The sequence below is a fragment of the Astyanax mexicanus genome, chromosome 6 (genome assembly GCF_023375975.1).
Source record: "Astyanax mexicanus isolate ESR-SI-001 chromosome 6, AstMex3_surface, whole genome shotgun sequence".
Lineage (NCBI taxonomy): Eukaryota > Metazoa > Chordata > Actinopteri > Characiformes > Acestrorhamphidae > Astyanax > Astyanax mexicanus.
The window spans coordinates 28,382,345-28,443,292 of record NC_064413.1 but is presented as its reverse complement, the minus strand read 5'-3'; the positions used below and the strand labels follow the sequence as shown (position 1 = coordinate 28,443,292).

The 60,948-nt window shown below is 40.0% G+C and overlaps 1 protein-coding gene across 1 annotated transcript; it reads left to right on the top strand.

The window, feature by feature from the left end:
* Positions 1–2,788: 2,788 nt before the first annotated feature.
* Positions 2,789–36,367, top strand: LOC103026450 (doublecortin domain-containing protein 2). The gene is made up of 9 exons (XM_007254534.3): positions 2,789–3,142; positions 3,854–3,905; positions 11,307–11,383; positions 11,630–11,764; positions 12,440–12,589; positions 13,353–13,407; positions 13,587–13,752; positions 33,069–33,148; positions 34,717–36,367. The coding sequence occupies exons 1-9, from the start codon at positions 2,880–2,882 to the stop codon at positions 35,137–35,139; spliced, it is 1,401 nt and encodes a 466-aa protein (XP_007254596.3). The 5' UTR covers positions 2,789–2,879; the 3' UTR covers positions 35,140–36,367.
* Positions 36,368–60,948: the final 24,581 nt, after the last annotated feature.

The window sequence follows — 60,948 nt, the reverse complement described above, 5'->3', positions numbered from 1 at the left end:
ATGGGCAAAAGAACACAGACATTGGACAGAGGAAGACTGGAAAAAAGTGTTGTGGACAGATGAATCCAAGTTTGAGGTGTTTGGATCACAAAGAAGAACGTTTGTGAGACGCAGAACAAATGAAAAGATGCTGGAAGAATGCCTGACGCCATCTGTTAAGCATGGTGGAGGTAATGTGATGGTCTGGGGTTGCTTTGGTGCTGGTAAGGTGGGATATTTGTACAGGGTAAAAGGGATTCTGAATAAGGATTTTGCAACGCCATGCCATACCCAGTGGACAGCGCCTGATCGGAGCCAATTTCGTCCTACAACAGGACAATGACCCTAAACACACCTCCAAATTGTGCAAGAACTATTTACAGCAGAAGCAGGCAGCTGGTATTCTATTGGTAATGGAGTGGCCAGCGCAGTCACCAGATCTGAACCCCATTGAGCTGTTGTGGGAGCAGCTTGACCGTATGGTACGCCAGAAGTGCCCATCCAACCAATCCAACTTGTGGGAGCTGCTTCTAGAAGCGTGGGGTGCAATTTCTCCAGCTTACCTCAACAAATTAACAGCTAGAATGCCAAAGGTGTGCAATGCTGTAATTGCTGCAAATGGAGGATTCTTTGATGAAAGCAAAGTTTGATGTAAAAACAATGTTATTTCAAATACAAATCATTATTTCTAACCAGAACGCAGCAGCACGTCTGGTCTTCAACCAGCCAAAACGGGCACATGTCACCCCGCTGCTCATTGAGCTCCATTGGCTACCAGTTGATGCTCGCATCAAATTCAAAGCTCTTACAATCACCTACAAGGTGATGACAGAACAGGCTCCTTCCTACCTGCACTCGCTCCTGAAGGCTTACGCTACCTCCCGGCTGCTGCGCTCCTCCAATGAACATCGCCTCGCTTTGCCAAACATTCACACAAAGCAATCCAGACTGTTCTCATACAGAGTTCCCCAATGGTGGAACAAACTACCTTCCACTACCAGATCAGGAGAATCTCTCACTATCTTTAAGAAACTCCTGAAGACACAACTCTTCAAAGAGCACTTACTCTCTTAACACCTCTAACACACTAACTACTTCTAACCTCATTTCCTTCTTCCCCTCCTTCACTCCTCTATCCTATTATTCCCCTTTGACCTCCTTTTATCCCTATCCAAAGTTGTTTTTTACCTTTAAACTTATTTTACATTGTTCTTGACTATTGTAAGTCGCTTTGGACAAAAGCATCTGCCAAATGTAATGTAATGTAATGTAAACCTTGTCAATGTCTTGACTCTATTTTCAATTCATTTCACAACGTATGGTGGTGAATAAGTGTGACTTTTCATGGAAAACACAAAATTGTTTGAGTGACCCCAAACTTTTGAACGGTAGTGTAAGTCCACACTTAACAATGATGTGGACCACATATCTTTAGCTATTACCACGTTTATCCATGAACCATCTAGAAAAATTGGCTAAAGAGGGATGTTTATTAACAAGAGCAGTTTTGTTAAAAGAATACAGCAACTGCAAAGAGGGGTACATCACTAATATCGAAGGAGTGTTAAGGTTTTAGCCAACATTAGCTAACCTCGCTAATGCTAGCTAGCATGTGGCATTGCTGTCAGTTGAGATGTGTTTAGCCATTAGGATATTTCAGTTGAATGCACTTAGGTTAGCTAACGTTAACCTAAGACGAACCTCAAAACATTTGCTAGGTAGCTAAAAACTCTGAATTAATAAAAGTCAGCCATGAGCCAAATCAAAAGGTAGTTTGAAAGCTGAAAGTGGTGTTGACTCTTTCTGAAGGTGTAAACTGTCTTGCCTTGTTGTCTCTTCGGGGACGTGGGTTGGAATCTCACTGCTGCCACAGTCTGTAACCCTCGGAGCTTCAGTGTAATTCCATCCAAACACAAGTCTCTTTTTTGAGGGGTTGAAAGATAGTCGGGTAACAAAACTGAGGTAGAACTTCTCTTTTATTCTCGACGGACTTATCAGCAGCACTGCAACATACTTCTCTCTCTGCCCATGTCTGAGAGATCTGTGAGGAGCGTGAGTGCGCCCCTCTTAATTAGTTCCCCCCGGTAAGTCACTATATAGGAACTAAATATCAGATTTAACGTATTATCCTACTTAGGAAAGATTTTACCAGATTTGCCAGAGTATGTGTCATCTCACATGTTTAAACTTTAAGACATAGTTTAAACTATAATAAACAAAAAAAATCAACACTGTATTATTAATTTAATAATAAAAAATAGTTTAAATAATTAAACAATAAACAACTTCTTTCTTGCCCTGTTAAATAAGCTAGCTAACTAGTGTTACGGTTGAGTTATCTACCTAGTTTCTGCATTGTTAAACAGGTTTTATTTTCATATTTTTTTTAATTAGATGATTTGGTAATGTAACGTTTTGTTTAAAACTTTGATACATTTCATTTATGTATGTATTTATTCATTTAATTAATTGAAACCTTATTAGAAGTTCCAGTTTAGCTCACTTTGGTTTTCAAAATACTGGGGATTGTTTTTAGTTCTAGAAAAAAAACTTTTTTTATTGTATAGGCATTATACTTATGATTCATCTATTATTTATGATGTACCCTTATTTATGTGTCATTTCATAAAAGCCCATTCAATAAACTTGGTCTATTGCCTACATCAATGTCTCACTGTTCACGAAAAGTAAACGAATCATATAATATCTGTTAAAATTGGTGATTTAACGAATCAGATGGGCAGTTCGGTTCAGTAAAAGAATCGATTCGTTAAAACTGACTCGAAGCTCTCATCACTTGAGATGTACCTGTAGCCGGTAGAGCGGTAGTGCAGTTTGACTCAGGTTCGAACAGCAGCACCGTGCCCCGCTGCCCCGCACCCCCCGCCCCCAGAGCTGAGATGCCCGGAGTCAGGTCGAGTCTGCAGGCTCAGCCCGCGGTTAAGAGCATATTGGTTTACCGGAACGGGGAGCACGGCCGCGGACCGCGCCGCGTTGTCCTGCACGAGAAGCGCGTGAGCAGCCTGGAGGGTCTGCTGCGCGAGCTGAGCGGCGGCACGCGGAGGCTTCACACACCGCAGGGCCACAGAGTGGGGGCGCTTCAGGACATCCAGCACCGCGGAGCGTATGTAGCAGCCGGAACCGAGACCTTCAAAAAAATAGAGTAAGTTTAAATAAAGTGCGATTGATTATTTTATATTTACAGACAAAACGTGACAAAAAACAGAGCTGGAAAACGTTTGAAAAAAAAAAAAGATTTTCAAAATTAAAATATAAATATATAATATAATATAATCTTACATTCATTAATTACTCTTTTCCTGTGTAAGAATTATTTAATTATTGAAAAGATATTTTGGAGAAATGTTTGGATAAACTCTATATAGACACATTAGTTAGTGTTTTTTTTATTTTCTGCATTGATGGAGTAAAACATAAAGCATAAAGAATTATTTAGTAGAAAAAAAGTGTTAAACAAACCAGAATATGTTTTATTATATTTTAGGCACCTTTGATTAGATGACAGCTTTGCACGTCTTGGCTGAATTTTCTCAGTCAACTTTATGAGCTAGAATCACCTCGAATGGCTTTGAGTTAACAGCTGTGCTGAAATCGTCAAGAGTTAATTATTTAAATTTCTTGTCTCTTTATGTGTTTGAGAGCATCAGTTGTGTTGTGAAGAGGTAGAGTTGGTACACAGCGAATAGCCATATTATTTGAAAAACGTTCTAATCCATAGTATTATAGTATTATACCAGCCTCAGAAACCACAAGTAATATTTATGTTATTTGTCTATCCATATAGTGTAAACATATTTATTTTATCTATATGCCTCTAATGTTCTTATTTTTGTTTTTTTAATTTATTTCCTAGTTATTTACAAATAGGAAACAGGAATAAACAAACTACCCAGAGCAATGGAGTGGTAAGAGCAAACTCTCTTCTTTAACAACAAAGATTTTTTTTTTTCTGTGCCATGGGCACCAGTGATGTCAGTAACACGTTACTCTATTCTGACCATTTTAGTAACGAGTAATGTTTATTCGGGTAATCAGATTAAGGGTCAATCAAGTAAATCAGATTATCCAACTCACTTTGCACTAATTTTGTGTCATTTTCCTTAGTAAAAAAAATATTGTAGCGTCCGACTGGATGCATTGAAAGGATGGGCGAAAAATATGTTTACAGTCGTAGCCGGTGTTCACATAGATCAAATAATCAGTTGCTTGATTTATCACTTGCTGCTATCATTTAATAGCGATTTGCACATTCATGTTTGAACAGTTTTAAAGCAGCAAAAACATATTATTTTGATGGTTACCTAGAGATATTTTGTGGATTATCAGTTTGTCTTTTTTTTGCAATTTGCTGTCATTACAAAGTACAAAAAATGTTTTGTCACAGCAGGGTCAGCCATGCTACAAAATCCCAGGAGCAGTGATGCTTAAATTCCTACAGGGGTGTATTGGCAGATTTGGGTATCAAACCTACAGCCTGTGATCAATAATCCAGTGCTCTAACCATTAAACAACCTGGATCTTGATTCTATTAAATCTGACTTTGAACCCCAAAAAACGTAATCTTATCTTAGTCTAATCCAGTCCATAACCATCCCCTTTTGTGACAACAGGTATTTTGTTAGGAGTTTAAGCATTTGCTGATAAAAAGAGCATAAAGAAAATGCTTGAAAGATACATTTTCCAGCATTAATTGCAATATACAGCTCTGGAAAAAATACGAATCACTTTCTCTGATTTTACTATTTATAGGTATATGTTTGAGTAAATTAAAATAGTTGTTTTATTCTCTAAGCTACAGACAACATGTCTCCCAAATTCCAAATAAAAATATTGTAATTTAGAGCATTTATTTGCAGAAAATGAGAAATGGCTAAAAATAACAAAAAAGGATGCAAAGCGTTCAGACGTCAAATAATGCAAAGAAAATAAGTTCAAATTTAAGTTTTAAGAGTTCAGAAATCAATATTTGGTGGAATAACCCTGGTTTTTAATCACAGTTGTCATTCATCTTGGCATGTTCTCCTCCACCAGTCTTACACACTGCTTTTGGGTAACTTTATGCCACTCCTGGTGCAAAAATTCAAGCAGTTCAGTTTGGTTTGATGGCTTGTAATTTTTAGTTGGTCTGTTTTTTTCCAGAGCTGTATTATATTTATTTTAAGACTATTTTGTACTACTGACATATTGATAATACAATAGCATAATAATGAAGTTTAATATAACATTTAAAAAATCGAAATAAAACATAAAAAAACATTTAAAAATGTTAATAGGCTCTCCTTCTTAGAGGAAAATTGAGGTCGGCAAGCATTATTGAGGCCATGTCCATATATGGTACAATAACGTAATTATCGCAATAGGCCTAACTGCATAACTCCTTTTTTTGTTGGTGTCATTTACCCCTACTGCTCATTAAAACATTGTAAGTCTTTTATAGTATATTCATTACTATATTTGTATGATTCATCTTTCTTCATAAATTATTTTAAATCATCTCTAATAATTCCAACATCTCGCTACTCCTCACACGCTTGGCCATGTCATTTATTTGTCTGTAGTTGTGACACACTGCACCTGCAGCACTGTTCAAAGAAACCCACCTGAGCGAGGTGTAATGTTTAGACAGCCGTATCCTTTATCGGCTGGAAAGAATCACTTTGTTGGCAGCTCAAATGCTGATTAATTATTAATCTGTGCATTATTATCCCCCCACTTAGATGCATATTTAAGTTAAGAGCTCAGCTTTAATAGGCCTTCACAGACAATAACATGCTAGGTCATCCATCCAAAAAGAGCAAGCACTTTAGTGGCTTTGTGACAGAGTTACATAAACATGGCCTACCTCGAATTTGGAGTCACATAGCTAAATGCTTTATACAAATAGGCATATATTGTTGGTGTACAATACCATAAAACATATTAACAACATATAAAAAAGACTAACCAAGTTTATTTTGAGGAAATCAATATCAGACATGGTAAGAATATACTGCCTTACCTAATCGATTTTATTCCCCTTCTGTGTCAGCTTTTATAAACACTGAGGCTTGAGACTGATCATTTTCCAACTCATACTGTTTAAATACTTAAATACTGATACTTATTTATAAATACATAAAAAATAGTTATATATTGTGAACATACACAAAAAGTCCATTAATCAAAACTTAATTATATATATTATTCTGTTAATATGTTTTCCACTGGGTCCATGTACTGTCCACTAATAAAAATACTGCCATGCATTTAGTCACATGATTCTCCCTTCTCCAGTTTACAATATAAAAGCAACACAGAGAAAAACACTTTTATCTTTTATTGAAACCAATGTGTGGGTGTGTTTTTTATTTTATTATTATTTTTTTTTAATACATATCTAAAATTTTTAACCAAAAACTTTTGGACAGCAACTGTCATACAGTACAAAGACAGCTTTGTAGAAGAGCCCAGAGGGTGTGTATTGGCAGCCTGTGATCAGCAAGCCAGTGTACTAACATCAACATCACTAAATAAAGTATAACTAATGTCACTAATACACTACATAATTTTGAAAAGACTCTAAAAAGACTTTTTAACAGACTACAGTCTGACTCTCTCATATCTACATTACATTACATTACATTTGGCAGACGCTTTTGTCCAAAGCGACTTACAATAGTCAAGTACAATGTAAAATAAGTTTAAAGGTAAAACATCTTTGGATAGGGATAAAAGGAGGTCAAGGGGAATAATAGGATAGAGGAGTGAAGGAGGGGAAGAAGGAAATGAGGTTAGAAGTAGTTAGTGTGTTAGAGGTGTTAAGAGAGTAAGTGCTCTTTGAAGAGTGTCTTCAGGAGTTTCTTAAAGATAGCGAGAGATTCTCCTGATCTGGTAGTGGAAGGTAGTTTGTTCCACCATTGGGGAACTCTGTATGAGAACAGTCTGGAATGCTTTGTGTGAATGTTTGGCAAAGCGAGGCGACATTCATTGGAGGAGCGCAGCGGCCGGGAGGTAGCGTAAGCCTTCAGGAGCGAGTGCAGGTAGGAAGGAGCCTGTTCTGTCATCACCTTGTAGGCGATTGTAAGAGCTTTGAATTTGATGCGAGCATCAACTGGTAGCCAATGGAGCTCAATGAGCAGCGGGGTGACATGTGCCCGTTTTGGCTGGTTGAAGACCAGACGTGCTGCTGCGTTCTGGATCATCTGGAGTGGTTTTACTACACAGGCCGGGAGGCCAGTTAGCAGGGCATTAAAGACAAAGACATCTAAAGACAAGTCACAGACTTCTTACTCACAGACTAAGATTTTACAAAAAATGGAGATCACTAACTATAAGAATGCAACCAGATTCTTTCTGAGATTATTTCCCATCATGCTTCTGGTGGAGTTTACATACAATACATATTGCATATTAAATTACAAATAATGTGTATATCAATACTGTGATTTATCAGCTTTTGCCCCATCAGCAGTTTATTATTCTGCCACACTGTTAGTTCTTAAAATTTTTGTTCAACTCTGCCCAAAAGCTTCTTTTCACCCCTTTTTTTTGCTACAACCTTGTATAGGAAAGAATCATAAAGAACATCATTCTTGCAAAATGTGATCTATTCAAATTTATTCAAAATGAACACTGCACAATAAGACAAAGTAGTGCACAAATAATAATGTTACCTGTGTTAAAAATACTGTACATCATAAAGGAAGAACCATATAAAGCATATATCTGCAAAATGTATTCTTTTTAAAATCGTTTGTAAACAATCACCTGAAATATTCTTGCCTGGCGGCTTCCCAAAGCTCTCCTATTGGCTGTTGACATTGTTCACGTCACTATTTGCGTGAGCCAAGTGTCAAGACTTATGATATATTAAACACAGTTGATTTTATGCGAAAAGGCCATAAACTTTAGTCCTAACCACCTTATGCTGAACGTTTGAGATAACGCGACCGCAACTGTAGAAAGGCTCTCTTGATTTTATCCCGGCTCTGGAAATTTGTCTGCGACTGTGAAATCACTTTTGTTAGGTGTAAGGTCGGCATAAGACAGTGGACAGTAGGGCTGTGTGATTAATATTATTATAATATTGTTAATATTAGTTCATTACAAACATTTCCACATTACACACAATGTATTTTTCTTTTTTTTTAACGTAAAACAGTTGAACTGTACTCAAAATCTAAAAGGATATTTATATTCAGGGATGTTTGTTGGCCAAATATAGCCAATTACTTCAAAACATAAGAGCCCCAGAAATGCTTTATTTAGCAGTTTTATATGCTAAGAGCTCTACACTGTTTGCTGTGGTAATTGGCAATCAGAACCTTGGACGAGGACCCTCCTGATGGCTTCAATTAGAGCGCTGCTGCTTGCTATTCTGAATTTGCACTGAGAACCTTACGCTTCTCCCCAGAGCTCGCTGTCCTCCCCCTCCGCTGTGACCTGTATGCAAACTCCATGTAGCGTTGTTAAGGGATACAGCTGGATCCGATCCCGTGAGACACTGAAACACTAGATGGGAGTGATTATTTGAGAGCGTCGGAGGCTAAACAGGGTTAGGCCCCAGCTTACTCACAAACACACACACACAAACATATTTAAGGGTGTGTGTGACTCAAGGGTGACTCTGACATTCGAGGTCAAGGTTTCAGACTTTCAGTACAGAATGTTCAGAGGAGGAGACACCTTGTTTAATCATCTATTCAGATAGAAAACTTACAAACGTTGTAGTCACAGTTATAGGTCACAACATGTATAGATTTATACAAATGAATGTAATATATAAATGGTTAGAATAGTTAAAAGACAACAGAAGTATCGTATTGATTATATATTTACATTTGTGCTGTCAAAATATTTGTGTTATTGCAGGCAGTTAAACTGGAAACTTTAATGTGTTCAATTTGTTTAACACATTTAATTAATCATTTTACCATTTTTGTCCCAACTTGCATTTATTTCCTCCATTAAAGTGTCTTTGTTCGAGCCTCCTTGTGTCTGATGCTAAAGCTCTGTTCAACTATTACTCGGCACATTTAAAGATTTTCATTTAAAAAGCACCAAAACTACCCTAAGATATTTTTAAAAAGGCTCTGGTATGTTTTTTTGTCTCCCTCCCAAAAATACAAGAAAGTACCAGCATGTAAACTTTTAAATCATGATGTTAATCCCAGAATTTTAATTATGATTTATCTCAGAATATTAAAACATATAAGATTAATTTTTTATACAGTTGACTCCACATTTTTATATACTATTGTATATCTGTTGATTAGGGGTGTTCCATGTCGTATCGTACACAATAATATCATCAACATTTAAAAAAATTGTGAATGATATTATACCCTGAAATTTCGCGCCATATCACCCACCCCTAATTATCACATCAGGGTATAACTTTTTTGCTGTTTTTAGCAAAATAATTCAGTTAGGGACGTGAAATATGTAGCAATAATAAAATGTAATATTCATTTTGTTATAGTAGTGTATTCTTGAAATATATTCTTAGTATCCTTATCACGAAAATACAATGAAATATTGTAATATAGTTTTAGGGCCATATCGCCTACCCGTACTGTTAATGAATCCTTTATCAGATTGTATGGCAGCATATGTACACTGCTCAAAAAAATAAAGGGAACACTCAAATAACACAATAAAACTCCAAGTAAATCAAACTTCTGTGAAATTAAATTGTCCACTTAGGAAGCAACACTGATTGACAATCAATTTCACCTGCTGTTGTGCAAATGGAATAGACAACAGGTGGAAATTATTGGCAATTAGCAAGACACACTCAATAAAGGAGTGGTTCTGCAGGTGGGGACCACAGACCACTTCTCAGAACCTATGCTGTCTGGCTGATGTTTTGGTCAGTTTTGAATGTTGGTGGTGCTTTCACACTCGTGGTAGCATGAGACGGACTCTACAACCCACACAAGTGGCTCAGGTAGTGAAGCTCATCCAGGATGGCACATCAATGCGAGCTGTGGCAAGAAGGTTTGCTGTGTCTGTCAGCGTGTCCAGAGGCTGGAGGCGCTACCAGGGGACAGGCCAGTACACCAGGAGACGTGGAGGAGGCCGTAGGAGGGCAACAACCCAGCAGCAGGACCGCTACCTCCGCCTTTGTGCAAGAAGGAACAGGAGGAGCACTGCCAGAGCCCTGCAAAATGACCTCCAGCAGGCCACAAATGTGCATGTGTCTGCACAAACGGTTAGAAACCGACTCCATGAGGATGGTATGAGGGCCCGACGTCCACAGATGGGGGTTGTGCTCACAGCCCAACACCGTACAGGACGCTTGGCATTTGTCAGAGAACACCAGGATTGGCAAATTCGCCACTGGCGCCTTGTGCTCTTCACAGATGAAAGCAGGTTCACACTGAGCACATGACAGACGTGACAGAGTCTGGAGACGCTGTGGAGAGCGGTCTGCTGCCTGCAACATCCTTCAGCATGACCGGTTTGGCAGTGGGTCAGTAATGGTGTGGGGTGGCATTTCTTTGGAGGGCCGCACAGTCCTCCATGTGCTCACCAGAGGTAGCCTGACTGCCATTAGGTACCGAGATGAGATCCTCAGACCCCCTGTGAGACCATATGCTGGTGCGGTTGGCCCTGGGTTCCTCCTAATGCAGGACAATGCGAGACCTCATGTGGCTGGAGTGTGTCAGCAGTTCCTGCAAGATGAAGGCATTGAAGCTATGGACTGGCCCGCCCGTTCCCCAGACCTGAATCCGATTGAGCACATCTGGGACATCATGTCTCGCTCCATCCACCAACGTCACGTTGCACCACAGACTGTCCAGAAGTTGGCGGATGCTTTAGTCCAGGTCTGGGAGGAGATCCCTCAGGAGACCATCCGCCACCTCATCAGGAGCATGCCCAGGCGTTGTAGGGAGGTCATACAGGCACGTGGAGGCCACACACAATACTGAGCCTCATTTTGACTTGTTTTAAGGACATTACATTAACGTTGGATCAGCCTGTAGTGTGTTTTTTCACAAACAATTAAACAATTAATTTTGTGTGTGGCTCTAAATCCAGGCCTCCATTGGTTAATAAATTTGATTTCCATTGATGATTTTTGTGTGATTTTGTTGTCAGCACATTCAACTTTGTACAGAACAAAGTATTCAATGAGAATATTTCATTCATTCAGATCTAGGATGTGTTATTTGAGTGTTCCCTTTATTTTTTTGAGCAGTGTATGTTGTGTTTTGATTTGTTTACCTTAGATATATTTTTATAATTATATACTTATTTCTCCATTGTTAACTAGACCTTTTTTGTTGTGATTCATATGTTGCATTGATCTTTTGTTTTGACAGTTGAAACCAGTCCCTCAGAAGCGTATAAATGTATCAGCCCGATTCCTCAAACCCATTAACGAGCCATGTACAATATTGTGAGTATTATTTTTGAAACCTTTTTTTTAACCTTTTTTATTTATTTAATACAATTAATGTTACACAGTGGATAGGGGAGTTATATACATATAAAAGAGTAATAAAACTCTGGGTTGATTGTTTGGTGCGTTTCTATGTATAGATGATGATAAAAATGAACAATTTTATTTGTGTTAAGGTGGTAATTTATAGTATATGGTTGTTTTGGACTAATGTAAGATAATTTTGTATAAATCCTTATACAGTATTGTAGCAAATGGAGACGTGTTGAATCCAGCAGTGAGGCTTCTGGTTCATAGCCGTTTGCTGGGTCAGTTTGAGCGGATCCTGGAGATGGTCACTGAGAAGATGGGGCTAAGGGTTCTGGGAGGTGTGCGCAGGTATCAATGTTTTTTTTTTTTGTTTTTTTTTGTATGTACAGTGGAGCTAAGCTGTATATGTTAAAATGTTCCAGTTTCAATAAAATAGACAAGATAGTCAAATAGTTAAAAGTTTCATATCATCCAAAAAAAAACCTGACATGATCAATATGGCGGTGGGCTAAAATTTTGATAATTTTAAATACTTTACCCATAGCTTTTTACACAAGTTTACACAACTTTAGGTGGCTAGAAGTATTTTGCTTATACCTCTTTACACAGTTTCTGTTTCCCTCAATAGTAGTTATTTGGCTTTTATGTGTTTTTAATATGTTTTAATATAAAAAAACAATGTTTTAATTCACCACTTTAGCCTACATTGCTGTCTTGAAGTTAAAATAAAGGAAATTACATTCTGGGCAGCACAGTGGTTCATTGATTTGCACATTTTAAAAATTAATTGTGATTTCCGTTGCAAAATATAGAGTGTTGTTAATGTTGGTTAATAGTATGTGTTTTCTTATCAGATCAATATCGCAAAGGGAAAATACCATATACTTAAAATCATTTACCACAGTATTTTTTATATTTTAGAGTAAATTAATTACAAGCATACTCAATGATTACATAATTTGCATTTCAGTAATAAATGTCTGTACAGCCTGAGCAATTTTAACTTGTGGCATTGTTTTACAGCCTGTATACCTTTGATGGCATTTCTGTAATGGATGGAAAGGAGTTGGAAAATGGTCAGTTTTACGTTGCAGTGGGCAGAGACAAGTTCAAGAGGCTTCCCTACGCTGACTTACTTTTTACTAAACCCATGGGATTGAGAAGAGTCTATAGGTAAGATGAAACTGATAAAAAGCTTCAAAAAAAAAAACTGTGCAGTGAATATATGACTAGCTGTCTGCAGTTTTTAGAGGACACATTATTGAAATATTTGATACATAAGTCTATTTATTTAGTTCTATTTGAATTTGTTTAACAGCATAAATCATACATACAGCTCTGGAAAAAATAAGAAATCACTTCAGTTTCTGAATCAGTTTCTCTGATTTTGCTATTTATAGGTATATGTTTGAGTAAAATGAACATTGTGGTTTTATTCTATAAACTACAGACATTTCTTCTAAATTCCATTTATTTGGAGACAAAATGGCTGAAAACCCAAAAAAGATACAGAGCTTTCAGAATTCAAATAAAGCAATGAAAACAAGTTCATATACATAACGTTGTAAGAGTTTAGAAATCATTTTTTAGTGGAATAACCCTGTTTTTTAATCACAGTTTTCATGCATCTTGGCTCTCTTGTTCTCCTCCACCAGTCTTACACACTGCTTTTGGATAACTTTATGCCACTCCTGGTGCAAAAATTCAAGCAGTTCAGCTTGGTTTGATGGCATGTGATCATCCATCTTCCTCTTGATTATATTCCAGAGGTTTTCAATTTGGTAAAATCAAAGAAACTCATCATGTTTAAGTGGTCTCTTATTTTTTTTTTTTTTGCAGAGATGTAAGTCATACTACATTTTTCTTTCTGTTAGCTTGTACCTGGTGTTAACTACGTTGTCATATACAAAAATATAATATATATACATAATTTCAGATCAAAAGCATCATCCCTGCCACCAATAGATGGATTTAGAAGACAGAACGGAGATGTAAGTTCACCACTTGAATTGTTCTGTTTTTAAAGTCATCACAAGTCAAGTTTTTAATATATGTAGATTTTATTTGTTAATACTGCCACAACCTATTAGTCTTTATTACACAATGCCTCTTTTTCCATAAGCAGATGTCTCAGCCTTGCTAAAAGAAAAACATTTTGTTTCATTAACAGCTGGGGAACCGCCTCAGTAAGTCTACTGTGGGTTGTGGTGACTCCAGAGAGGAGGAGACCAAAGACTCGGTTCCATCTCTGGTGCGAGAGTTCTCCCAGGCCAGGCTGGCTACTCTTCGGAAAAAACGCAGTGGACTGATGATGTCTCTAAGCACCGAGGAGAACGGTAAGATCTGTTTATTACAAATAGTGCTCTAACAGATCACAAATACGGATCTTAGCCACGGTTCAGGAGGCACATAAACCACAGATGAATTGCCAAAGTTTAACCATAACAGTGTGAAATACAGTCCTAATGCCACTGTTTTAATAGCATGAAGCGAGTATGTGAAAAGCACAGTTTGTGAACTATGTGGAACAAGAACTAAAAGGCAATATGCTGAGCATGGTCACACATCTGTGATGACATCACTCTGGAGTGTAAGTGGAGAGTAGAGTTATATCAGTGTAAGGTGAAAGTTTCATATTGGCACAGGCTAAGTCTGAAGCATAAAGTCCGTCCTTAGGCAACCTTAGAACGAAGGATTCCATTGTTAATTTTTAATGTATAACATAATGGAAAAAAAAAACAGATCATGAGAGAAATATCCACTACTTCATTAAGCAGAGGGTGGCAAGATAAAAGTCACCAATACAAGCTTAGCAGTAAAAGCAGGACAACTGTATCTCAAACAAATACTGCATTCGTTGCTAACGATGATATGGTTTCATATGTCTAGAGGCATGTCTAGTTATGATCTCTCATCAAGAGATACACTACCCAAAAGTAGCCCCTGACAGCCATTTTAGAGGCTTTTCAGCACATTTTATACCAGGGTTTGCATGGTCATGAAAAACCTGGAAAAGTTATGTAATTTGAAAACAGCAATTTCCAGGCCTGGATAAGTTTTGGAAAAATAAAAATACCCAAAAAATATTTTGGCAAAGATTTGGGAAAGTCATGGAAATTTGCTCTACAAATCTTTGTGTTTCTGTTTATCGATTTGAGAAAATCTATTTTGAAGTAACAAAAACATTAGCTTAGAGTTAATTCAGTAATTTCCCCACACAATGGAGCTCACAGGGTCTGACACACATTTTATTATTAAAAACTGTGTCAACATTTTATCTGATTCAATTTAGACATACTATAATCAATTTTAATTATAGTTTTTGTATATTTTTGGTTTATTGTCCATGTCTGCACAGATTTTTTAAAATCTGCATTGTCATGAAAAATTGCCTTGAAGGCATGGAAAAGTCATGAAAATTAATTGATTAAAAAGTGTATGAACCCTGTTATACCCTCTTGCGAGAAGACATAGGGCCCTATCATACACACTGCGCAAGATGTGTTGCTATGCTCTTTGCTACCTTACACCCGGGCTGTTAAAATAGCATCAGAGTTTAGGAATAAATCTACATCGATGGGTGTGGTGGTCTGGAAGTGAGGTGTGTTCAGGTAAATTTTTGGCATGTTGCTATTTTGGCAGTGAAAAACACAGGTGCTCCACTGACTAAAACAAACCTAAACATCAGTCAATCGTCAGAGTCCATCACTTTAGGTGTGCTGTTAAACACACACTCACAGACATGCTGCAGAGCACAAACCCAACATTTAACTCAACAATAAATAGGAAAAAAAATAAAATAACCTTGCGCTTTCCTCAAGTGCACAGGTCAGCATCCTCTGCTGAGATGCGCAAAGCCCAGCGCTGTTAAGATACGAATGCGCCAAAGACAGAGAGCACCTGCCTCTTAAAGGGAATAGCAATTGAAACGCTGATTGGTTCATTTCACATAATGCCCAAAACACAACCATGATAAATGAAGAGAAATACTGTAATTGAACAAGGCATACTTTTTGTCCCCTTACAATACCAAAGACATACCAACCCGCCCTAAATCCAGCTGCGCAATTCAAAATAGACGTCTCAGATAAAATATATAGATAAAATAGGGCCCCTAGTGTATAAACAGATTTAAGGCAGACGTATCTGCCTTAGATATAACTGCATGCTGAGTTCTGCAGCAATCTGTGGTGTGTTATTGTTTGTCAGAAGACAAACCGCCTCATATTTGTCTTCCTTTTCTTCTTTTTCTGATCTGAAAAATTATTGATCAATCATAGTGCTGACCTGAACAGCATGTTACAGACATTAAATAAGTACCTATATACATGTTATCATATACAAGTCTCTCTTAAAAAACTTTACTAACTTTATAAGTTGCATAACAGCCATCATTTAGAGTAATTATATGTCTAGTGTAATTCAGCATATGTCTAGGAAACACATATTTGTATACTCATAAGCTGAAATCAACTGTGGCCATGCTGTTTGCTGTGCCTAGTGGCCAATTTACACTGGATGTGTTTCTGAAGTGCTTTGAAATCATCTGTCTAATGGAACAGATGCACATTTTAATTAGTGCTTTACTGTGCTAGGCAGGTATCTTGCATCAGCCAAAACACAAGGTCTATTGTAATTTCCATTGTTTTTCCACTTGGACACAGTGAAGTGAAATCTCCACAGAGATCATTTAAATCACACACCCGTCCTTACAACAGGTAAACTGCAGTCTAGTGCAATAGTTTAGTCACCTGTGGTCAAATTACATTTGATTTTCAAAAAGAAAATAGGTTTACATCCTCTACAAAGGACACTTTGACACATTCTATGTCACAATTACAGATTTTTTTTTTACTAATTACACATGATCAAAAACAAAACTTTAAGAAACAATGGTACATAAAATTTTGATTTGTTTTGTATCTTTTGAATATAATATCTGTTTAAAGAAAGATTTTTCCACCTCAAACTTAACACATTTACAGGTAAAAGTATGACAGCCTTTAAACTACCAGGGGAGTCCACTGATTAATGACATGGCTCTTAATAAGATGCAGAAGTACAGTTATTAAGTGCTGTTCTGCTGCAGTCATATCAGAGTCTGCTAATCAAGGCTGATGATGATCAAGAACCCATTAAATACTAATACTTACTGGACACTTTATTAGAAACCACTACCTAATGTACCTGGCTTTGTCTTACTGCTGTGAAGATAGAGACTGTAGTTCATCTGTTAATTCGTAATTCATGCTCATCAGTGGTCAGTTATTGATCACACTATGGTTGGTTGAATATATTAACCCCTTAACAGGCCAGGATTTTTGTCAGTTGTCTGCCTTACATTACACCATTAAATCTTGAGGATTTCTATTGAGGCATTACATAAAAAAGGTTTCATGTTTGATAAGAAACATTACTGAAAAGCATGATTGTGATTGTAATAGAAAATATAAAAAAATCTTTAAGTAAATCTTCTAATGTCAAAATATAATGAATAAAATAAAAAAATTGGCTCTTTCCAGAACTCAATTTTAAAATCAGTATTTTCCTGGATACAAATCAAACAATTCATGTCCTCCAAACCTTTAGTTTCATTATGTTTGTCTAGTTTTTACATTTGCAGGAGATTTCAAAGCCCTCAATTTTTTCAGAATGTAAATATCTTATTTTACTGTAGAAAAAAAAGGGTTTTGTATCACCTACACCTGTAGCCTGTATACGGGACAAAGCTTTTTAAGGGGTTAATAGTGCTAGCAGTGACAGTGATGTGCATAAAACAGCAGCAACACAACACATAAATCATATCAGTGTATTTCAGTGGTGTGTCTGTTCTATGCATGGGTGAAATCATAGGATATGTGTGTTAAACATATTTCTTAAGGGTCAGCAATGGATTAATTAAGGTATCAATAATTTTTTATTATTATTATTATTATTTATGTTTTTAATGGCAATGCACTAACATTTCTTGATATAATTTAGGCTATCAATTAGGAGACACTCACCAGTCAAACTACTAGTGTTACTAGTGCATGTTAAGTTTTAAAAACAAACACATTTATATTAATAATCTCTTTCACACTCAACAAATGAACCTGAGAGCAGCAACAGAACACTTAACAGCTTAATTGACAAGTGACATGCTGACTATACAAATGGAGGTTTTAAAGTAAATATATAGCTGACAGAGCTGAACAACCTTTTTGCAGCAGTTTTTAAAGTTTTATTTGTTGCATCCAAGTATGTTTATCTCCACAAACAACCTCTCTACTCTTGTGGAGGAGGATATTAAAGAGAGCTGTAAAAAAGAGAGCGGAAAGCAGATAGAAAGATAAACTGAACAAATGGACGTTTATTAGAGCTGTGAAGGGTCTGACCCTGTTTTCAAAGCACAGACGAGAAAAAACGGTGTGAAAATAAGTCGGTGTGAAGGTTTCATGACGTTTAAAATTGTATCTATTATTTACATCTGAAAAAATCTATGTTAGTGTGAAAGATCCTTTATACTGCAACCTTGAGTAGCTGCCAATATTAATCGGACAGCTTTTTCTCTCTTTTAAATAAAGCATTAGAATGTGCTTAACCTTCATGATGAAGCACACAATTATGACATGTACGCTTGAATACATGTTGGCTTGGTGTTTAACCAATTATAGACTAATGGACCATACTAGATTATATCTTTATTTACTAGGTACTAGGTCAATCCTTTGTTCTACACTGTGTATATAAACAGCTTTGGAAAAAAAAATAAGAGACCAAGAGATCAGTTTCTCTGATTTAGCTATTTATAGGTACATGTTTCAGAAAAATGAACATTGTTGTTTTATTCTAAAAACTACGGACAACACTTCTCCAAATTCCAAATAAAAATATTGTCATTTAGTTTGCATTTATTTGCAGAAAATGAGAAATGGCTGAAATAACAAAAAAGATCTTTCAGAAAAGAGCTTTCAGACCTCAAATAATGCGAAGAAATATAATATAAGTTAATATTCATAAGGTTTTAAGAGATCAGAAAAAAATATTTGGTGGAGTAACCCTGGTTTTAATCACAGTTTACATGCATCTTGGCATGTTCTCCTCCACCAGTCTTGCACACTACTTTTGGATAACTTTACGCCACTCCTGGTGCAAAAAATTAAGCAGATTATCTTGCTTTGATGGCTTGTGATCAATTCTGTAAAATCAAAGAAACTCATAATTTTTAAGTGGTCTCCTTAATACACTAGCGTTTGCTGGTTTTCAGATGTTATTCAACAAAAGTATTAATCATTACAGAATCATTACAGAAATTTTGACACACTTCATAACATTGTATATTGGTTCATATGTCTCTGAGAATCTTATAATCATATAATCCTTGATTTATATGTAGTATTTAGTTAGTTTTGTGTAGCCCTCGTTCAGACAGCAGTCTAAACATTTTCCTGGTATACATCTGGCCAACAATAATAGTTTATATGTTCAGAAGCTCAGTAACACACATGGTACAAGGTACTGTACACACATCTATAATGAGCCTATAAAGCAGTACACATTAAAGTGAAGGCTGTGTTTTTTTTTTTTTATCAATCAAATGGACACTAAAATATATATTTCTTAGATGGTGATCCAGATGACAAATGCACTTAAATGCATGTACATTAGTACATATAAATACATTTGTCTTTATCATAAGTTAAATTGATGCAGTGGCGTGATTTTTTTTTTTATAGCTGTGACAGAACAGACCAGAACAGACATTAGAATCCTATCCACATGGTGTCAATTTATTTTTATGAACACAATGAACTCAAGCAAAATGCCACGAATGACATCATTGTATGTGTATATATATAGATTGAAGATTGGCATGTACTTTGGCATCGTTTTCCTCTCACACTCTTTTTTTTTTCCACAGACTCTCATTTTTTTTTTCATTTCATTATTTAATCTCTCCTTTCTTTCACTCCCACCTTCTCCAATCCCATGATGTAATTGTTGGAGTTGTGTTTCTGTTCCTCATTCTGGCCTCAAGATGGTGCTCTTGCTTTGTGCTTTTTATGAACCCTGGCAGTGTCACTGAGTGCACGATGGCGTGAAGAACATTACATCATCCACAGCCTTTCTCTCTCTCACCCTTTCTCTCCCATCATCATCATCATCTTTACCACGCTTCCTTAGATGCGCCCCTTTCTCACTCACACACCCGCTGTCACAGTCTGAGGTGTGAGAGACCAGTGGCATGCTTTACTGACTGCTCGCTCTTCCCATATCTCTCTTCTGAAATGACATTTAGGAGCTGAAGAAAATCACAGTCTGGAACGCACTGCTGGAAGATGATCCAGTAGCAGAGCTGCCTTTATAGTGGGGCTTTTGAACCTTTATGCAAGAAAGGCTTCTTATATAGTATATATTGTCTTCAAATATGGTTAAAATATTGTAGGGTGAGAAATTAATTTTCACACACAAACAAAATGCATTAGTAGTGACAAATTCTTAAAAAAAAAAAAAAATGAAATACTACAGTAATTAATAGACAATGTGCGGTTGGTCCATGTGTTTTTAAACACTGATTAAATCCACAGTATATTCATAGATGCATATCATTTATCACAAAAACTAATTTATCATAATACAAATAAATATTGTTTCATTTCCCAGCTCTTGTTGAAATTAAAGGATTTTTCATGTATTTAAAAACTGCTACACAACACATCTTACAAACGCGTGTGATTGTGTGTGTGCGCGCACGCCTTCATTAACACTTCGGGTGGCTGATGGGACTCCATTAAATCTCCATGGCAATGAAGTAAACACATCTTAATGTGCGCAGCTCATCCAGCATCTAACAAAGCCTGCACTCTGCCATCTGTACACCATTTCTACAAATCTACAGGGAGATTTTGGTAAACTTAGGTTTGGTTTACACTAGGCCTATTAATCAGCCAATTAGAAGTGACTACTTGATTTAAAAAAATTTAACTAAACTGTGTTCTTTGATCAGTCTGCCTAATTTGTGATTTGAATGATACACAATGAATATGCACGTTATTATAAAGCTGCACTGGGCTTTTATGTTCATCACTGATATATTTTATTTTTTATATGTGATTGAAATATTTATTTTTTAGTAGACTCCACCATGTGTATTATTCAAGAATCGACATAATAAGTGTTCAGATCAAGTAGTTTTATTGCCAATACTGTTTATGTACAGGACATACAGAGGATTGAAATTACAATACTCTTTTTCCTAAAAATTACAACGAGTACAGCAAAATAAAATAATAAATATGAAAAGAATACAACATGGTCACCGATATAGACATATTTAAGACAAGAGACACAAGACCATAGTGCAGTAGTGATGGAGGGATTAAAGAGAGAATGACAGTAACAGTATAAACAGAAGCTGTATAACAGTAGTGCAAATATAAAGGTTTAAAAAGCTTAAGGCTGGTAAAGTGAATACAGTGCATACAGATCTTAAAAGTTCACAGTTGTAGGGGGTATGGGGTTCAGTACTTGATTGGGGGGGGGGGGGGGGGTCAGGATGCTGAGTGAGTGTGTGCTGGGGGCAGAAGGGGGGGGGGGAAAGGGGGTAAAGCAGGGAGAGAGTTGAGCATCCTCACAGTGCATGTCTTTGAACCTTAACTGCAGTACATATTACTGGATTCCTGATGCAGATTTCGCATTATTTATTTTGCTAGACATTTTGCTATTTTGGTTTGGACCTATAGGCCCTGTAGATATAAAGTGAGTGTCTTTAAACCTGTACTGCGGTACATATAACTGGATTCCTGAAGCAGATTTCATACTGTTTATTTTCAGCTAACCCTAACCAAGCCCCAAGATATTGTCACACTGCATAACTGAGACAAAGAAGTCAGCGGTAGGATCTCACACCACTTATAGTGGCATACGCTTGCACTTTAATCGAAATCATTTGCACAGGAAATGGCACTGTTAGAGAAAGTGTGTAACAGATGGTATAAGTGTTAAATGAATGTAGGCCAAATTCATCCAGTCACATCACATCAGATAATGAAGCCGGAGAGAACGGGGCGAGGAGGGAAAAGTGTGACTGAGTGTCTACTGTACGTAAGAAAAAAAGAAGAAAGAGAGATCAGGAGGAAATGGGCATGGCACTGTCTGAGTCTCTTAATGACAGGAAAAGATCAGAGGGTTGCGAAGAACCACTCTATAAAAAAATGTGACAGTATTAAAATAAGCCATAAAATACCAGCTACCTCTGCCCTCACTGTACTGATCAGAACCTGGGTGCATTTATGTGAGTGAGGGATACAGATAGAGTTATTGATTGAGAGTCATTCTTAAAAAAAAAAAAACATGGCCTTAAACAAGAGGTTCAGTCAGACTGTTTAAAGATGATAAAGTGGACCTAGAGAATGAGGAGAGGAAGGTTAGACCCATTTGTTGTTTTTTAATCTTTCTCTAAGTGTTTTCAGTGATTTTGCACTAAGGCTGTATTTGCACAGCAGGTGAAAGTGGCCCAAAATTGAAGTTTATTTTAGGCTCTTTAGAGACATCAGCTCAAATATTTATGAAACCTATTACCTCGTTATCCTGCGAATGAAACACGTCTACTCACATCTATTTTTTTATCTCCTCCGATCATATTTTTTTAATCAGTTTGTTCAGAATGAGTCACATTGCTCAATACCTGATACGTATTTGATTTCCCTACATCATGTTGAAGTGTCCTAAATAGAAATTGAAAATGACAGATTCATGCTGTTTTGTGCCGTTCAAACTGCCACACAAATGACACATCTGTGTCACATACAGCCAAAAGTATCAGATATTGGATGACTTTTACCTGCTCTGTGAACGTAGTCTAAAGCACACTTTCTATCCCAGCTAACAATTTTGGTTAGTAGAATATTTTCTGAATGTTACAGTTTGCGTTCATATAATATTCAGTTTGTCAAGTTTTCTGTAGGTTCTTAGAATGATTTTTCTATAACATTTTTTAAAAACCTTCTGAAAAAGTGGCTGTAATGTCACTTGTTTTATTTTTTTTTTTACTTAAAGTTTCTGTAATGTAAGTAATGATTTAGCTGGGAATGCTATGTAAGAAACATTCTAATATATATTGTGATGCAATCCATTATTAGGTCACATGTTTTCTGCATAGTGTGGTGGTCCTGGTTTAACACAACACAAAATAAACCACTTCTGACACCAATCTTTACATCTAAGCTAATAATTGAATATCGATACTGTTTTTTGAAAATCAATACAGTATTGCAAAACAAAACATTGTGATACTTTGATATATCAATATTTCCTCACAGCCCTAGCCTCAATTTTGTATGAATATTATTTTCACTGTATTTTGATAGTTAAACAACTATTAACTAAACCGTGGTTCAGTCGATCCGGACTGATGCCACCCTTTTTGATCAGGCCAGAATTTGATTCTTGATTCATGGCAGGACTATAGTTTACGGCGGCACTTTTCACACCTGCTATTTCTAACAAGATAGGTGTAAAAGCATCATATGATAGACATTACATACTTAAGTTGTAACAGGCAGGAATCAATCCCATTGCTGCATATTTTGGACAGCTTATATTGACCAAATTAACAGGAACTAAAACAAATATTTCAAGTGGAGTAAATGAATCTCATTTCCACACCTTTCTTACCTGTACATTTATACAGTATCATTGTTGTAAATCAAAAACATTTAGTGTATTTAAGTAGGCTCTCTACGTTTCATGACACATGGGCAAATAGTTCATAAATAGCCCAACATTACTTGTTACTTCAGGGACAGCATTGTACTGTAAACCACCCTTTCTAGCATCTACTGTGTCAGATCTGAGGTGACCGGGCCAAGTGGACAGCTCATTAAACACTTGATTTAAGGTCACTGTCGAGTTATTCTAAATCAGCGTGGCCACCTGTGTTCCAGCAGCGCTCTTACCACTAGCCTGCTTGCCTCACACCAGCATCTGACAGGCCTCATTTCTCACTGCCCACGGCCTGACACAGGGGCCATGCCTCTGCCCAGAGCAAAAATAGAGGACACTTCGAAAAGAATACTTCAAGCAGCAATACTTCCTCAGCCAATAAGATCTGTGCAGACCGCTGCCCCGACTAGTGAATTGGGACGCGGACGGGAAAAAAAAACGCCTTTATAAAGAGATAGGGTGCCAGAGAACTGGCGGAAAAACAAGAACGGGCGGAAACTAAAGACACGCCGAGCGCGAGAGACACAGGCAAGGAATGTACACAAAATCTGGCCAGAGGCATTTTATTATTATTATTATATATATGTTTTTCATCATAGTTCAAACAACCTCACAGGTCAGATGTTTCATATATATATATATATACGTGTATATATATATATATATATATATATATATATATATATATATATATATATATATATATATATACGTGTATATATATATATATATATATGTATATATATATATATATATACAGGAGTACAGGATATAGCACTGAATCATAACACAAGTTAAAAATTGCCACGGTCCGGACCTTGGACTGACAAAATTTTCTCCAACTGGATCATACTAAATTCTAATTAAATACCCCTGGTGTATACGTTCATTCATTTAAAATAAAACATATGCAGGGTTCCTCTGCACTGTAAGTGAATGTGTTTTTTGTGAGAGTCTCTTGACTGTTTGCACAATTCTAGCCAGACCCCGCTGATCGCATTCATTACTATAATGTATTCTTCGTACACACCTGACTCTGTGGATCGAGAAAAACAATTAAAATCCTGTACATAGAACTATGGAGTTGGAATGTCCCATCCATCTGGCTCCCACTTTCAATTCATGTTGCCTTGTCATGAGCATGCTGGCCAGTCTTAAACCTTACTCGCAAGATAACAACTCACAACTTGTACAGACTTATATTAGAAATGCCACTAGGTGCTGCTTTCCTCAGCTTCCATTGGACATGGCAAAAATCATAGGACATGATATCAGTTCCTGTCCCATTACTTTTGTCATTTCATTGTTAATGAGTGTTAATGTTAAATGTCCCCACCTTCTTGTTCTTGTGTGCACCCCTTTTTTCCTCTACTACTTTTTTTTGTATTTAAGGTTTGTAGGTCCAGTGTAGAGATGTATTGTTTTGTTGCAATCTATTATTATTTTTTTTATTTATTATAGTATTTTACTGCTGCTTTCTTCATTTGGATGAGATTTTGGGTCGACATGAACATTTCTGTCAAAGCGATGCTGCATCTCTACACACATTTAATTGCACATGCAACTCTAGCTCCATTTTAAAGAAAGTCTAGGTTGACTGTTCATTGTTGCTGTAAAACACTAAATGCAGGCAGACACTAAAAACACTTAAGATTAAAACCAATCATTCCTAACCCCCGCAGGCTGCTAAAGAGAAGACCCCTACTGTTGACACACAGAGCTAGATGGGGTATTTATGGATTATTTTAATAAGGCAACAGACTCCTGAGGCTCCCACCATTCAACAGCACCTGCATAAAGCTACAAACAGAAAGACTTCCTGTTGTAAATAATGACTTTTTGAGCCGCAGCTCGCAGACGGAGGGAGACGTCTGCTGGGAAGTGCCATTTCTGACTGAAGATTTCTGCTGTGCTTCATGTTTTTGTACCTCTATGCATTTATATTTTTTACAACAGGGGAACAGTAATGAAACCACTGGGAATCAATTACTGTGCCTGCTTGACTTTGTCTTTGCGTGGAGAAGTGTGGTTCTGATGTGGAAGTGCATGAATATGATAATGCGTAAGGGTGTGAACAACAGAATTCAAAAGTCCAGATGTGGAGATCTGACAGACATGCAAGTGATATATATATATATATATGTGTGGTCCTTATGTTTATTCTGTTTCTGTTTGGGTGGATCATTCTCGGCACTGCACGCTGATATCAACACTGATCACTGATATGGTGGTGTGTGTTGTTCTGGTACGAGTAAGGTAGGTAGGAATGTTTAATAGAGTGGAGGACAGTGATGTACAGTGTTTAAAAACTCCAGTAGCACTGCTGTGTCTGATCCATTTATACCTAGGGCTGGGTATGGAAATTCGATACCAAAAAGTACCGACCGAAATGTCTCGGTACTACCAAGTAATGAAAGGCCTAAAAAAATGTGGTGCCTATTTTCACAGCACAGCACAGCAAGGTGCCCTGAAACACACAAACTCTCTCGCTCACTCGTCTCTACTTCTCTCACTCTGTCCCTCCCTCTCTCACTCACTTGCTCTCACTTGCTCTCTCCCTCTCTCACTCACTTGCTCTCCCTCTGTCTCTCTCTCACTCGCTCTCTCCCTCTCTCGCTCACTTTCTCTGTCTCTCTCACTCACTTGCTCTGTCTCTCTCACTCACTTGCTCTCCCTCTGTCTCTCTCTTACTCGCTCTCACTCTCTCTCGCTCACTTGCTCTGTCTCTCTCGCTCTGTCTCTCCCTCACTCGCTTTATCTCTCCCTCTTGCTCTGTCTCTCTTTCACTCGCTCTGTCTCTCTCTCACTCGCTCTCTCTCTCCCTTTCTTGCTCACTTGCTCGGTCTCTCTCGCCCTGTCTCTCCCTCACTCGCTTTGTCTCTCCCTCTCTTGCTCTGTCTCTCTTTCACTTTTCTCTGTCTCTAACTCACTCGCTCGGTCTCCCCCTCTCTTGCTCTGTCTCTCTCACTCACTTGCTTGTCACTCTCGCTCTGTCTTTCCCTCTCTGTCTCTCTCTCCCTCTGTCTGTCTCACTCGCTCTGTCTGTCTCTCACTTGCAATGTCTCTCGCTTAATCTTTCTGTCTCTCCCTCCTCTCTTGCTCACTTGTTCTTTTTCTCTCAATCTGTCTCTCTCTTGCTCCTTCTCTCCCTCTCTCGCTCACTTGCTCTGTCTCTCTCGCTTTGTCTCTTCCACACTTGCTTTCTCTCTCTCTCTCTCTCTCTCTCTCTCTCGCTTTGTCTCTTCCACACTCGCTTTCTCTCTCTCTCGCTCACTCTCTCTGTCTCTCGCTCACTCTCTCTGTCTCCCACTTACTCGCTCTGTTTCTCGCTTACTTGCTGTTTCTCGCTCACTTGCTCTGTCTCTCTCACTCACTTGCTCTGTCTCTCTCACTCACTTGCTCTCCCTCTGTCTCTCTCTCACTCACTCCCTCTCTCGCTCACTTGCTCTGTCTCTCTCGCTCACTTTCTCTGTCTCACTTGCTCTATCTCACTTGCTCTTTCGTTTTGTCTCTCTCAATCGCTCTGTCTCTCCCTCTCACTCTGGCTCTCCTTCTCTCGCTCTGTCTCTCACTTACTTGCTCTGTCTCTCCCTCTTTTGCTCTCTCTCGTCCACTCGCTCTGTCTCTCCCTCTCTTGCTCTCTCTCGTCCACTCGCTCTGTCTCTCCCTCTCACGCTCTCTCTCACTTGCACAGTATCCTCCTCTTTCTCCGGCACTCTACCCTGAGATATTTTAATACAGTAAGTCTGCCAGAAGTAAACCACACTACACTATCACTGATTCCCTATCAAAAATATAAGAAACTACCAGCATTTAAAAAAAATAATTATGATTATAATTCATTTTTGAGTGATTGACACCACTAATGTAAATATAATTTAATCTAATGTTGATATTTCTTTAAAAATATATATTTTTAATAAACCACCACAAACATGAGAATGAGATTAGTCATGTCTGCTGTTAAATAGAGTAAATATGTTTTGTGAGAATAATTATCCCTTTTTGTATTTTTGTTTACAATTTACAAAAAGGTATTGAAATAAAGTATCCTTTGGGTATCAGTATTGAACATTTTCGAACGATACCCAGCCCTACTCTAAAACAATACACACTAACACACAACCTGGCTAGTAGGGATTATCTTAAAAAATAATAAACAAATTATGTGTTCATAAATCAAAACAAACTTTGAATGTAATGAAGAACTGAATTGGTTGTTAAATAAGTAACAGTGTTGAACTTTGCAGACCAACTGGAGTCTCACACCCCATAATAAGGTGATTTAAGATAAAGATATTCAAGAGTGTTTTAAATCATTACCTGAAAGCTGTAAAACCCATTCATTCAAGATAAATCCTCTCTTAACAAGGACACCATTAATCTTTTTAATTGTTCTTAACTTTCCACAACACTTTGGGAGGAAAACGCAATGTTTTCAGCTGCACACGCTTTCTTGAATAATAGGACATGTACTTGATTCAGACAAAGAAGTCAAATACCTCTGGAACAGCCATTCCAGCAGCTAACAGTGGCTTGACTCCTATTATCTTCTCCTGTTGTGTTTAAATAATGCTACTGAGAAAGCAACAATTCTCTCTGTTGCCTGCCAAATTGATTACAGTTTAAATATGCAGCAATAAAAAGGTTTCTGTTCTCCACAGGGGAGTTTCTCCCTCTTTCTGTATGTAAGACACTCGTGTGCAGCACTTGGGTAATTCAAGGTTTTATTTATTATTTTTACTTAATGGAAATGGAGGTCCAACAATTACAGCGCTTTTGTGAAATGAAACAACAAGACACTAAGCCAGTGTTTACAGAGTGATAATCTGAATGCAGTAACAGTGTGCTGGCCTATTCATCCAACACACAAAGGAACCACTTGATGTTTTTATGGCTTTCAAAGCCAGTAGGACTGTAGAGACTTTGATAAGGAATTGGTGACCTAGGTATGGTTCAGAAAGTAAAATGCATTCTTTAAGTGCTGTCATTATCATAAAAGCAAAGTCAAAACCATGGCTTAATTAAAACTAAAACTACTAAAATAAATATATCAAATAATTACAGTCAAAACCACTTGAATTAAAACTGGAAGTCTGTTACAGTCACATTTTCACTGATTAATTTAAAACAATTGTGAAAGTGGTGTACAGAGGCAAAATCACAGAATGTCAAAACACCTTTTGCAAATATTTATGGATTGAACTATAATTACCACTGCCATAGTTGGCTGCAGAGACATCGTCTTTAAAAAAGCTGTTTACCTGTTTTTTTATATATATAAATAATAAATATAATTTGTATACGGCCTATTTATTTTTGAGGAATAAATAATTGCTACAATTGCTACGTAATTCCAAAACTAATAATATATATATACTGTTGTAATTTAATGTATATTAAATGACAATATTAACACCATTTAATGTCATTGATACAATGATAATATAATATCATATCAAAGGTAAATGAACTTGAATATATAATAAAACCCAGGTAAAATAAATCCATCGTTTTTAAATAGAGTTGACAAACTAGTTTTTTTTTTATATTAATGTGCAATCATTACTAAAAATATATATATATATATATATATATATATATATATATATATATATATATATATATATATATATATATATATATATATATATATATCATCCAAGGTCAGACAATAATTATTGAGGTCATATGCATACATTTTTAAAATAATGTAAATGTTGTGACAGGCCTAAGCCTGACTGACTTTAAGTAAACAAAATAAGAATATGACTAGGGATGTACTGATACTATTTTTTCAATCCAAGTATTTTTGTACTTACCAATACAGATACTAATATCTACTTAGAATTAATCAATCAGGAGCATTATGTAATAGTAATTGTTAGTGTAAAGTTGTAAAAATGTTTAATAAAAAAAAAACAGAATATTTCTACTACAGTTTCAATTGTTTTGCCATTTTAGCACAATGTAATGTCAAAAAGAGCAAAACTTGTCCTACAGTCACAACATGCTGCAGAAAAGTCTCAGAAAGCCTCAGAAAGTCCACATTCAGAAGAAAAAAATATATATTGCCAGGTTAATATTACCATGCTAATAACTTAATAACATGCCAATTGTCCAATTGTATTAGATACTTTTAAGTTAAGTTTTAATATATTTTTTAATTAATTTTTAATTTCAGAATTAGATATCTTGATGTATTGACAATATATAAGGTCATGTCAACAAATGTATTTGTACACTGTGTAAATTAACCCTTACTATTGCACTGGTCTTTACTACACATGCTCTTTTTGTTTGAATATTAGGGTTTGGACCCAGATTTTAGAAAACTGTTTTTTAAACAGTGTTTTTGGAGACAAATTTGAGTAACTCTGTTCTTCATTTTCTTCGTTCAACTAAAAAAATCTTTATTTAGAAAGTGTGTGTGTGTGTGTGTGTGTGTGTTATAGTCTTGTAAACTAAGATATAGTGATTGGCCCCTTTTGCTCTTTGGGAAAAATGAAAATACCTTTCCCAACTGGAAACACACACACACACACACACAGCACTCTTTTGACATACTTCTTTGTTGATTGTCTTTTGATGACATTACAGAATTGCAGTTTCTGAACTTGTCATTGTCTCCCATGTTTATTTTTACTGATCTGAACTTGAACCGTTCTGTTCATTTCAAAAGGAGCGTACATGAGCATCCTGTAGAAGTTAGGCTTAACCAGCCCCTGAGTTCTTACTGAACGTCTGCCTTGCTTGGTACATAATGACTTTTGCATGTAAATCAGCCCTCGTCTGGCTGCACAGACAGCCGATCCCATTGAAAACGAAGGCTAAGCAAACAGACGGAGATCGTCTTCAGTGGGCGTCTGAGAGATCCACACCTTCCCCCAACCTTTAATGAAAGCGAGCTTTAAAATGTTGTGTTTAATTTGATTTAGCATTTTTATGAGGCAGGCCTCATGCTCCATCACATTAAAATGTTTATAGTCACATTAGCCGCCCTGCTTACAGTCAATGCTGCGGACTACTGTTAATAAATGTGCACGATTTCCATAAAATATTCAAAGAAGCCCATCATCGCTTCAGCATTTCATCTGCAGCCCCGAACTTCAATCAGTTTTACATTCTAGAAGCATTACGCATCTTGGGGTGGGGGGGTTATGGTGTGGGGGGGGGGCAACATTAGAATCCACATGGCAATGTTTTTATATCTGCTAGTGAGGCAATGAAAACCATAGACAGGATCCATTCATTCCCATGCTTAATTATTAAGAGAATATTGATTTCTCACACATAATTCAGATTTATAACTCATTAAGTATTTAAAACACTCGTGTAATTTTCTTGTTTACTAGACCATACCGCCGCTGCAATATGAACGTTAAGAGAATAATTACGCAACTCTACCGCCGACTAAATGGTCATTTTAACAGCCCAGCTTTAATTACTGGCATTATAATTCAAATATTCAATGAGAGAACTCATTTGCATGGCTTTTTAATAAGATTGTGAATAATAAGGTTTGAGCTTCTACAGTAGATGAGGCTGTTCTTGTTCTTCTTGTTCTTCCTGCACTCCATTGTTACTGAATACTTGTCTGAATTAACATTCATTATTTCCATTAGTGGTTATTTCTTCGGGCTAAATGCTTGACGTGCAGAACGTTTTCTCTATTTTATATTCTTATGTAAGGGTGGATATAACAAGACACTACAATAGGAGATATTTGTATTAAATATTTGTCATATTAATTTAGGTATTTAGGTTTCCTGCAGGAAATAATTGAACCAGTCAAATGCACCACAGAAAAACCACAGTTCAATTTAAAAAGGTTTAAAGGTTTAAAACTATGACTACAGCAAATATAAAATGAGAAAAAATTATAAAACAAAAATTATAAATATTAAAGCGTTTGTAAAGTAGTACACAAGACAGTACCTAGTTATTATATTGACTGTACTGATTATAATACACATTATTTGTTCATTTGCATTTCTTACCAGCATATGAGAGGTTATGGGATACGTTTACACATGAAAGTTTTGTTAGGATACATTTAAACAATAGGTTCTTTATGTGATGCAGATGTGTAGTCTGTGTGGTAGTATGAATAGCAAAAACACTGAATCTGATATTTTTAATTCCAATATGGTTTATAATAAGCCATAATACAATTTGATAAGTATTTGTTACATGGGGACACATCAATGCAACTTTTAAATCAATAAAACTTGACATCCTCTCTGAGAAAAAAGGAAAATGAACAACAGCAGTGAGGAAGCTTTTCAGCATAGTGAGGTAAAATGCCGGAAATTATGTGAAGTGATGTCTTAATTTAAGGACAATTAGATTGTAGGAATACAGTGCAACCACTCTGTGTGTTCTGTTTCTAAAGAAATGACTGAACAATGCTACAACCCTTTTAAATCTGATTTATGTTCCAGTGATAAAAACTATATAATATTGCACTTTTTAGTCTATATTGCATTCCAAAAAGTTTAGCAAATAAATAAAAAAGGGAATAAATAAATAAATAGATCACTTGTACTTTTTATGTTCAGTGCATTTAAATAATTTGTGCAAAACTGCTATTTCTATTCTGTAACTTTTATATAACTTTTTTATTTCACAATGATTCTTAAGCATTCTTAAATTCATAAACAGTGTTTCCTTTGCTGGAAAGCTTTCATGCTTTACTTCACTAGTGTGCAGTATGGCTGATAATTGTCCATTTTGATGGACAATAGGTCTCAATCTGTGTTAATAGCAAAAATACACAAAAAAAACAACAAAGTTTAAAGGCAACCAAGCTTGAATGCTTGGTAAGAAGTTTGGTTTGTCAGTTTCTGGAAATCCTTGATAGCTCCCATGATGCCAGTGTTCTGTCAAGTTATGCTTCCCATCAAATTTTGCTACATAGTGGCCCTGCACATGCGTTAAACTCACATTTTTACTGTTTTCATGTGTTTTTTTTCCTGATTTTTTTTTTCTCGGGTGCATTGTACAATCTGGACTGGCATTGTTTGCTTGAGTGTTACAACCGGGTAAAGAAATATACTAAAAATAGAATACAAAAATATATATCAAAAACGGATTCTCATTACCTAATATATTGCTATCAGAACTTTATCCTGATACAGCGATTAGACTATTCAAATACCATACAGAGACTTCTTCTGCGGGCGTGCTTTAATTTTTTTATTTTACCTTTAAATACACTAGGGTAGCACGGTTTGACAGGGTAGCACAACCCGATAGAACACCAGAAAATATGAAATAAAAGGTTCTCTAGAAGCGTTACCCTTTTGCACATGTGTACCAATTTAAGAGTGTGAACTGTTCAGATATAGGTCATATTTTAATATAAAGTTTGGTGAAAAGTCGCATTTGGGGGTCTTTTTTACTGATGTGTAAACATAGCCCCTGTCTTCCTGAGGCCATCTTGACCTCCACAGTTAGCACAAGGTTTAAAATATCAGAATTTCTTATGCTTGATTTAAAGCTTGATTCACATGACAGTTCTTTATTATTACAATTAGTAATTAAGATCCAAGAGCTTGATTTTTTTTTTACTTTGCACAAGAAAAGCAAAGAAATGTTCTTAAATGTAATGCACAATATTGTAAATATATTAATTCCAAGTAATTAGCAACCATTTCTGTTGATCTATTCATTACAATCTTATAATGTTTAGGGCAGCTGCCATTTATATTTAAAATAATTAAGGTTTTGATATGATAGCTGCATTAGGATAGGAATTAAAATCGTTTTAAATGCTGTATCCAGATTACGGTGGATTCTTCAGAGCCTTCAGTATCATTCTTTGAAATGACCCATCTCATGTCTTCAGGGAATGTAGTTTTTAATCCCACCCAGGGGGGTCAGTGTTGCATCATCTTGTGCACTACAGATGTTCTGTAATTTCAATGCTTTTGGCTTTCACCAGATGATGGAGAGCAGGCGGATGGGGAGGATGAGGAGAGTGGAGAGAAAGACTCAGGAGAAGAGCCCTCAGCAGCAGAACAGGTCTGAACCTTAAACCAGATCTCAAGTAAATAATTAGCAAAATTATTCAGGAAAACCTTTTGAAACCAAAAGAAAAACTTAATACTTATAGAAGTTAAACTTTTATGTCAGGAAATGTTACATTTGCTTGGAAAATTTTGCTTAGTTTTTTCTCTTTCTTCTTAAACTCCTTTAATAACAGTACTGCCAGTTTGCATTGTTTTGTTTGTAACTAATAACTAAACAATAATCCTTAGATTATTCACTCATCATCAAATAAATTACTGCAGAAATAGTATTATTTTAGAAATATTTATGAAGCTGCACATACAGAAGCGGTGTGTAATGCATTTCTAATGCATGTGTAATAAAAAAAAAAAAAACTTTCAGCATGGAGAGGTTCCTAATGGTGTCCTGTGATAATCCACCTAATACAGCTCGAGTTAATTTTCCATGTCCAATAACAGCCCACACCTTTTTAGTTGGGAATAGGGCTGGCAACCCTGGCATAGTACCTGTGTCTTTAGTGATGGCTCTTGAGATGAGGATGAGCAGCAGTATGTGGAAAATAATCGTTCTTTTGTAATAGTGCAAAGCAGCGTGCATTCAGAAACATGGTTGCAGGACCTCAATAATATAAATTCGTCCTGTAAAAGTTCCTGTAACAAAGACAAAAGGTGATCTGGCAAGGTATGAAATTGCACCTTACCCCATAAAAAAATCCACAAACATCAATAAACCATTGATTTTGGTGCTGATCACAGTGCTGCACACAGATTTGTTGGTGGTCTCCGCCAATATTAAAGTATCTCCATGACAGTCTGGCACGACTACCCATAACATTTAATTCCTGTTGGTGGATTCCTACTGTTTTTACGCTTCAAACATCTGGAATTCGTTACCAATTAATATTCGTCAGGCAACGAGCGTTACTAGCTTTAAAAAGTTTAGCTTTCTATAAGCTTTTTTTTCTGTTCTTTGTATTTTTGTCATTTGATTGACTTTGTTGTTCTTATTTTTATTCTGTTTATTTTATTCTATATTGTGTCAATATTATTTGTTTTTTCTTTATTTAATATTATTTTTATTAAACCTTTTCTTTTTACTTTTTAACTGTTTTATGCGTTTGATATTACTTATTGTTTCACATTTTTCAGTTTTATTTAATTTTAATGTGAAGCACTTTGAGCTGCATTTTATGAAAGGTGCTACATAAATAAAGTTGTTATTATTATTATTATTATTATTATTATTATTATTATTATTATTATTATTATTTGAAATTGTCTGAGCTAAAGAGGCTACCGCTTAGAAGGTGCCGTTTTCACTGCTTAATATAAATCCATGTCATTTTATATGAACTGTTTCTCACTTATAGCTGACTATGTTAATATTACAATTGAAGATAAATATTTTGAATGGTTTAAATCTGATGAGTAAAGTTGTTAATTCAGTTATGAATTAAGATGTTTTGCCCATAATGCAAATCTAATATAAATGCAATTCAGTACATGCATTTCTAAAATTAGTATTGCAGTAAACAATAATAGGTCTAGATTTCTAAAGGTCCATCTAAAATTCTGTCACAGGAAACTGAAGCTGCTGAGTGTGAGGAGGGTGAAGACGAGGGTCCGGGGTCAGACGACGCTGCCCAGGCTGCAGAGGAAAAAGCCCCTCCTGTAAAAAAGGAAAACGAGAATGAAGAGGAGGAGAATACTGGAGGGGATGGAGAGGGGGAAGAAACAGCCCAGAACGAGGAACAGGTGACAGAGGGTGCAGAGGAGGAACAAGCTGAGGAAGAGGCGGGAGAAGCTGAGGAAGATGCTGTACAAGCTGAAGAAGAGGCAGGACAGGCTGAGGAGGAGGCGGGACAGGCTGAGGAAGAGGCGGGGCAGGCTGAGGAGGAGGCGGGGCAGGCTGAGGAGGAGGCGGGGCAGGCTGAGGAGGAGGCGGGGCAGGCTGATGAAGAGGCGGGAGCGGCCGATGAAGCCGCTGCGAATGAAGAAGGTTGAATGCTGGAAGGAAGAGAAGATAGATAAGAGCTGCTGGAGAAGAGGCTACTCAGGAAAGAAAAGAATCAGGAAACAGTGCTGTTTTGGAAAGAGGAAAGGGAGTAGTGCTTATAATGATGAATTGCTTCAATTAGTCATAATTGATTTGATTAAGGCAATAGAAACAGTGCAATTAAGCTAATGATTAGTTCATTAGGAGACTATATGAATGTCTGCTCTCAGGATGAGGCACAGTAGCGTTAATGAATAAGCTATTGGGTGTGGTGTGCTGACTGTAGATGGTGAATGGAGGTGCTGAGTTGTATTTTGATGTCTGTATGTCTGAATGTGTTACATATCTGCTCTATATTATACATAGTATTGCTGCTATTACATAACCTCTTATCTCCAAAGCAATACACTAATAGGAGAAAGAAAAAAATGTGCAATCAATTTAAGGAAACCTATTCTTGGTGATCTTTTATGTAGTTTTTGTTTGTCTATTTGTCATGAAAAGTGTACAAGGTCAAAGGCAGCTCGCATTTTCAGATATTTAGCTAATTCAGAACAATTTATTTTTATAACACCACTTTTAAGTTAAGGCTTTAATATAATAGTGATGATTCTTTTGTTTTCTGACTGATTATTTGATTATCACATTTGTCACATTTACACATAAACTTGTATGTCCAGTTTTCACTTTTTACATCATTTGAATCTGGTGATTGTCCTTTACATAGAGCTGGGCAATCATTTAGTATCAATAAATACTGCGATAAAAATGTTTTGAATAAACACATTTTTTAATATTTCAGTATACATTATTTACAGCATCAGTCACTGAATGACGTTCATTACAGGGTGCATTAAAGGTACATACATGCATCGTGGGCATTCTTATCAGTTGTTCTATAGCTTTTATATTGTTCATATCAGAATTATATTGTATCGAGCAAAAATGAAGAAATATATTGTAATAAAAACTTTGGCTATATCATCCAGCCCTAAATGACTTCCACTGAAATAGCTACAAGATACTTACATGACATCAATGATATGTTTGTAATACACTGCCTTTAAGATTGATCTGCCATGAAAATCTACTTTACGTAAACAATTATTACAATTCAGCCGGCAGCTCACCCAGATCCATTCACTTGACTGTACTTCAGCTTGATGCTTCATTGTGCATCATTGTTGATTCATAGATCTGTCACAACTGTCTTTAATAAACTGAATCATCAAAATACTGAGACTGATGGCATCATTTTACTGTACATATTTCACTTTATACTTCCAATCACTGCAGAAGATAGACTGTAGCTCTGGATGTAGAGGATGTACAATGTACACTTGTAAAACTAAGGTGCTAAAAACCATACATTTAAAAGGTTTCTCATACTGGGCGGTATATCAATGGGGAAATTAAAACAGGTGTGGAATAATGGTAGCTCAGCTCTGTGGAGTCAAACGCTCCATCCTGCCTGTAGAAAAAGGAGAACAGTACTTTATTTGAGGAGCTCCTGTTATAGTGCTGTTCCTCACTGTATGAGTGTTTTTATCAGAGTAAAATAGAAAAACAACAGCAAACAGCAACTAGAAAAGGAAAGTTCGATAACGAACTTTAAGTTGGCTTGGAAAAGTACGTTAATAACGTTGAAAAGTTAAAATGGTTGCTATGATATTTCTGTCTAAAGCGTGTGAAGAGTGGTTGCTATCCTGTTGACTATCGGCTAAATGTTAAAGTCCAAAAAGTTTTGGCTAACATGGTGAAAAGCTAATAATTGTCTTATAAAGTAAAGTGTTGCTAAGTGGTTGCTAGGTAGTTGCTAGGCAGTTGCTAACATATTCCAGGTGGTTGCTAAGCTGTTGCTAACTGGTTGCTAGGCAATTGCTAACATATTCCACATGGTTGTTAAGTGGTTGCTAGGCAGTTTCTAATATTTTCCAGGTGGTTGCTAAGTGGTTGCTAACTGGTTGCTATGCAGTTGCTAACATATTCCACATGGTTTCCAAGTGGTTGCTAAGGTGTTGCTCTGATATCCGGGGTGGTTGTTAAGGTGTTGCTAGGTGGTTGCTAAGGTGTTGCTATGGTTTCTGAGGTGGTTGCTAAGGTGTTGCTAGGTGGTTGCTAGGTGGTTGCTAAGGTGTTGCTATGGTATCCGGGGTGGTTGCTAAGGTGTTGCTATGGTATCCGGGGTGGTTGCTAAGGTGTTGCTAGGTGGTTGCTAGGCAGTTGCTATCATTTCTAAAGTGGTTGCTAAGTGGTTGCTAGGCAGTTGCTAACGTTTTCCTAGTGGTTGTTAAGGTGTTGCTAAGTGGTTGCTAGGCAGTTGCTATAATTTCTAAAGTGGTTGCTAAGCAGTTGCTAATGTTTTCCTAGTGGTTGCTAAGGTGTTGCTAAGTGGTTGCTAGGCAGTTGCTATCATTACTAAAGTGGTTGCTAAGTGGTTGCAAGGCAGTTGCTAACGTTTTCCTAGTGGTTGCTAAGGTGTTGCTAAGTGGTTGCTAGGCAGTTGCTATCATTACTAAAGTGGTTGCTAAGTGGTTGCAAGGCAGTTGCTAACGTTTTCCTAGTGGTTGCTAAGGTGTTGCTAAGTGGTTGCTAGGCAGTTGCTATCATTTCTAAAGTGGTTGCTAAGTGGTTGCTAGGCAGTTGCTAACGTTTTCCAAGTGGTTGCTAAGGTGTAGCTAACTGGTTGCTAGGCAGTTGCTATCATTTTTAAAGTAGTTGCTAGGCAGTTGCCAACACATTCCACATAGTTGCTAAGTGGTTGCTAGACAGTTTGCTATCATTTCTAAAGTGGTTGCTAAGCGGTTGCTAGGCAGTTGCTAACCTTTTCCAGGTGGTTGCTAAGGTGTAGCTAACTGGTTGCTAGGCAGTTGCTAACGTATTCCACATGGTTGCTAAGTAGTTGCTAAGTGGTTGCTAGGCAGTTGCTAACGTTTTACAGGTGGTTGCTAAGGTGTTGCTAACTGGTTGCTAGGCAGTTGCCATCATTTCTAAAGTGGTTGCTAAATGGTTGCTAGGCAGTTGCTAACATTTTCCAGGTGGTTGCTAAGGTGTAGGTAACTGGTTGCTAGGCAGCTGCTATTATTTTTAAAGTAGTTGCTAGGCAGTTGCTAACGTATTCCACATGGTTGCTAAGTGGTTGCTAGACAGTTGCTATCATTTCTAAAGTGGTTGCTAAGTGGTTGCTAGGCAGTTGCTAACGTTTTCCGGGTGGATGCTAGGCAGTTGCTATCATTTCTAAAGTGGTTGCTAAGTGGTTGCTAGGCAGTTGCTAACGTTTTCCAAGTGGTTGCTAAGGTGTAGCTAAGTGGTTGCTAGGCAGTTGCTATCATTTTTAAAGTAGTTGCTAGGCAGTTGCCAACACATTCCACATAGTTGCTAAGTGGTTGCTAGACAGTTTGCTATCATTTCTAAAGTGGTTGCTAAGCGGTTGCTAGGCAGTTGCTAACCTTTTCCAGGTGGTTGCTAAGGTGTAGCTAACTGGTTGCTAGGCAGTTGCTAACGTATTCCACATGGTTGCTAAGTAATTGCTAAGTGGTTGCTAGGCAGTTGCTAACGTTTTACAGGTGGTTGCTAAGGTGTTGCTAACTGGTTGCTAGGCAGTTGCCATCATTTCTAAAGTGGTTGCTAAATGGTTGCTAGGCAGTTGCTAACATTTTCCAGGTGGTTGCTAAGGTGTAGCTAAATGGTTGCTAGGCAGCTGCTATTATTTTTAAAGTAGTTGCTAGGCAGTTGCTAACGTATTCCACATGGTTGCTAAGTGGTTGCTAGACAGTTGCTATCATTTCTAAAGTGGTTGCTAAGTGGTTGCTAGGCAGTTGCTAACGTTTTCCGGGTGGTTGCTAAGGCAGTTGCTAAGGCAGTAGCTAACTGGTTGCTAGGCAGTTGCTATCAATTTAAAGTAGTTGCTAGGCAGTTGCCAACATATTCCACATGGTTGCTAAGTGGTTGCTAGACAGTTGCTGTCATTTCTAAAGTGGTTGCTAAGCAGTTGCTAGGCAGTTGCTAACGTTTTCCAGGTGGTTGCTAACTGGTTGCTAGGCAGTTGCTAATTTATTCCACATGGTTGCTACGTGGTTGCTAGGCAGTTTCTAATATTTTCCAGGTGGTTGCTAAGGTGTTGCTAGGCAGTTGCCATCATTTCTAAAGTGGTTGCTAAGTGGTTGCTAGGCAGTTGCTAACGTTTTCCAGGTGGTTGCTAAGGTGGTTGCTAAGCAGTTAATAGGTGGTTGCAAAGCCCTGACTGGGGTGCCGGGGTGTCCAAACTTTTGACTGATAGCTGCTCCATACAGCAGCTCCTCCATACACTCACAGTACTGGAGGAGCAGGGGAGAGAAGGGGTTCCGTGCGCAGAGCTGCTCGTGTGCGAGATGGAACTCTGGGCCCCCCATTCATTTCTATGGGGAAACTTCGTACGACATTTGTACGAAATCCGTACGACGTATCGTTTCGTATAGCATATTTTCGGAAAGAACGCACTAAGTTCTATAGACCATCCGAATTTCGTCTTCGTATCTCAAAAATTGTGACGTTCACAGCCATTCAAAATTCTTCTAGTTCATTGTCTATGGAAAAAAGGGCGTACGTTTACGAAGTTTTTACGAAAATCGTACGATGTATCGCTCCAAAAAGCACAAGCACACCCCGCGGCTATAAGTTCTACCATCGTGTGAAGTTTCGTGGTTCTAGCTCGAAAGCTCTAGGAGGAGTAGTTGTTTATAAAACGTGGCGAGAATAATAATAATAACTAGAAAAGGAAAGTTCGATAACGAACTTTAAGTTGGCTTGGAAAAGTACGTTAAATAGTTAAATAACGTTGAATAGTTAAAATGGTTGCTAAGATATTTCTGTCTAAAGCGTGTGAAGAGTGGTTGCTATGCTGTTGACTTTCGGCTAAATGTTGAAGTCCAAAAAGTTTTGGCTAACATGGTGAAAAGCTTATAATTATCTTATAAAGTAAAGTGTTGCTAAGTGGTTGCTAGGTAGTTGCTAGGCAGTTGCTAATGTAGTCCACATCGTTGCTTAGTGCTTGTTAATTGGTTGCTAGGCAGTTGCGAACATATTCCAGGTGGTTGCTAAGCTGTTGCTAACTTGTTGCTAGGCAATTCCTAACGTATTCCAAATGGTTTTTAAGTGGTTATTAGGCAGTTTCTAATATTTTCCAGGTGGTTGCTAACTGGTTGCTATGGTATCTGGGGTGGTTGCTAAGGTGTTGCTAGGTGGTTGCTAAGGTGTTGCTATGGTATCTGGGGTGGTTGCTAAGGTGTTGCTAGGTGGTTGCTAGAGGGTTGATAGGTGGTTGCTAAGGTGTTGCTATGGGATCCGGGGTGGTTGCTAAGGTGTTGCTATGGTATCCGGGTTGGTTGCTAAGGTGTTGCTAGGTGGTTGCTAAGGTGTTGCTAGGCGGTTGCTAAGGTGTTGCTATGGTGTCTTGGGTGGTTGCTAAGGTGTTGCTAGGTGATTGCTAAGATGTTGCTATGGTATCTGGGGTGGTTGCTAAGGTGTTGCTATGGTATCTGGGGTGGTTGCTAAGGTGTTGCTAGGTGGTTGCTAAGGTGTTGCTATGGTATCTGGGGTGGTTGCTAAGGTGTTGCTAGGTGGTTGCTAGAGGGTTGCTAGGTGGTTGCTAAGGTGTTGCTATGGGATTCGGGGTGGTTGCTAAGGTGTTGCTATGGTATCCGGGTTGGTTGCTAAGGTGTTGCTAGGTGGTTGCTAAGGTGTTGCTATGGTATCCAGGGTGGTTGCTAAGGTGTTGCTAGGTGGTTGCTAGGGTGTTGCTACGCAGTTGCTATGGTATCCAGGGTGGTTGCTAAGGTGTTGCTAGGTGGTTGCTAAGGTGTTGCTAGGTGGTTGCTAAGGTGTTGCTATGGTATCCTGGGTGGTTGCTAAGGTGTTGCTAGGTGGTTGCTATGGTGTTGCTATGGTATCCAGGGTGGTTGCTAAGGTGTTGCTAGGTGGTTGCTAAGGTGTTGCTATGGTATCCTGGGTGGTTGCTAAGGTGTTGCTAGGTGGTTGCTAGGCAGTCGCTAAGGTGTTGCTATGGTATCCTGGGTGGTTGCTAAGGAGTTTCTAGGTGGTTGCTAAGGTGTTGCTAGGTGGTTGCTAAGGTGTTGCTAGGTGGTTGCTAAGGTGTTGCAATGGTATCCGGGGTGGTTGCTAAGGTGTTGCTAGGTGGTTGCTAGGCGGTTGCTTAGGTGTTGCTATGGTATCCGGGGTGGTTGCTACGGTGTTTCTAAGTGGTTGCTAAGGTGTTGCTAGGTGGTTGTTAAGGTGTTGCTATGGTATCCAGGGTGGTTGCTAAGGTGTTGCTAGGTGGTTGCTAAGGTGTTGCTATGGTATCCAGGGTGGTTGCTAAGGTGTTGCTAGGTGGTTGCTAGGTGGTTGCTAGGGTGTTGCTAGGTGGTTGCTAAGGTGTTGCTATGGTATCCAGGGTGGTTGCAAAGGTGTTGCTAGGTGGTTGCTAGGTGGTTGCTAGGGTGTTGCTAGGTGGTTGCTAAGGTGTTGCTAGGTGGTTGCTAAGGTGTTGCTATGGTATCCAGGGTGGTTGCTAAGGTGTTGCTAGGTGGTTGCTAAGGTGTTGCTAGGTGGTTGCTAAGGTGTTGCTATGGTATCCGGGGTGGTTGCTAAGGTGTTGCTAGGTGGTTGCAAGGTGGTTGCTAAGGTGTTGCTAGGTGGTTGCTAGGGTGTTGCTAGGTGGTTGCTAAGGTTTTGCTAGGTGGTTGCTAAGGTGTTGCTATGGTATCCAGGGTGGTTGCTAAGGTGTTGCTAGGTGGTTGCTAAGGTGTTGCTATGGTATCCGGGGTGGTTGCTAAGGTGTTGCTAGGTGGTTGCTAGGCGGTTGCTAAGGTGTTGCTATGGTGTCTGTGGTGGTTGCTAAGGTGTTGCTAGGTGGTTGCTAAGATGTTGCTATGGTATCTGGGGTGGTTGCTAAGGTGTTGCTAGGTGGTTGCTAAGATGTTGCTATGGTATCTGGGGTGGTTGCTAAGGTGTTGCTAGGTGTATCTGACTGGTCGCTAGGCAGTTGCTACCATTTCTAAAGTGGTTGCTAAGCAGTTGCTAACGTTTTCCAGGTGGTTGCTAAGGTGTTGCTATCTGGTTGCTAGGCAGTTGCTAACGTATTACACATGGTTGCTAAGTGGTTGCTAGGCAGTTGCTAATGTTTTCCAGGTGGTTGCTAAGGTGTATCTAACTGGTTGCTAGGCAGTAGTAGATAAAAAGAAAGAGTGTTAAATGTAGAAGTACAGAAAAAGGGAGAGCCTGAAATAGAGAAGTAGAGAGAAAATCAGCGTGAGAAGTAGAGAAAGAACACCCGAGAATGTGAGAAAAAGAGTGACAAGTAGAGAGAAATATTGAGCGAGAGAAAGAGAATTAAGGAAAAAGAGAGATCGAGAAATAAAGAAGTAGAGAAAGAAAGAGGATGTAGTAGAGAGATAGATAGAAAGAGAAAGCAAGACAGAAAAGTAGAGTGAAAGAGAAGTAGAGAGAAGAGCGAGAAATAAAGAGTAAGAGAGAAATAGAGAAATAGAAAATTAGAAAGAAAGAGACATAGAAAAGTAGAGAGAGTGAGAAATAGAGAAGTAGAGAGAGAGTGAGAAAGAGAGAGTGAGAAATAGAGAAGAAGAGAGCAAAAGAGAGTGAGAAATAGAGAAGCAGAGAGAGAGTGAGAAATAGAGAAGTAGAGAGAGAGTGAGAAAGAGAGAGTGAGAAATAGAGAAGTAGAGAGAGTGAGAAATAGAGACGTAGAGAGAGAGTGAGAAAGAGAGTGAGAAATAGAGAAGTAGAGAGAGAGTGAGAAATAGAGACGTAGAGAGAGAGTGAAAAAGAGAGTGAGAAATATAGAAGTAGAGAGAGTGAGAAATATAGAAGTAGAGAGAGAGAGTGAGAAATAGAGACGTAGAGAGAGAGTGAGAAAGAGAGAGTGAGATAGAGAAGTAGAGAGAGAGTGAGAAATAGAGTGAGAAATAGACGTAGAGAGAGAGTGAGAAAGAGAGTGAGAAATAGAGACGTAGAGAGAGAGTGAGAAATAGAGTGAGAAATAGAGACGTAGAGAGAGAGTGAGAAAGAGAGTGAGAAATAGAGGAGTAGAGAGCAAAAGAGAGTGAGAAATAGAGAAGTAGAGAGCAAAAGAGAGAGTGAGAATTAGAGAAGTAGAGAGCGAAAGAGAGAGTGAGAAAGAGAGAGTGGTTGCTAAGCAGTTAATAGGTGGTTGCAAAGCCCTGGCTGGGGTGCCGGGGTGTCCAAACTTTTGACTGATAGCTGCTCCATACAGCAGCTCCTCCATACACTCACAGTACTGGAGGAGCAGGGGAGAGAAGGGGTTCCGTGCGCAGAGCTGCTCGTGTGCGAGATGGAACTCTGGGCCCCCCATTCATTTCTATGGGAAAACTTCGTACGAAAATTGTACGAAAACCGTACGTCGTATCACTTCGCAACCTCCTATTAATTTTAAGATCTCGGTAAGATCTATAAGCTCGCCAAATTTGGTCTTCGTATCTCAAAAATTGTGGCGGTTACGGACGTTTAAAATTTCGCCCCATTCATTCCTATGGGGAAAAAATGCGTACGTTTACGAAGTTTTTACGAAAACCGTACGATAAATCGCTCCAAAAAGCACAAGCACGCTAAGTTGGCATAGGTCCTACGATCCGTGAAAGTTTCGTGATTCTACGTTGAAAGCTCTAGGAGGAGTAGCGTACAGAAAAAAAGGCGTAAGAATAATAATAACTAGAAAAGGTAAAGTTCGTGAACGAACTTTAAGTTGGCTTGGAAAAGAACGCTAATAACGTTAAAAAGTTAAAATGGTTGCTAAGCTTTTTCCGTCTGAAGAGTGTGAAGAGTCATTGATTTGCTGTTAACGCTAAATGCTAAAAACGCTGAAATCTAAAAACATTTGGTTAAACGCTGAAATCTAAAAATGTTTGATTAAACGCTGAAATCTAAAACCGTTTGGTTAAACGCTGAAATCTAAAAACATTTGGTTAAACGCTGAAATCTAAAAACGTTTGATTAAACGCTGAAATCTAAAAACGTTTGGTTAAACGCTGAAATCTAAAAACGCTTGTTTAAATGCTGAAATCGTAAAACTTTTGGTTAAACTTTTGATTGCTAATGTGTTGCTAGGCGGTTGCTATTATTTCTGAAAAGGTTGCTAAGCTGTTGCTAGGCAATTGCTAATGTTTTCCAGGTGGTTGCTAAGCTGTTGCTAACTAGTTGCTAGGCAATTGCTAACATATAACAGGTGGTTGCTAGGCAGTTGCTAAGTGGTTGCTAGGCAGTTGCTAACGTTTTCCAAGTGGTTGCTAGGCAGTTGCTTAGTGGTTGCTAGGCAGTTGCTAACGTTTTCCAGGTGGTTGCTAAGTGGTTGCTAGGCAGTTGCTAACATATTCCAGGTGGTTGCTAGGCAGTTGCTAAGTGGTTGCTAGGCAGTTGCTAACGTTTTCCAGGTGGTTGCTAAGTGGTTGCTAGGCAGTTGCTAACGTATTCCAGGTGGTTGCTAGGCAGTTGCTAAGTGGTTGCTAGGCAGTTGCTAACGTTTTCCAGGTGGTTGCTAAGTGGTTGCTAGGCAGTTGCTAACATATTCCAGGTGGTTGCTAGGCAGTTGCTAAGTGGTTGCTAGGCAGTTGCTAACGTTTTCCAGGTGGTTGCTAAGCGGTTGGTAGGCAGTTGCTAACGTTTTCCAGGTGGTTGCTAAGTGGTTGCTAGGCAGTTGCTAACGTTTTCCAGGTGGTTGCTAGGCAGTTGCTAAGTGGTTGCTAGGCAGTTGCTAATGTTTTCCAAGTGGTTGCTAGGCAGTTGCTAAGTGGTTGCTAGGCAGTTGCTAACATTTTCCAGGTGGTTGCTAAGTGGTTGCTAGGTAGTTGCTAACATATTCCAGGTGGTTGCTAGGCAGCTGCTAAGTGGTTGCTAGGCAGTTGCTAACGTTTTCCAGGTGGTTGCTAAGTGGTTGCTAGGCAGTTGCTAACGTTTTCCAGGTGGTTGCTAAGTGGTTGCTAGGCAGTTGCTAATGTTTTCCAGGTGGTTGCTAGGCAGTTGCTAAGTGGTTGCTAGGCAGTTGCTAACGTTTTCCAGGTGGTTGCTAAGTGGTTGCTAGGCAGTTGCTAACGTTTTCCAGGTGGTTGCTAGGCAGTTGCTAAGTTGTTGTTAGGCAGTTGCTAACGTTTTCCAGGTGGTTGCTAAGTGGTTGCTAGGCAGTTGCTAACGTATTCCAGGTGGTTGCTAGGCAGTTGCTAAGTGGTTGCTAGGCAGTTGCTAACTTTTTCCAGGTGGTTGCTAAGTGGTTGCTAGGTAGTTGCTAACGTATTCCAGGTGGTTGCTAGGCAGCTGCTAAGTGGTTGCTAGGCAGTTGCTAACGTTTTCCAGGTGGTTGCTAAGTGGTTGCTAGGCAGTTGCTAACGTTTTCCAGGTGGTTGCTAGGCAGTTGCTAAGTGGTTGCTAGGCAGTTGCTAACGTTTTCCAGGTGGTTGCTAAGTGGTTGCTAGGCAGTTGCTAACGTTTTCCAGGTGGTTGCTAGGCAGTTGCTAAGTTGTTGCTAGGCAGTTGCTAACGTTTTCCAGGTGGTTGCTAAGTGGTTGCTAGGCAGTTGCTAACGTATTCCAGGTGGTTGCTAGGCAGTTGCTAAGTGGTTGCTAGGCAGTTGCTAACGTTTTCCAGGTGGTTGCTCAGTGGTTGCTAGGCAGTTGCTAATGTTTTCCAGGTGGTTGCTAAGTGGTTGCTAGGCAGTTGCTAACGTATTCCAGGTGGTTGCTAGGCAGTTGCTAAGTGGTTGCTAGGCAGTTGCTAGCGTTTTCCAAGTGGTTGCTAGGCAGTTGCTAAGTGGTTGCTAGGCAGTTGCTAACGTTTTCCAGGTGTTTGCTAAGTGGTTGCTAACTGGTTGCTAGGCAGTTGCTATAATTTCTAAAGTGGTTGCTAAGTTGTTGCTAAGTGGTTGCTAGGCAGTTGCTAACGTTTTCCAGGTGGTTGCTAAGGTGTTGCTAAGTGGTTGCTAAGCAGTTAATAGGTGGTTGCTAAAACCTGGCTGGGGTGCCGGGGTGTCCAAACTTTTGACTGATAGCTGCTCCATACAGCAGCTCCTCCATACAGTCACAGTACTGGAGGAGCAGGGGAGAGAAGGGGTTCCGTGCGCAGAGCTGCTCGTGTGTGAGATGGAACTCTGGGCTCCCCATTCATTTCTATGGGAAAACTTCGTACGACAATTGTACGAAAACCGTACGTCGTATCACTTCGCAACCTGCTATTAATTTAAAGATCTCGATAAGATCTATAAGCTCGCCGAATTTGGTGTTCGTATCTCAAAAATTGTGGCAGTTACGGACGTTTAAAATTTGGCCCCATTCATTCCTATGGGAAAAAAATGCGTACGTTTACGAAGTTTTTACGAAAACCGTACGATATATCGCTTCAAAAAGCACAAGCAACCTGAACCGCTATAGGTACTACGATACTGTAAAATTTCGTGATTCTACGTCAAAAGCTGTAGGAGGAGATGCGTACAACAAAAAAAGCGCGGAATAATAATAATAACTAGAAAAGGTAAAGTTCGTGAACGAACTTTAAGTTGGCTTGGAAAAGAACGCTAATAACGTTAAAAAGTTAAAATGGTTGCTAAGCTTTTTCCGTCTGAAGAGTGTGAAGAGTCATTGATTTGCTGTTAACGCTAAATGCTAAAAACGCTGAAATCTAAAAACATTTGGTTAAACGCTGAAATCTAAAAATGTTTGATTAAACGCTGAAATCTAAAAACGTTTGGTTAAACGCTGAAATCTAAAAACATTTGGTTAAACGCTGAAATCTAAAAATGTTTGATTAAACGCTGAAATCTAAAAACGTTTGATTAAACGCTGAAATCTAAAAACGTTTGGTTAAACGCTGAAATCTAAAAACGCTTGTTTAAATGCTGAAATCGTAAAACTTTTGGTTAAACTTTTGATTGCTAATGTGTTGCTAGGCGGTTGCTATTATTTCTGAAAAGGTTGCTAAGCTGTTGCTAGGCAATTGCTAATGTTTTCCAGGTGGTTGCTAAGCTGTTGCTAACTAGTTGCTAGGCAATTGCTAACATATAACAGGTGGTTGCTAGGCAGTTGCTAAGTGGTTGCTAGGCAGTTGCTAACGTTTTCCAAGTGGTTGCTAGGCAGTTGCTTAGTGGTTGCTAGGCAGTTGCTAACGTTTTCCAGGTGGTTGCTAAGTGGTTGCTAGGCAGTTGCTAACATATTCCAGGTGGTTGCTAGGCAGTTGCTAAGTGGTTGCTAGGCAGTTGCTAACGTTTTCCAGGTGGTTGCTAAGTGGTTGCTAGGCAGTTGCTAACGTATTCCAGGTGGTTGCTAGGCAGTTGCTAAGTGGTTGCTAGGCAGTTGCTAACGTTTTCCAGGTGGTTGCTAAGTGGTTGCTAGGCAGTTGCTAACATATTCCAGGTGGTTGCTAGGCAGTTGCTAAGTGGTTGCTAGGCAGTTGCTAACGTTTTCCAGGTGGTTGCTAAGCGGTTGGTAGGCAGTTGCTAACGTTTTCCAGGTGGTTGCTAAGTGGTTGCTAGGCAGTTGCTAACGTTTTCCAGGTGGTTGCTAGGCAGTTGCTAAGTGGTTGCTAGGCAGTTGCTAATGTTTTCCAAGTGGTTGCTAGGCAGTTGCTAGGCAGTTGCTAACGTTTTCCAGGTGGTTGCTAAGTGGTTGCTAGGTAGTTGCTAACATATTCCAGGTGGTTGCTAGGCAGCTGCTAAGTGGTTGCTAGGCAGTTGCTAACGTTTTCCAGGTGGTTGCTAAGTGGTTGCTAGGCAGTTGCTAACGTTTTCCAGGTGGTTGCTAAGTGGTTGCTAGGCAGTTGCTAACGTTTTCCAGGTGGTTGCTAGGCAGTTGCTAAGTGGTTGCTAGGCAGTTGCTAACGTTTTCCAGGTGGTTGCTAAGTGGTTGCTAGGCAGTTGCTAACGTTTTCCAGGTGGTTGCTAGGCAGTTGCTAAGTTGTTGCTAGGCAGTTGCTAACGTTTTCCAGGTGGTTGCTAGGCAGTTGCTAACGTATTCCAGGTGGTTGCTAGGCAGTTGCTAAGTTGTTGCTAGGCAGTTGCTAACGTTTTCCAGGTGGTTGCTAAGTGGTTGCTAGGCAGTTGCTAACGTATTCCATGTGGTTGCTAGGCAGTTGCTAAGTGGTTGCTAGGCAGTTGCTAACGTTTTCCAGGTGGTTGCTCAGTGGTTGCTAGGCAGTTGCTAATGTTTTCCAGGTGGTTGCTAAGTGGTTGCTAGGCAGTTGCTAACGTATTCCAGGTGGTTGCTAGGCAGTTGCTAAGTGGTTGCTAGGCAGTTGCTAGCGTTTTCCAAGTGGTTGCTAGGCAGTTGCTAAGTGGTTGCTAGGCAGTTGCTAACGTTTTCCAGGTGTTTGCTAAGTGGTTGCTAACTGGTTGCTAGGCAGTTGCTATAATTTCTAAAGTGGTTGCTAAGTTGTTGCTAAGTGGTTGCTAGGCAGTTGCTAACGTTTTCCAGGTGGTTGCTAAGGTGTTGCTAAGTGGTTGCTAAGCAGTTAATAGGTGGTTGCTAAAACCTGGCTGGGGTGCCGGGGTGTCCAAACTTTTGACTGATAGCTGCTCCATACAGCAGCTCCTCCATACACTCACAGTACTGGAGGAGCAGGGGAGAGAAGGGGTTCCGTGCGCAGAGCTGCTCGTGTGTGAGATGGAACTCTGGGCTCCCCATTCATTTCTATGGGAAAACTTCGTACGACAATTGTACGAAAACCGTACATCGTATCACTTCGCAACCTGCTATTAATTTAAAGATCTCGATAAGATCTATAAGCTCGCCGAATTTGGTGTTCGTATCTCAAAAATTGTGGCAGTTACGGACGTTTAAAATTTGGCCCCATTCATTCCTATGGGAAAAAAATGCGTACGTTTACGAAGTTTTTACGAAAACCGTACGATATATCGCTTCAAAAAGCACAAGCAACCTGAACCGCTATAGGTACTACGATACTGTAAAATTTCGTGATTCTACGTCAAAAGCTGTAGGAGGAGATGCGTACAACAAAAAAAGCGCGGAATAATAATAATAATAATAATAACTAGAAAAGGTAAAGTTCGTGAACGAACTTTAAGTTGGCTTGGAAAAGAACGCTAATAACGTTAAAAAGTTAAAATGGTTGCTAAACGCTAAATGCCAAAAACACGGAAATCTAAAAATGTTTGGTTAAACGTTGAAATCTAAAAATGTTTGGTTAAACGCTGAAAACTAAAAATGTTTGGTTAAACCCTGAAATCTAAAAACATTTGGATAAATGCTAAAATCTTGAAAGTGGTTGCTAGGCAGTTGCTAACGTCTTACAGGTGGTTGCTAAGCTGTTGCTAAGCGGTTGCTAGTTATTTGCTAATGTATTACACATGGTTGCTAAGTGGTTGCAAGGCGGTTGCTAAACAGTTGCTTACGTTTTCCAGGTGGTGGCTAAAATGTAGCTAACTGGTTGCTAGGCAGTTGCTAAGTGGTTGCTAGGCAGTTGATAACGTTTTCCAGGTGGTTGCTAAGTGGTTCCTAGGCAGTTGCTAATGTTTTCCAAGTGGTTGGTAAGTGGTTGCTAGGCAGTTGCTAACATATTCCAGGTGGTTGCTAGGCAGTTGCTAAGTGGTTGCTAGGCAGTTGCTAACGTTTTCCAAGTGGTTGCTAGGCAGTTGCTAAGTGGTTGCTAGGCAGTTGCTAACGTTTTCCAGGTGGTTGCTAAGTGGTTGCTAGGCAGTTGCTAACATATTCCAGGTGGTTGCTAGGCAGTTGCTAAGTGGTTGGTAGGCAGTTGCTAACGTTTTCCAGGTGGTTGCTAAGTGGTTGCTAGGCAGTTGCTAACGTATTCCAGGTGGTTGCTAGGCAGTTGCTAAGTGGTTGCTAGGCAGTTGCTAACGTTTTCCAGGTGGTTGCTAAGTGGTTGGTAGGCAGTTGCTAACGTTTTCCAGGTGGTTGCTAAGTGGTTGCTAGGCAGTTGCTAACGTTTTCCAGGTGGTTGCTAGGCAGTTGCTAAGTGGTTGCTAGGCAGTTGCTAACGTTTTCCAAGTGGTTGCTAGGCAGTTGCTAAGTGGTTGCTAGGCAGTTGCTAACATTTTCCAGGTGGTTGCTAAGTGGTTGCTAGGTAGTTGCTAACATATTCCAGGTGGTTGCTAGGCAGCTGCTAAGTGGTTACTAGGCAGTTGCTAACGTTTTCCAGGTGGTTGCTAAGTGGTTGCTAGGCAGTTGCTAACGTTTTCCAGGTGGTTGCTAGGCAGTAGATAAGTGGTTGCTAGGCAGTTGCTAACGTTTTCCAAGTGGTTGCTAGGCAGTTGCTAAGTGGTTGCTAGGCAGTTGCTAACGTTTTCCAGGTGGTTGCTAAGTGGTTGCTAGGCAGTTGCTAACGTTTTCCAGGTGGTTGCTAGGCAGTTGCTAAGTTGTTGCTAGGCAGTTGCTAACGTTTTCCAGGTGGTTGCTAAGTGGTTGCTAGGCAGTTGCTAACGTATTCCAGGTGGTTGCTAGGCAGTTGCTAAGTGGTTGCTAGGCAGTTGCTAACGTTTTCCAGGTGGTTGCTCAGTGGTTGCTAGGCAGTTGCTAACGTTTTCCAGGTGGTTGCTAAGTGGTTGCTAGGCAGTTGCTAACGTATTCCAGGTGGTTGCTAGGCAGTTGCTAAGTGGTTGCTAGGCAGTTGCTAACGTTTTCCAAGTGGTTGCTAGGCAGTTGCTAAGTGGTTGCTAGGCAGTTGCTAACGTTTTCCAGGTGGTTGCTAGGCAGTTGCTAAGTGGTTGCTAGGCAGTTGCTAACGTTTTCCAAGTGGTTGCTAGGCAGCTGCTAAGTGGTTGCTAGGCAGTTGCTAACGTTTTCCAGGTGGTTGCTAAGTGGTTGCTAGGCAGTTGCTAACGTTTTCCAGGTGGTTGCTAGGCAGTTGATAAGTGGTTGCTAGGCAGTTGCTAACGTTTTCCAAGTGGTTGCTAGGCAGTTGCTAAGTGGTTGCTAGGCAGTTGCTAACGTTTTCCAGGTGGTTGCTAAGTGGTTGCTAGGCAGTTGCTAACGTTTTCCAGGTGGTTGCTAGGCAGTTGCTAAGTTGTTGCTAGGCAGTTGCTAACGTTTTCCAGGTGGTTGCTAAGTGGTTGCTAGGCAGTTGCTAACGTATTCCAGGTGGTTGCTAGGCAGTTGCTAAGTGGTTGCTAGGCAGTTGCTAACGTTTTCCAGGTGGTTGCTCAGTGGTTGCTAGGCAGTTGCTAACGTTTTCCAGGTGGTTGCTAAGTGGTTGCTAGGCAGTTGCTAACGTATTCCAGGTGGTTGCTAGGCAGTTGCTAAGTGGTTGCTAGGCAGTTGCTAACGTTTTCCAAGTGGTTGCTAGGCAGTTGCTAAGTGGTTGCTAGGCAGTTGCTAACGTTTTCCAGGTGGTTGCTAGGCAGTTGCTAAGTGGTTGCTAGGCAGTTGCTAACGTTTTCCAAGTGGTTGCTAGGCAGTTGCTAAGTGGTTGCTAGGCAGTTGCTAACGTTTTCCAGGTGGTTGCTAAGTGGTTGCTAGGCAGTTGCTAACATTTTCCAGGTGGTTGCTAGGCAGTTGCTAAGTTGTTGCTAGGCAGTTGCTAACTTTTTCCAGGTGGTTGCTAAGTGGTTGCTAGGCAGTTGCTAACGTTTTCCAGGTGGTTGCTAAGGTGTTGTTAAGTGGTTGCTAGGCAGTTGCTAACGTTTTCCAGGTGGTTGCTAAGGTGGTTGCTAAGCCCTGGCTGGGGTGCCGGGGTGTCCAAACTTTTGACTGATAGCTGCTCCATACAGCAGCTCCTCCATACACTCACAGTACTGGAGGAGCAGGGGAGAGAAGGGGTTCCGTGCGCAGAGCTGCTCGTGTGCGAGATGGAACTCTGGGCCCCCCATTCATTTCTATGGGGAAACTTCGTACGACATTTGTACGAAAAGCGTACGACGTATCGTCGAAACGTTTACATTTTCGGAAAGAACGCGGTAAGGTCTATAGACCGTCCGATTTTCGTATTTGTATGTCAAAAATTGTGGCGGTTACGGACGTTTAAAATTTGGCCCCATTCATTCCTATGGGAAAAAAATGCGTACGTTTACGAAGTTTTTACGAAAACCGTACGATATATCGCTTCAAAAAGCACAAGCAACCTGAACCGCTATAGGTACTACGATACTGTAAAATTTCGTGATTCTACGTCAAAAGCTGTAGGAGGAGTAGCGTACAACAAAAAAAGCGCGGAATAATAATAATAATAATAATAATAACTAGAAAAGGTAAAGTTCGTGAACGAACTTTAAGTTGGCTTGTAAAAGAACGCTAATAACGTTAAAAAGTTAAAATGGTTGCTAAACGCTAAATGCCAAAAACACGGAAATCTAAAAACGTTTGGTTAAACGTTGAAATCTAAAAATGTTTGGTTAAACGCTGAAAACTAAAAATGTTTGGTTAAACCCTGAAATCTAAAAACATTTGGATAAATGCTAAAATCTTGAAAGTGGTTGCTAGGCAGTTGCTAACATCTTACAGGTGGTTGCTAAGCTGTTGCTAAGCGGTTGCTAGTTATTTGCTAATGTATTACACATGGTTGCTAAGTGGTTGCAAGGCGGTTGCTAAACAGTTGCTTACGTTTTCCTAGTGGTTGCTAAGGTGTTGCTAAGTGGTTGCTAGGCAGTTGCTATCGTTTCTAATGTGGTTGCTAAGCTGTTGCTAGGCTGTTTCTAACGTTTTCCTGGTGGTTGCTAAGGTGTTGCTAACTGGTTGCTAGGCAGTTGCTATAATTTCTAAAGTGGTTGCTAAGTGGTTGCTAGGCCGTTGCTAACGTTTTCCAGGTGGTTGCTAAGGTGTTGCTAAGTGGTTGCTAGGCAGTTGCTAACGTTTTCCAGGTGGTTGCTAAGGTGTTGCTAACTGGTTGCTAGGCAGTTGCTATAATTTCTAAAGTGGTTGCTAAGTGGTTGCTAGGCAGTTGCTAACGTTTTCCTAGTGGTTGCTAAGGTGTTGCTAACTGGTTGCTAGGCAGTTGCTATAATTTCTAAAGTGGTTGCTAAGTGATTGCTAGGCAGTTGCTAACGTTTTCCAGGTGGTTGCTAAGGTGTTGCTAACTGGTTGTGGTGTGGGTTGTAGAGTGTGTGTGGTGTTGAGCGTGTGTGGTGTTGAGCGTGTGTGGTGTGGGGCGTGTGTGGAGAGCATGGTGTGGTGTGGCAAAGGTGTTGCTAACTGGTTGTGGTGTGGACTGTAGAGTGTGTGTGGTGTGGAGTGTGTTGGGTGTGGAGTTTGTGGGGTGTGTAGAGTACGTGGTGTGGTGTGGGGTGTGCGGTGGAGTGTGTGTGTGTGGTATGGAGTGTGTGTGGTGTGGGGTGTGTCAGGTGTGGAGTGTGTGTGGTGTGGGGTAGGTGTGGTGTGAACTGTGTGTGGTATGTGTGGGGTGGAGTATGTATGGTGTGGGGTGTATGTGGTGTGGAGTGTGTGGTGTGGTGTATGTGTGGTGGAGTGTGGGGTGTGTGTCAGGTGTGGAGTGTGTGTGGTGTGGGGTATGTGTGGTGTGAACTGTGTGTGGTATGTGTGGGGTGGAGTGTGTATGGTGTGGGGTATGTGAGCTGTGGAGTGTGTGCGTGGTATGGAGTGTGTGGGGTGTGGGGTATGTGTGGTGTGAAGTGTGTGTGGTGTGGGGTATATGAGCTGTGAAGTGTGTGTGGTTTAAAGTGTGTGTGGTGTGGAGTGTGTGGTGTGGGGTGTGAATTGTGTGTGGTATGTGTGGGGTGGAGTGTGTGTGGTGTGGGCTATGTGAGCTGTGGAGTGTGTGTGGTTTAAAGTGTGTGTGGTGTGGGGTTTGTGTGGTGTGGAGTGTGTGTGGTGTGGGGTATGGGTGGTTTGAAGTGTGTGTGGTGTGGGGTATGTGTGGTTTGAAGTGTGTGTGATGTGGGGTTTGTGTGGTTTGAAGTGTGTGTGGTGTGGGGTATGTGTGGTTTGAAGTGAGTGTGGTGTGGGGTATGTGTGGTTTGAAGTGAGTGTGGTGTGGGGTGTGTGTGGTTTGAAGTGTGTGTGGTGTGGGGTTTGTGTGGTTTGAAGTGTGTGTGGTGTGGGGTTTGTGTGGTGTGGAGTGTGTGTGGTGTGGGGTATGTGTGGTTTGAAGTGTTTGTGGTGTGGGGTATGTGAGCTGTGGAGTGTTTGTGTGGTATGGAGTGTGTGGGGTGTGGGGTATGTGAGCTGTGGAGTGTGTGTGATTTAAAGTGTGTGTGGTGTGGGGTTTGTGTGGTGTGAAGTGAGTGTGGTGTGGGGTATGTGTGGTTTGAAGTGTGTGTGGTGTGGGGTATGTGTGGTTTGAAGTGTGTGTGGTGTGGGGTTTGTGTGGTTTGAAGTGTGTGTGGTGTGGGGTATGTGTGGTTTGAAGTGAGTGTGGTGTGGGGTATGTGTGGTTTGAAGTGAGTGTGGTGTGGGGTATATGTGGTTTGAAGTGAGTGTGGTGTGGGGTATGTGTGGTTTGAAGTGAGTGTGGTGTGGGGTATGTGTGGTTTGAAGTGAGTGTGGTGTGGCGTATGTGTGGTTTGAAGTGAGTGTGGTGTGGGGTATGTGTGGTTTGAAGTGTGTGTGGTGTGGGGTATGTGAGCTGTGGAGTGTGTGTGGTATGGAGTTTGTGGGGTGTGGGGTATGTGTGCTGTGGAGTGTGTGGGGTGTGGGGTATGTGTGGTGTGGAGTGTGTGTGGTGTGGGGTATGTGAGCTGTGGAGTGTGTGTGGTTTAAAGTGTGTGTGTGGTGTGGGGTTTGTGTGGTGTGGAGTGTGTGTGGTGTGGGGTATGTGTGGATTGAAGTGTGTGTGGTGTGGGGTATGTGTGGTTTGAAGTGTGTGTGGTGTGGGGTTTGAAGTGTGTGTGGTGTGGGGTTTGTGTGGTGTGGAGTGTGTGTGGTGTGGGGTATGTGTGGTTTGAAGTGTGGTTTAAAGTGTGTGTGGTGTGGGGTATGTGTGGTGTGGAGTGTGTGGGGTGGAGTTTGTTTGGTGTGGGGTATGTGTGGTGTGGAATGTGTGTAAGGTGTGGTGTGGACTGTGTGTGGTGTGATGTATGTGTGGTGTGTGCGTGTATGTGTGGTGTGGTGTGTGTAGTGTTGTATTGGTTCTGGTGTGGGTTGTGTTCAGCAGTATCTTCTCCATACAGATACAGTACTGAGGAGCAGGGCAGAGAGGGGGGCCGTGCGCAGGATCGGCTGGTGTGTGTGAGATGGCCAACATTCCGCCCATTCATTCCTATGGGGAAAGTTCGTACGATAATTTTACGAAAACCGTAAATCGTATCGGTGAGATCAGCATATCGTCTGAAACGTCTCTGCAAGTTCTGTATGTCTTGTGAATTTCGTGGTTCTAGCTCAAAAATTGTGACTTTTAGAGCCGTTTGAAAAAAGTGTGAATGGAAGTCTATGGGAAAAAATCTGACTTTGGCGGACCACCGATCGGACCCTGGTGGTCCGATCACTTAGAAAAGCACAAGCACACCCCGCGGCAATAGGTTCTATCATCTTGTGAAGTTTGGTGGTTCTAGCTTGAAAACTGTAGGAGGAGAAACTGTTTATAAAAAGTTTATAGAATAATAATAATAACTAGAAAAGGAAAGTTCGATAACGAACTTTAAGTTGGCTTGGAAAAGTACGTTAATAACGTTGAAAAAGTTAAAATGGTTGCTAAGATATTTCTGTCTAAAGCGTGTGAAGAGTGGTTGCTTTGCTGTTGACTTTCAGCTAAATGTTAAAGTCCAAAAAGTTTTGGCTAACATGGTGAAAAGCTAATAATTGTCTTATAAAGTAATATAAACACTTTACTTTATATATACCTATATAAAGTAAAGTGTTGCTAAGTGGTTGCTAGGTAGTTACTAGGCAGTTGCTAATGTATTCCACATCGTTGCTTAGTGTTTGCTAATTGGTTGCTAAGCAGATTCTTACATATTCCAGGTGGTTGCTAAGCTGTTGCTAACTGGTTGCTAGGCAATTGCTAATGTATTCCACATGGTTGTTAAGTGGTTGCTAGGCAGTTTCTAATATTTTCCAGGTGGTTGCTAAGTGGTTGTAAACTGGTTGCTATGCAGTTGCTAACATATTCCACATGGTTTCCAAGTGGTTGCTAAGGTGTTGATATGGTATCCGGGTTGGTTGCTAAGGTGTTGCTAGGTGGTTGCTAAGGTGTTGCTATGGTATCCAGGGTGGTTGGTAAGGTGTTGCTAGGTGGTTGCTAGGTGGTTGCTAAGGTGTTGCTATGGTATCCGGGGTGTTGCCAAGGTGTTGCTAGGTGGTTGCTAGGCGGTTGCTAGGCAGTTGCTAGGCGGTTGCTATGGTATCCGGGGTGGTTGCTAAGGTGTTGCTAGGTGGTTGCTAAGGTGTTGCTATGCGGTTGCTAAGGTGTTGCTATGGTATCTGGGGTGGTTGCTAAGGTGTTGCTAGGTGGTTGCTAGGGTGTTGCTATGGTATCTGGGGTGGTTGCTAAGGTGTTGCTAGATGGTTGCTAAGGTGTTGCTATGGTATCCGGGGTGGTTGCTAAGGTGTTGCTAGGTGGTTGCTAAGGTGTTGTTATGGTATCCTGGGTGGTTGCTAAGGTGTTGCTAGGTGGTTGCTAGGCGGTTGCTAAGGTGTTGTTATGGCATCCGGGGTGGTTGCTAAGATGTTGCTAGGTGGTTGCTAAGGTGTTGCTATGGTATCCGGGGTGGTTGCTAAGGTGTTGCTAGGTGGTTGCTAAGGTGTTGCTAGGTGGTTGCTAAGGTGTTGCTATGGTATCCGGGTGGTTGCTAGGTGGTTGCTAACGTGTTGCTAGGCGGTTGCTAAGGTGTTGCTATGGTATCCAGGGTGGTTGCTAAGGTGTTGCTAGGCGGTTGCTAAGGTATTGCTAGGCGGTTGCTAAGGTGTTGCTATGGTGTCTGGGGTGGTTCCTAAGGTGTTGCTAGGTGGTTGCTAAGGTGTTGCTATGGTATCTGGGGTGGTTGCTAAGGTGTTGCTAGGTGGTGCTAAGGTATCCGGGGTGGTTGCTAAGGTGCTGCTAGGTGGTTGCAAGGTGGTTGCTAAGGTGTTGCTAGGCGGTTGCTAAGGTGTTGCTATGGTGTCTGGGGTGGTTCCTAAGGTGTTGCTAGGTGGTTGCTAAGGTGTTGCTATGGTATCTGGGGTGGTTGCTAAGGTGTTGCTAGGTGGTTGCTAAGGTGTTGCTAGATTGTTGCTAAGGTGTTGCTATGGTATCCAGGGTGGTTGCCAAGGTGTTGCTAGGTGTTGCTAGGCGGTTGCTAAGCGGTTGCTATGGTATCCGGGGTGGTTGCTAAGGTGTTGCTATGGTATCTGGGTTGGTTGCTAGGTGGTTGCTAAGGTGTTGCTAGGTGGTTGCTAAAGTGTTGCTATGGTATCCGGGGTGCTTGCTAAGGTGTTGCTAGGCGGTTGCTATGGTATCTGGGTTGGTTGCTAAGGTGTTGCTAGGTGGTTGCTAAGGTGTTGCTAGGTGGTTGCTAGGTGGTTGCTAAGGTGTTGCTAGATGGTTGCTAAGGTGTTGCTATGGCATCCGGGGTGGTTGCTAAGGTGTTGCTAGGTGGTTGCTAGGCGGTTGCTAAGGTGTTGCTATGGTATCCGGGGTGGTTGCTAAGGTGTTGCTAGGTGGTTGCTAGGCGGTTGCTAAGGTGTTGCTATGGTATCCAAGGTGGTTGCTAAATGGTTACTAGGCAGTTCCTAACGTATTCCACATGGTTGCTAAGTGGTTGCTAGGCATTTGCCAATGTTTTCCAGGTGGTTGCTAAGGTGTATCTAACTGGTTGCTAGGCAGTTGCTAATATTTCTAAAGTGGTTGCTAAGCAGTTGCTAGGCAGTTGCTAACGTTTTCCAGGTGGTTGCTAAGGTGTTGCTAACTGGTTGCTAGGCAGTTGCTAACGTATTCCACATGGTTGCTAAGTGGTTGCTAGGCAGTTGCTAACATTTTCCAGGTGGTTGCTAAGGTGTTGCTAACTGGTTGCTAGGCAGTTGCTAACATATTCCAGACATAAAAAGAAAGAGAAAGCAAGACATAGAAAAGTAGAGTGAAAGAGAAGTAGAGAGAAGAGCGAGAAATAAAGAAAGAGTAAGAGAGAATAGAGAAATAGAAAAGTAGCGAGAAAGAGAAATTGAGACGTAGAGAGAGAGAGTGCGAAAGAGAGAAAGAAAGAGTGAGAAATATAGAAGTAGAGAGTAAAAGAGAGAGTGAGAGATAGAGACGTAGAGAGAGAGTGAGAAAGAGAGTGAGAAATTCAGAAGTAGAGTGAGAAAGAGAGTGAGAAATAGAGAAGTAGAGAGCAAAAGAGAGTGAGAAATAGAGAAGTAGAGAGAGTGAGAAAGAGAGTGTGAGAAATAGAGACGTAGAGAGAGAGTGAGAAAGAAAGAGTGAGAAATAGAGAAGTAGAGAGCAAAAGAGAGTGAGAAATAGAGAAGTAGAGAGCAAAAGAGAGAGTGAGAAATAGAGACGTAGAGAGAGTGAGAAAGAGAGAGTGAGAAATAGAGAAGTAGAGAGCAAAAGAGAGAGTGAGAAGTAGAGAGCAAAAGAGAGAGTGAGAAGTAGATAAGTAGAGAGCAAAAGAGAGAGTGAGAAACAGAGAAGTAGAGAGCAAAAGAGAGAGTGAAAAGTAGAGAGAGAGTGAGAAAGAGAGAGTGAGAGAAGTAGAGAGAGAGTGAGAAAGAGAGAGTGAGAGAAGTAGAGAGAGAGTGAGAAAGAGAGAGTGGTTGCTAAACAGTTAATAGGTGGTTGCAAAGCGCTGGCTGGGGTGCCCGGGGTGTCCAAACTTTTGACTGATAGCTGCTCCATACAGCAGCTCCTCCATACACTCACAGTACTGGAGGAGCAGGGGAGAGAAGGGGTTCCGTGCGCAGAGCTGCTCGTGTGTGAGATGGAACTCTGGGCCCCCCATTCATTTCTATGGGAAAACTTCGTACGACAATTGTACGAAAACCGTACGTCGTATCGCTTCGCAACCAACTATTAATTTAAAGATCTTGATAAGATCTATTAGCTCGCCGAATTTGGTCTCCGTATCTCAAAAATTGTGATCGTCACGGACGTTCAAAATTCTCCCCCATTCATTCCTATGGGGAAAAAATGCGTACGTTTACGAAGTTTTTACGAAAACCGTACGATAAATCGCTCCAAAAAGCACAAGCAACGTAATTCACTATAGGTCCTACGATCCGTGAAAGTTTCGTGATTCTACGATAAAAGCTCTAGGAGGAGTAGCGTACAGAAAAAAAGGCGTAAGAATAATAATAATAACTAGAAAAGGCAAAGTTCGTGAACGAACTTTAAGTTGGCTTGGAAAAGAGCGCTAATAACGTTGAAAAGTTAAAATGGTTGACAGAAACTTAAAAAGCTGTTTCTGTCTGAAGAGTGTGAAGAGTCGTTGCTATGCTGTTAACTTTTGGCTAAAAGCTAAATACCAAAAACGCTGTAATCTAAAAACGTTTGGTTAAACGCTTAAATCTAAAAACATTTGGTTAAACGCTGAAATCTAAAAACCTTTGGTTAATTGCTTACATCTAGAAATGTTTTGTAAGATGCTGAAATCCAAAAACTTTTGGTTAAACACTGAAATCTTAAAACGTTTGTTTAACAGCTGAAATCTAAAAACTTTTGGTTAAACGCTGAAATCTTAAAACGTTTGTTTTCATGTTGAAATCTCGAAACTTTTGGTTAAATGCTGAAATCTAAAAACTTTTGGTTAAATGTTGAAATCTAAAAAATTTTGGTTAAGTGCTGAAATCTAAAACTTTTGGTTACATGCTGAAATCTAAAAACTTTCCAGGTGGTTGCTAAGGTGTTGCTATAGTATCTGGGGTGGTTGCTGAGGTGTTGCTAGGTGGTTGCTAAGGTGTTGCTATGGTATCCAGGGTGGTTGCTAAGGAGTTGCTAGGTGGTTGCTAAGGTGTTGCTATGGTATCCAGGGTGGTTGCTAAGGTGTTGCTATGGTATCCAGGGTGGTTGCTAAGGTGTTGCTAGGCAGTTGCTAAGTGGTTGCTAGGCAGTTGCTAACGTTTTCCAAGTGGTTGCTAGGCAGTTGCTAAGTGGTTGCTAGGCAGTTGCTAACGTTTTCCAGGTGGTTGCTAAGTGGTTGCTAGGCAGTTGCTAACGTTTTCCAGGTGGTTGCTAGGCAGTTGCTAAGTGGTTGCTAGGCAGTTGCTAACGTTTTCCTAGTGGTTGCTAAGGTGTTGCTAAGTGGTTGCTAGGCAGTTGCTATCGTTTCTAAAGTGGTTGCTAAGCTGTTGCTAGGCTGTTTCTAACGTTTTCCTGGTGGTTGCTAAGGTGTTGCTAACTGGTTGCTAGGCAGTTGCTATCATTTCTAAAGTGGTTGCTAAGTGGTTGCTAGGCAGTTGCTAACGTTTTCCAGGTGGTTGCTAAGGTGTTGCTAAGTGGTTGCTAGGCAGTTGCTAACGTTTTCCAGGTGGTTGCTAAGGTGTTGCTAACTGGTTGCTAGGCAGTTGCTATAATTTCTAAAGTGGTTGCTAAGTGGTTGCTAGGCAGTTGCTAACGTTTTCCTAGTGGTTGCTAAGGTGTTGCTAACTGGTTGCTAGGCAGTTGCTATAATTTCTAAAGTGGTTGCTAAGTGGTTGCTAGGCAGTTGCTAACGTTTTCCAGGTGGTTGCTAAGGTGTTGCTAAGTGGTTGCTAGGCAGTTGCTAACGTTTTCCAGGTGGTTGCTAAGGTGTTGCTAACTGGTTGCTAGGCAGTTGCTATAATTTCTAAAGTGGTTGCTAAGTGGTTGCTAGGCAGTTGCTAACGTTTTCCAGGTGGTTGCTAAGCAGTTAATAGGTGGTTGCTAAACCCTGGCTGGGGTGCCGGGGTGTCCAAACTTTTGACTGATAGCTGCTCCATACAGCAGCTCCTCCATACACTCACAGTACTGGAGGAGCA

Excerpts from the sequence above, each read along its gene's own strand:
- LOC103026450 (XM_007254534.3), top strand. The coding sequence starts at position 2,880 with ATGCCCGGAGTCAGGTCGAGTCTGCAGGCTCAGCCCGCGGTTAAGAGC. Across the intron at positions 11,765-12,439 it reads GTTCTGGGAGGTGTGCGCAG|CCTGTATACCTTTGATGGCA; the intron begins GTATCAATGTTT and ends ATTGTTTTACAG. Across the intron at positions 13,408-13,586 it reads TTAGAAGACAGAACGGAGAT|CTGGGGAACCGCCTCAGTAA; the intron begins GTAAGTTCACCA and ends TTTCATTAACAG.